At 28.9% G+C, this 72089-nt stretch overlaps 2 protein-coding genes across 2 annotated transcripts; both read left to right on the top strand.

Moving 5' to 3' along the window:
• The first annotated feature begins 20285 nt into the window (after positions 1 to 20285).
• On the top strand, positions 20286 to 65703 carry LOC119612259 (dystrophin-like). The gene is made up of 6 exons (XM_037968022.1): positions 20286 to 21856; positions 24679 to 24769; positions 25435 to 25555; positions 27124 to 27257; positions 27325 to 27499; positions 65684 to 65703. Exons 1-6 carry the CDS (start codon positions 20380 to 20382, stop codon positions 65684 to 65686), a joined length of 2001 nt encoding a protein of 666 aa, XP_037823950.1. The 5' UTR covers positions 20286 to 20379; the 3' UTR covers positions 65687 to 65703.
• On the top strand, positions 65704 to 69695 carry LOC119612258 (dystrophin-like; the record flags this gene model as incomplete). Its single annotated transcript, XM_037968021.1, has 1 exon — positions 65704 to 69695. A coding segment is annotated over exon 1 (3369 nt), but the record flags the coding sequence as incomplete, so codon positions are not given.
• Between the last annotated feature and the right edge of the window lie 2394 nt (positions 69696 to 72089).

Genomic DNA, 72089 nt, shown 5'->3' with positions numbered 1-72089 from the left:
AGGGCATCCCGCAATTCCCAAAAATAGGAATGAAAATCCCAAAAATGGGATTTTTTACTTTTTTGCCCATAGGGTCCACATTTCTTTCAGGGCTGGGAAAATACTTTTGGAGTAAATAGAAAACATATTGAGGTTTCCAAAACTGCTTTCAGTTTTCTGATCCCAGCTTTGGGATTTTAGAACATGTCGCCCAAAGTTGAAGTTTTGATAAAAAATAGGTCATATTCGGAAGGACGCAGTGGCAACATTTTCAAAAAATAGGACAAGTTTTTTACGCCAAAGCGTTCTGCGTAAAGATACCTTTTAGAAAACTATAAAATTGTTATATGTTCTTAATAAAAATTTTATTTTATTAATAAAAGAGTTAAGACACATTTTTGGCAAAAAAACGCCAAAAATCTAAAATTTTTTGAATTTTTAAATTAAAAAATATATATTTTTGGATCTGTAAACGATATTGATCTGAAATTTTTTGTATATTATTGGAAATTTTGTTGTCTAACTAACAAGAAAAAATTTAGTCCATTTGGTCCAAAATTACGCCCGGTATTCAAAAAAAGGCGGACCAAGGTATGGTAAATTTTGTATCACTAAATTTTTAAATGCCTATAACTCGGATATTATAAGAGATAAGTAGTATGTCCAAGCATGTTTTTTCAAGATCTCGTCGAGCGCTTTCACAAAATATAAAAATCTTTGTATTTGGGTGAAAAACAAAAAAATGGCACGAGTTTAAAAATTTTACATGTCGTAGGTACCCTACTTTGAGCCGCCACAGCGCCGTCCCTGGGGCATCTGCAGGGTTCATCTTCAAAACTTAAATTCGAATACCCCTTGGCTACGCTCACGCCAAGGATCAGCCGTTTAGAAATGCCAGATTTATTTCCAAAAAATTTCCATTCTGCCCCACTGTGCGCCGTCATTTATTTTCATTGTTCTTTTTTTTTTCCTCATTTTGATGGGAGGAAGAATTTTTTGACATTTTTATGGAATGTTTTGAAGTTTTTGAACTGTTAAGGAATTTTTATTGCATTTGTAACACTTTTTCTTTCCGCTGCTATTATGACATAATAACGTTCCGCTTGAGGGGGAAGAAAATCAATTTGTTGTAATAAATGATAAAGGAAATTTTCCATTAAAGTTTTTTATTAGAAAAACTTATCAATATCTGTATTTTGCAACATTTTTGTTATGTTTAGCTACACTTGCACTATGTTTAGCAACATTTTTATAATGTTTGTAAGCTATAAGTTTCAGCATCATTTTAAGCTTGTGTTAGCTAAACTCAAAAAATGTTAACCAACAATTTTTTCTAATTTTATCAACATAAAAAATCTAAACATTTTGTAGCCGGAATATCACCTTTAGTGTAGAGCTACATTTAAAGCCCCACATATTCAAAACAATACCTCAACCAAATGTTGCATCCAACTTATCACCACAACAATATTTAGCTTCATCATTGTAGCACTAGCAACATTATATCATAATCTCTAATCTAGCAACAAGTTTTTTTTTTCAATAAACTTTTATACAACGTAAATCATAGCATACCTTAGGGATTATTTTTTTACTACACTTTTTCGCTCTTGAAATCTAAAGCCGGTCTGTTCCCATTAACTTTTTTATGTTCTTGTCTCTATAGCAAACCAACACCACTTTTTGCCCATTTTTCCTTTCGAGTTTCATTTTTGGTTTTGTCTTACAACAATTTTTCTTACTTATTGAAATAGTTTTGTAAGTACATATTTATAAAATATTTAAGATCTTTTTTTCATTCACTCTCTCCTCTATTTGGTCGTTGTGGATTTGTTAATTTTTTGCGATTTAAGGGAAACTTGCCTGGCAACGTAGACATTTTAGTAATAACAAAGAATGTTGGAAGACAAGTTTGTTCCAGATTTGGTTTAGTTCTGTCAAACATTTGTTCAGTTTTGTTTTAGTTCTGTCAAACATTTGTTCTGTTCTACTTTAGTTCTAGGTCAGTTCTTATTCAGTTCAGTTCAGTTCTAGTTCAGTTCTAGTTCAGTTCTAGTTCAATTCTAGTTCAGTTCTAGTTCAGTTCTAGTTCAGTTCTAGTTTAGTTCTAGTTCAGTTCTAGTTCAGTTCTAGTTCAGTTCTAGTTCAGTTCTAGTTCAGTTCTAGTTCAGTTCTAGTTCAGTTCTAGTTCAGTTCTAGTTCAGTTCTAGTTCAGTTCTAGTTCAGTTCTAGTTCAGTTCTAGTTCAGTTCTAGTTCAGTTCTAGTTCAGTTCTAGTTCAGTTCTAGTTCAGTTCTAGTTCAGTTCTAGTTCAGTTCTAGTTCAGTTCTAGTTCAGTTAGTTCATTCTAGTTCAGTTCTAGTTCAGTTCTAGTTCAGTTCTAGTTCAGTTCTAGTTCAGTTCTAGTTCAGTTCTAGTTCAGTTCTAGTTCAGTTCTAGTTCAGTTCTAGTTCAGTTCTAGTTCAGTTCTAGTTCAGTTCTAGTTCAGTTCTAGTTCAGTTCTAGTTCAGTTCTAGTTCAGTTCTAGTTCAGTTCTAGTTCAGTTCTAGTTCAGTTCTAGTTCAGTTCTAGTTCAGTTCTAGTTCAGTTCTAGTTCAGTTCTAGTTCAGTTCTAGTTCAGTTCTAGTTCAGTTCTAGTTCAGTTCTAGTTCAGTTCTAGTTCAGTTCTAGTTCAGTTCTAGTTCAGTTCTAGTTCAGTTCTAGTTCAGTTCTAGTTCAGTTCTAGTTCAGTTCTAGTTCAGTTCTAGTTCTAGTCTTCTAGTTCTGTTCTAGTTCTGTTCTAGTTCTGTTCTAGTTCTGTTCTAGTTCTGTTCTAGTTCTGTTCTAGTTCTGTTCTAGTTCTGTTCTAAGTTCTGTTCTAGTTCTGTTCTAGTTCTGTTCTAGTTTTGTTCTAGTTTCTGTTCTAGTTCTGTTCTAGTTCTGTTCTTAGTTCTGTCTGTTCTGTTCTGTTCTGTTCTAGTTCAATTCTAGTTCAGTTCTAGTTCAGTTCTAGTTCAGTTCTAGTTCAGTTCTAGTTCAGTTCTAGTTCAGTTCTAGTTCAGTTCTAGTTCAGTTCTAGTTCAGTTCTAGTTCAGTTCTAGTCTGTTCAGTTCTTCTAGTTCTGTTCTAGTTCTGTTCTAGTTCTGTTCTAGTTCTGTTCTAGTTCTGTTCTAGTTCTGTTCTAGTTCTGTTCTAGTTCTGTTCTAGTTCTGTTCTAGTTCTGTTCTAGTTCTGTTCTAGTTCTGTTCTAGTTCTGTTCTAGTTCTGTTCTGTTCTAGTTCTGTTCTAGTTCTGTTCTAGTTCTGTTCTAGTTCTGTTCTAGTTCTGTTCTAGTTCTGTTCTAGTTCTGTTCTAGTTCTGTTCTAGTTCTGTTCTAGTTCTGTTCTAGTTCTGTTCTAGTTCTGTTCTAGTTCTGTTCTAGTTCTGTTCTAGTTCTGTTCTACTTCTGTTCTAGTTCTGTTCTAGTTCAGTTCTAGTTCTGTTCTACTTCTGTTCTAGTTCTGTTATAGTTCTGTTCTAGTTATACCCTTCACGTTCGTGAGAAGGGTATATATAAGTTTGTCATTCCGTTTGTAATTTCCAAACTATATTTTTCCGATCCCATAAAGTATATTTATTCTGAATCCTTAGATAGCGGAGTCGATTAAGCCATGTCCGTCTGTCTGTCCGTCTGTCTGTTGAAGTCAGTTTTCTGAAGACCCCAGATATCTTCAGGATCCAAATCTTCAATAATTCTATCAGCCATGCTTTCGAAAAGTTTTCCATTTAAAATCAGCAAGATATAAGCAAAAATACGAGACAACCTCTGAAAATTTCATAAAAAATAAACAACAACAGCACTCCTTATTCATTGCCTTTGTATTTTGTTTTTGTTTTTTGAGTATTTCGTTTCTAATCGTGTTCTAGAACCGAACTAGAACATAACTAGAACAAAACTAGAACAAAACTAGTCAGAACTAGAACATGACATTCAAGTCATGTTCTAGTTCTTTTCTAGTTTTTCTTGGTTTTACGATCTAATTTTTAAACTGTTACTCAAATTAGTAAAAATTACTTTTGAAATTGTTTTCCATTTATATTTATCCCCTTTTTAATTGAATTTGAAAAATACTTGTTTTCCTTTAATTTATTTAAATATTCTCTTTGTAATAAATTTCCTTTATTTCACATTTCCCCATTTCCTCCAAATAAAACTGACCTATCTCACAATTCGCGTTAACTTCTTAAATAAATGTCATTACAAATCAATTAAATTAATTACTTTTCCTCCGCTTAAATATTTGAGAACATTTGAAACCTTGACTTAATGATTTATTTACACAGTGTAATATTTTTGTATAAAATATCATTACTTTTATCGTACTTACAATTATCAAATTCTTCTCATATTTTCATAAAGAACAAAAAAACAAGAAGAAAAACACAAAACATGATGATGGACCGACCTTTATTATATTTATTCATTCATTTATTTATTCATTTTTACCCCCTTCACCGTTCTTACAGTTACACTAACATTTATTGTGGCTGCCTTGCATATGAAATTTCCATTTGCCTTTCAGAAAACAAAAAGGAAAAGGGAATAAATAAAACTATATTTTCTGTAGCAAGCAGTCAGGCTGTAGCAATTTTTATGGTTAAATTTCCACTACATTTGCTTATCAAACACATTCAACTTTAACCAACATAATGCATTTTAATTTATGAGAAAAAACAAAAGCAGCTGAACAAAAAACATTGTAGTATAAATGAATATAAAATAATGTTTTATAAAAACACAAAAAAAATTAAAGCCTATCAGTGAGGCGCATGAGCACCACTATTATGATGGAGAGAAAAGAGCATAAATAGATAAAGATTGGCCAAGCATAAAAGGGTGCATGGGGGTCAGAATCTTTATATTGTGGAAGCAGATCATTGGTTTTGGTACTTAATGAAAGAAAAGTACTTTCTAGGACGAATTTCATAATTTGTATCAAAACAATAAACTATATTAAAACAACAATCTTTACATTTTAGTGAATTGTAAAAATTTCCATATTCAGTTCTAGTACAGTTCTAGTTCAGTTCTAGTTCTGTTCTAGTTCAGTTCTAGTTCAGTTCTAGTTCAGTTCTAGTTCAGTTCTAGTTCAGTTCTAGTTCAGTTCTAGTTCAGTTCTAGTTCAGTTCTAGTTCAGTTCTAGTTCAGTTCTAGTTCAGTTCTAGTTCAGTTCTAGTCAGTTCTAGTTCAGTTCTAGTTCAGTTCTAGTTCAGTTCTAGTTCCGTTCTAGTTCAGTTCTAGTTCAGTTCTAGTTCAGTTCTAGTTCAGTTCTAGTTCATTCTAGTTCAGTTCTAGTTCAGTTCTAGTTCAGTTCTAGTTCAGTTCTAGTTCAGTTCTAGTTCAGTTCTAGTTCAGTTCTAGTTCAGTTCTAGTTTAGTTCTAGTTCAGTTCTAGTTCAGTTCTAGTTCAGTTCTAGTTCAGTTCTAGTTCAGTTCTAGTTCAGTTCTAGTTCAGTTCTAGTTCAGTTCTAGTTCAGTTCTAGTTCAGTTCTAGTTCAGTTCTAGTTCAGTTCTAGTTCAGTTCTAGTTCAGTTCTAGTTCAGTTCTAGTTCAATTCTAGTTCAGTTCTAGTTCAGTTCTAGTTCATTATACATTAATTGCATTTTAAGTACTTTATTATCAAAATGAAAAAGTACACAATTAAGTCAGACACACATTTTTCATCCCTTCCAATTTGGGTGGTTGGTTAAGGTGGGTGTGGATGTGCGAGATGTGCATATGGACTGATAAAAAGAACTGATAACAGAAAACGTACATTAATGTATGGTGGAATTTTATGGGTCCGTAGCACAAGTCTCTTAAAATTTAACCACCTTACGACAGTGATAGCTAGTTACTATTACCGTTATAGTCAGAGGTAGTTAACCCTCATAGAGCGCAAAGATAACTATAATTTCGTACGTTCTACACCAAGAGGTGTGTTTCAATAAGGGTGGTTTTCTTATTCGATTGTATGTGTGGTAAAAAGGTGACTTCCAGTCATCATCCAAAACTAGAGAAGGAAGAGCAAGATTTGAAGGAACCAAAAATAGTCGTAGTTTAATAAACGTTGCGTACATTTGTGGGGGATTTTTTCATAAGGAAAATTTCACCGCAGACTTGCAGACGTTTGCTTGAAAAAGGCATACACGAGAAATACATAAAAGAAATTTAATAAAAAGTTTATAACAAATACAGAAAACGGTTGTGATTTCTAAACAAAAATTATAGTTAAATACATATATTAATAAAAAAAATTATAAATAAATAAAAATAAATTCAATGGGTTTTGCCTTGAAAATATAAAAATAAAAGACCAGTGTCTCCAAGTGTTTCTTTTTTTGGGTTTTTCTGCTTTTAAATATTTGTGTGTGTATTTTTCTGCGTAAATCAATAAACCGGGAGGGTGGATTTTTAGTGTTTTTGTCGTTTTCGTGCTATAGCCGCCTATAAATATGCTTTAAAATAAATACTACTTAAGAAATAAAACAACAAATCAAAATAATAAAACATATTTATAAAATAATTTTAAAAGTGTGTGTTTGCTACAGAAAAGTGCTTAACAATAAATTCAATTGCTCAATAAATAAAATCAAACAAAAAAGAAATCTCGAATCTCATTAATTTAAATCTTTTATACAAAATCTTTATTTAACTAGCATACTTTTAGGCTTATTTGTTGTTCCGTTTTTTTTTTCGGCTCAAGGTTAAAGTTTCATTTGAGTTTGTGTTTTTTGTTTTACTTTTTTTTTTCATTTTATATATATTTTCCTGCCAGATTGAAAAGCTCTTTGCTAAAACACTATTTGCTTTCATCATAAAAATTTATAGTGCTCTAAGGACTAAAAGTGTCTGTGTGTTTTTCTTCTCTTTTTTTACTTTTCTGCCATTAAGGTGAATGCAAAAATAAAAATTTTGTACCTGAGCATTTAGGTTTTAATCATTTTTATGATTTTTTTCGTTTATTTTTGTGCACAATTTTATTTTGTTGATAAAAGTGCCCTGAGGCACTTATTTGCCTTGAGTTGAAAAGTTTTACGTTTCATTCATTTATAAAAAATAAAACTAAATACAAAAATAGTGTAAATAAAACTCTTATAACAAATAAAAATGCACATATAAAAGTAATAGTCTAACAATGCAAAACTTTTTCAATTGCATACTTTTGGATTAATACAAATATTTATTTTCAATGAATACTTTTAGGTGGAAAATCAATTTTATTTCGGTGGTGAAGGTTGTACAAATTCAATTATTTAAATGTGATTTAAATTGAAATGTTAAATTGTTTTAGGAATACAAAAAAAATTAAAAAAGTACATTTTAATAATGTTGATTCAGTTCTAGTTCAGATCTAGTTCAGTTCTAGTTCAGTTCTATGGTTAGTTCAAGTTCAGTTCTAGTTCAGTTCTAGGTCATTCTAGTTTAGTTTAGTTCTCGTTTAGTTCAGTTCAGTTCTCGTCAGTTCTAGTTCAGTTCTAGTTCAGTTCTAGTTCAGTTCGACGTTCAGTTCTAGTTCAGTTATAGTTCAGTTCTAGTTTCAGTTCATAGTCAGTTCTAGTTCAGTTCTAGTTCAGTTTCTAGTCAGTTCTAGTTCAGTTCTAGTTCAGTTCTGTTAAGTTCTAGTTCAGTTCTAGTTCAGTTCGAGTTCAGTTCTAGTTCAGTTCTAGTTCATTATAGTTCAGTTCTAGTTCAGTTAGTTCGTTTCCTAGTTCATTTCTTAGTTCTAGTTCAGTTCTAGTTCAGTTCTAGTTCAGTTCTAGTTCAGTTCTAGTTCAGTTCTAGTTCAGTTCTAGTTCAGTTCTAGTTCAGTTCTAGTTCAGTTCTAGTTCAGTTCTAGTTCAGTTCTAGTTCAGTTCTTTCAGTTCTAGTTCAGTTCTAGTTCAGTTCTAGTTCAGTTCTAGTTCAGTTCTAGTTCAGTTCTAGTTCAGTTCTAGTTCAGTTCTAGTTCAGTTCTAGTTCAGTTCTAGTTCAGTTCTAGTTCAGTTCTAGTTCAGTTCTAGGTTAGTTCAAGTTCAGTTCTAGGTTAGTTCAGTTCAGTTCTAGTTCAGTTCTAGTTCAGTTCTAGTTTAGTTCTAGTTTAGTTCTAGTTCTAGTTCAGTTCTAGTTCAGTTCTAGTTCAGTTCTAGTTCAGTTCTAGTTCAGTTCTAGTTCAGTTCTAGTTCAGTTCTAGTTCAGTTCTAGTTCAGTTCTAGTTCAGTTCTAGTTCAGTTCTAGTTCAGTTCTAGTTCAGTTCTAGTTCAGTTCTAGTTCAGTTCTAGTTCAGTTCTAGTTCAGTTCTAGTTCTAGTTCAGTTCTAGTTCAGTTCTAGTTCAGTTCTAGTTCAGTTCTAGTTCGGTTCTAGTTCAGTTCTAGTTCAGTTCTAGTTCAGTTCTAGTTCAGTTCTAGTTCAGTTCTAGTTCAGTTCTAGTTCGGTTCTAGTTCAGTTCTAGTTCAGTTTTAGTTCGGTTCTAGTTCAGTTCTAGTTCAGTTCTAGTTCAGTTTAGTTCAGTTCTAGTTCAGTTCTAGTTCAGTTCTAGTTCAGTTCTAGTTCAGTTCTAGTTCAGTTCTAGTTCAGTTCTAGTTCAGTTCTAGTTCAGTTCTAGTTCAGTTCTAGTTCAGTTTAGTTCAGTTCTAGTTCAGTTCTAGTTCAGTTCTAGTTCAGTTCTAGTTCAGTTCTAGTTCAGTTCTAGTTCAGTTTCTAGTTCAGTTCTAGTTCAGTTCTAGTTCAGTTCTAGTTCAGTTCTTCTAGTCAGTTCTAGTCAGTTCTAGTTCAGTTCTAGTTCAGTTCTAGTTCCAGTTCTAGTTCAGTTCTAGTTCAGTTCTAGTTCAGTTCTAGTTCAGTTCTAGTTCAGTTCTAGTTCAGTTCTAGTTCAGTTCTAGTTCAGTTCTAGTTCAGTTCTAGTTCTAGTTCAGTTCTAGTTCAGTTCTAGTTCAGTTTAGTTCAGTTCTAGTTCAGTTCTAGTTCAGTTCTAGTCAGTTCTAGTTCAGTTTGTAGTTCAGTTTCTAGTTCAGTTCTAGTTCAGTTCTAGTTCAGTTCTAGTTCAGTTCTAGTTCAGTTCTAGTTCAGTTCTAGTTCGTTCTAGTTCAGTTCTAGTTCCAGTTTCTAGTTCAGTTCTAGTTCAGTTCTAGTTCAGTTCTAGTTCAGTTCTAGTCAGTTCTTCTAGTTCAGTTCTAGTTCAGTTCTTTCATTTAGTTTCAGTTCTAGTTCAGTTCTAAGTTCAGTTCTAGTTCAGTTCTAGTTCAGTTCTAGTTCAGTTCTAGTTCAGTTCTAGTTCAGTTCTAGTTCAGTTCTAGTTCAGTTCTAGGTTCAGGTTCTAGTTCAGTTCTCGTTCAGTTCTAGTTCAGTATCAGTTCTAGTTCAGTTCTAGTTCAGTTCTAGTTCAGTTCTAGTTCAGTTCTAGTTCAGTTCTAGTTCAGTTCTAGTTCAGTTCTAGATTCAGTTCTAGTTCAGTCTAGTCAGTTCTAGTTCCAGTTCATTCTAGTTCAGTTCTAGTTCAGTTCTAGTTCAGTTCTAGTTTCAGTTTCTAGTTAAGTTCTAGTTCCGTTCTAGTTCAGTTTCTAGTTCAGTTCTAGTTCAGCTTCTAGTTCAGTTCTCAGTTCAGTTCTAGTTCAGTTCTAGTTCAGTATCTAGTTCAGTTCTAGTTCAGTCTAGTTCAGTTCTAGTTCAGTTCTAGTTCAGTTCTAGTTCAGTTCTAGTTTCCCAGTTCTAGTCAGTCTCTAGTTCAGTTCTAGGTTCTAGTTCAGTTCTAGTTCAGTCTAGTTCAGTTCTAGTTCAGTTCTAGTTCTAGTTCAGTTCTAGTTCTAGTTTCTTTAGTTCAGTTCTAGTTCAGTTCTAGTTCAGTTCTAGTTCAGTTCTAGTTCAGTTCTAGTTCAGTTCTAGTTCAGTTCTAGTTCAGTTCTAGTTCAGTTCTAGTTCAGTTTTAGTTCAGTTCTAGTTCAGTTCTAGTTCAGTTCTAGTTCAGTTCTAGTTCTGTTCTAGTTCAGTTCTAGTTCAGTTCTAGTTCTAGTTCAGTTCTAGTTCAGTTCTAGTTCACTTCTAGTTCAGTTCTAGTTGAGTTCTAGTTCAGTTCTAGCTCAGTTCTAGTTCAGTTCTAGTTGAGTTCTAGCTAGTAAGTTTTTCAACTTGAATACTCCAACAAAAATATGTCAATAAATACACATACCTTAGGCTTTAATATTTACATGAAACTCAATTTTAATTACTATATTATGTATATTTTACTTATTTGTTCATTAATAAATTACACTTTAAATCCTTTGCAAAATATTGTCCTCATCTACAATACATAAATTTAGCAATTTCTTGCTCTATTTGGCTGTGAGTAATTTTCTATTAACCCATATTGCTTCTCTAAAGTAATAAATATTCATTCAATTTTTTTTTTGGCTCAAACGATTCTGGAAAGAGTGTGGGTGTCAGAAAGAAAGGATGACAAAAACTATGCTTATGATTATAATTTGCATTGAGTTTTGTATAATAAATATAATCTACTTTAAGGCTGGCTCGACTACTACTACAGCATAACTGTGGCATACCTCTAGGCATGGCTAAAAACAATCACCCATAGAAACAGTAAAAATTGAGTAAGCCATGCAAAAATGTTGTTGTACATTTCTTTCAGTTTGCTGTTGGTGTTGTTGTTGCTATAATTTATCATACCCAGGGGCCTTTTGCCAATTTGTATAGTCATCATTTGTGTGATAGCATATTAATATGCTGATGACTATAACAATAAATATTGCATACACATTAGGGGCCAGACCAAATAAATTATTGTGCAAAAACGTATACAACACTAAATAAAAATCAATATTAAGAACTATCTCAGACATAACAAAGTCTATTTTAACTCTATACTCTCTGTATATTCTTAAAAAATGGTAGTCATGTAAACTGTTAGACAAATTCGTAATTTATTAAAAGGATTAAAACTATTTTCAATTTTCCAACAAACAAAATTTACTTTTTTTTGCCTTTTTCGGAACAATATTTTAATACCAACTATAAATAATGGTTTCTTAGGAAATATTCCTTTACTTACCTTCTTAACCCGACTGTCTATATTTATAGCCTATCTGAAAGGGGTTTAAGTATTCTTTGGTCTGTTCTCTAAAACCTATTTGCCTCTTTTGTTTAGGATACACATATATGTGTGTAGGTTTCAAAACTTCCCCAGAAAAACTTTTTCCTTTTCACCAATTTTCTTGTGTATTGTTTGGCAAAAATAAGTTGTTGGCAAAACTGTGTTCTTTGTCTACGTTAAGGTGTATTAAAAGCACACAACTATTTTAAATGATAAAGTTTCCGGCCTTCTTTATTTTCCTACTTTGTTGGTATGTTTTGGAAAAGTTTTATTTTCTACAGATTTATTTGCAAAATAAATGCACACAAAGAAAGCCATAATGTTCAGGTAAAAATATGGTGGAAAATTATAAAAAAATAAAGAGAATTATAAGATAATACCATTAATAATGTTAGTGAAAATAGTGAATTAAATTTTAGGCACAAGATAAGGAATTTCTTAGAAAAATTTGCTTTCTTAATTTTACTGAACTAAAATTGAACATGCTGTGAATTAGATCTGAATTAGATCTGAACTAGAACTAAACTAGAACTGAACTAGAACAGAACTAGAACTGAACTAGAACTGAACTAGAACTGAACTAGAACTGAACTAGAACTGAACTAGAACTGAACTAGAACTGAACTAGAACTGAACTAGAACTGAACTAGAACTGAACTAGAACTGAACTAGAACTGAACTAGAACTGAACTAGAACTGAACTAGAACTGAACTAGAACTGAACTAGAACTGAACTAGAACTGAACTAGAACTGAACTAGAACAGAACTAGAACAGAACTAGAACTGAACTAGAACTGAACTAGAACTGAACTAGAACTGAACTAGAACTGAACTAGAACTGAACTAGAACTGAACTGGAACTGAACTGGAACTGAACTGGAACTGAACTAGAACCAGAACTGAACTAGAACCAGAACTGAACTAGAACCAGAACTGAACTAGAACTGAACTAGAACCAGAACTGAACTAGAACTAGAACTGAACTAGAACTGAACTAGAACTGAACTAGAACTGAACTAGAACTGAACTAGAACTGAACTAGAACTGAACTAGAACTGAACTAGAACTGAACTAGAACTGAACTAGAACTGAACTAGAACTGAACTAGAACTGAACTAGAACTGAACTAGAACTGAACTAGAACTGAACTAGAACTGAACTAGAACTGAACTAGAACTGAACTAGAACTGAACTAGAACTGAACTAGAACTGAACTAGAACTGAACTAGAACTGAACTAGAACTGAACTAGAACTGAACTAGAACTGAACTAGAACTGAACTAGAACTGAACTAGAACTGAACTAGAACTGAACTAGAACTGAACTAGAACTGAACTAGAACTGAACTAGAACTGAACTAGAACTGAACTAGAACTGAACTAGAACTGAACTAGAACTGAACTAGAACTGAACTAGAACTGAACTAGAACTGAACTAGAACTAGAACTGAACTAGAACTGAACTAGAACTAGAACTGAACTAGAACTAGAACTGAACTAGAACTGAACTAAAACTGAACTAGAACTGAACTAGAACTGAACTAGAACTGAACTAGAACTGAACTAGAACTGAACTAGAACTGAACTAGAACTAGAACTGAACTAGAACTGAACTAGAACTGAACTAGAACTGAACTAGAACTGAACTGAACTAGAACTGAACTAGAACTGAACTAGAACTGAACTAGAACTGAACTAGAACTGAACTAGAACTGAACTTGAACTGAACTAGAACTGAACTAGAACTGAATTAGAACTGAACTAGAACTGAACTAGAACTGAACTAGAACTGAACTAGAACTGAACTAGAACTGAACTAGAACTGAACTAGAACTGAACTAGAACTGAACTAGAACTGAACTAGAACTGAACTAGAACTGAACTAGAACTGAACTAGAACTGAACTAGAACTGAACTAGAACTGAACTAGAACTGAACTAGAACTGAACTAGAACTGAACTAGAACTGAACTAGAACTGAACTAGAACTGAACTAGAACTGAACTAGAACTGAACTAGAACTGAACTAGAACTGAACTAGAACTGAACTAGAACTGAACTAGAACTGAACTAGAACTGAACTAGAACTGAACTAAACTGAACTAGAACTGAACTAGAACTGAACTAGAACTGAACTAGAACTGAACTAGAACTGAACTAGAACTGAACTAGAACTGAACTAGAACTGAACTAGAACTGAACTAGAACTGAACTAGAACTGAACTAGAACTGAACTAGAACTGAACTAGAACTGAACTAGAACTGAACTAGAACTTAACAAAAACTTAACTACAACTGAACTAGAACTAAACTAGAACTTAACTGAAACTGAACTAGAACTAAAGAGGCCTCAACTAGAAATGCTCTAAAACTGAACTAAACTAGAACTGAATAAAAAGAAATAGTAAATTAGATTTAATCTGGATTAAACAATGATTGATCAAGAAGTGAAAATATATTTTTAGTTTATGATCGAATTATGTAGAGTTAACCCTCGTATGTTTGTCTTTTTAATAAAACTCCATTTAATTACTTCTTGTTTTAAGAAACTTTTATTTTATTTTCTGAACAAGTGCTGTCTTCCATTTAGAGTAATGTCTCTTAAAAACGCCATACTTCAGTAAATTTTGGAATAATTTAAAAATACTGTTGCCTACTTTAGGGAATATTGCATACTTATGCAGTGAGTTAAATCGACAAATGTCTATGTGTGAATTCTGGATAAAAAACTAAATTAAAATCTTTTTAGATTATACTAAATATCTTTTATGTATGATGATATTTTAAGTTTTCTAAAGGCTTTGCAATTGCTTTAATGCAGTTCTTTATGAAATATTGCTATAGGGTTTTAACATTTCGTTGTGATCTCTTGTTTAGTTTCTCTCACATGTTTTGGCAGTTGTCTGGGTGTTTCTGTGCTTAACATTGTGATATACGAGTAAGACAAAATTGTTGCATACTTACCGGAACATTTCAGTTTTTTTCCACATAATTGAAATAAATTGTTGCATACTTTTAGTTGTTTAGTTTTTATATTTTTTATAGAGGGAAAGAGAATTTAATTTTAGTTGCTTTTACATGTGATATATAATGCTAACGTTTAGGCAGAGATTTAGAGTTATTTAAATAAAATCCAATTTAAATACTCCCAAATAGTTGGTTGGGGAATAGCTACTATTGAGGGAGGTTAGAGCTTTTTTTATTTGTTCAAATTGCTTTAAAAAAATGCTGCATGTAGGGGAAAATGTTAAATAAATATTATGCAGTAGTTAGGAAATTTCAAGTTAAAATATATTTGCCCTTTGTTTCGAAATATTTCCTAATATTTCAAAACAAAATATTTCCTTATAATATCTTTATATAGAAATATATTGTTGCATAGTTTTAGGCTACATTATTTTAATCAGAATTGTATATATAATTCAGGCGTTTAAAGTTTCATTTGAAAGCAATTTGTTTAATGTTTAATAATCTTTAGGATTATAAATGTGGCATTCAATTTTCATAAACATACATGTCCATAAAATAACTCATTTTGCTACAGTAAATCAATTTAAAATTTTCCTGAAATTGGGCCAGTATGTATGTGTTAATAAATGAATTGAGACTTACGGTAATTTATTCATAGACTATCCTTCTATATATGTATTTGTATTGAAATTTTAATAATAAAATATTTGCATATGTTCTGCAGGATCGATTGTTAAAACAAATGTTTAAAAAATGATAACTATTAACTATATACCACTGAATGAAGTAGAACTTATCTGGAACTAAGTCAGAAGCAACTAGAACTGAACTAGAACTGAACTAGGACTGAACTAGAACTGAACTGGAACTAAGTCAGAAGCAACTAGGACTGAACTGGAACTAAGTCAGAAGCAACTAGAACTGAACTAGGACTGAACTAGAACTGAACTGGAACTGAACTGGAACTGAACTGGAACTGAACTGGAACTGAACTGGAACTGAACTGGAACTGAACTGGAACTGAACTAGAACAGAACTAGAAATGAACTAGAAATGAACTAGAACTAAACGGGAACTGAACTAGAACTGAACTAGAACTGAACTAGAACTGAACTAGAACTGAACTAGAACTAAACTAGAACTGAACTAGAACTGAACTAAAACTGAACTAGAACTGAACTAGAACTGAACTAGAACTGAACTAGAACTGAACTAGAACTGAACTAGAACTGAACTAGAACTGAACTAGAACTGAACTAGAACTGAACTAGAACTGAACTAGAACTGAACTAGAACTGAACTAGAACTGAATAGAACTGAACTAGAACTGAACTAGAACTGAACTAGAACTGAACTAGAACTGAACTAGAACTGAACTAGAACTGAACTAGAACTGAACTAGAACTGAACTAGAACTGAACTAGAACTGAACTAGAACTGAACTAGAACTGAACTAGAACTGAACTAGAACTGAACTAGAACTGAACTAGAACTGAACTAGAACTGAACTAGAACTGAACTAGAACTGAACTAGAACTGAACTAGAACTGAACTAGAACTGAACTAGAACTGAACTAGAACTGAACTAGAACTGAACTAGAACTGAACTAGAACTGAACTAGAACTGAACTAGAACTGAACTAGAACTGAACTAGAACTGAACTAGAACTCAACTAGAACTCAACTAGAACTGAACTAGAACTGAACTAGAACTGAACTAGAACTGAACTAGAACTGTACTAGAATTGAACTAGAACTGAACTAGAACTGAACTAAAACTAATATATAAAACTTGTTTACTGTTTAAACTAATTTGTTGCATATCTTAAGGCTCACTAATTTATTATAATTTATCTTTTTATTATAACTTAAGACTTTTATAACAAATTTTTCCCATAATTCCTTATAAATAAAGCATAATAAATGCAAATTTCATTTTATTACAATTTAGACAAACACACACAAACGAAAACCTACTCACTCCCCCAAACAACAAATAATAGAAATGTACAAAAATATCAACAGTCTGTCCCTGCTTAACACAATTCATAAAGTAAAATAGAAAAAAAAATTTGTATGAAAAAACATGTTGTAACATGCATGTTGTGTGAGTGTTTTGACGACGATAACAAGAGGGTGCTTTCATAAAAAATATATATGCTACATAAGGGTTCATAAATATTATGTTTATAAAACACAGAAATAGTAAAATAAAATGTAATAAAAATAACAAAAAAATATACTCACATATAAAGCAAGAATTACAAGAATCTGTTGAACTCCCACCCAGTGTTGGCACAGCGGACAAAAGAAAAATTTAACAAAAAAGTAGAAACAAAAAAAGAATTAACACACATGCAGCAAAAGCAACGTCATATAAAAATAAATTTACTAGCTGTTTTTACAAATTGTATATATAAAACGCCTGAAAGTATGCAATAGGTAATAAACAAAACGAAAGATAATATGCAAAGCCGGCTTTTTTTTTGCAAAGAATTAAGAGAATAAGGAGATTACATTTGAGGTGAATTACAACAAGGTGAATTGGAAAGCTCTCTCTCTCTCGCTTTGGATTCTTTTTCCAATTTTGTTTAAACACGTTGTATTTTTGTTTACTTCCTTTATGTAAACTTCAATGAGGTGAATATGTTGTACTTGCCCTCCCGCTTTCTCTTTCTTACTCTTTCCCTTTGGATATTCTAGCTCTCTGTGTTTTGCTGTTTTTCTTTAAAGATAAGGGACTTTAGGGAAGTAGGAAATAGCTGCCCAAGCAAACAACACAAACCCCCTTTTTTGTATTTGTTTAACAACTATCTGTAAATGCCGGTTTAATTGTAAACGTTTTACTTAATATGTTTACAATTTGCCATGTGATTTTATGGCTGGTGCTAAAACTGCTGATTTGTTGTTTTTGTTGCTGTTGCTGTATGTTGGATAGTTTGTTTTATAGCCTTTTACAAGCGCCTAAAAACCCTCTATACTTTTCTGCATATGTTTTATTGCTATTTAAAGCTTTTTGTTTTAGACAAGAAATAAAAGCAAATAACAAATAAAACTGCTTTTTAAAAAGAAATAAAGGGAAAACTAAGAATGAAAACAAGTAAGAAATAAATAAAGAAAGAAAGTTAAACATAAAAGTGTCAAGTGTTGATTAAATTGTTGGCTTTTCTTCTTTTAAGTGGTGATTTATTTTAATTAATAGTTATATTCATTGGAATTTCTTTACTGTCATTATTTGCTTTTATTCATTCATATATGTTTAGTTTTTCTTTTATTTCTAAGGAGCAGCTTGTGTTTTTCTTTTGCTTTATATTTATTTAGCCTTAATGTAGGCAATACAAAGATTGTTTTTATAAAATAGGCTGTGGCATAAAAGCAAATAAATATTGTTAAATAGCTTTTAATGAGCCAGGTGTTTTGTGAAATTAAATGAAAAGGAGTTTGTTTAAGTAATCAATTGTGTTTTTCTTATTATGAAAAAGAAAATAAGGAAATTGTTGAAGATTTGAGAATAAAAGGTATCAAAATTATGATAACAGTTTTTTGATGTGCTTTCGAACTTAATTGCGAAAATTTAATTCTTATTCCAAAAATTTTATATTTGTTGTTAGAAAAATGTTTGTATTTGAAGAATAGTATTTGATTAAGACTCTCTGTCTCTGATATAAGTTCGATGTTGATAAACTTAATTTCACATTTAAAAATCTGTGCAAACTTTAAACATTTCCTTTAAATTTAATTTAATTTTTCTTAAGAAAAAATTAAACGAATATCATTTTTAAATTTTTTTCATTAATATTGAAAATTTAGCATTTTTAGCTTATTTTCAAAAATTCAAACTTAATTTCGAAAATTTAAATTTTAAGCGAAAATGCTACTTTTTAAGTTTTTTGTGAAAATTATGTAATTTTAATAGTAAGCGAACAGTTATCAAAATTTCAAACTATTTTCGAAAATTCGAACCTAACTTCGAAAATTGTGTTTTATAGCAAAACTGTTTATTATTACATTTTTTGTGAAAATCGAGTAATTTTAACAGTTTTCAGCATTTCGAACTATTTCCGAAAATTCGAACTTAATTGCGAAAATTAAGTTTTAAAGAACAAATGCCAATTGTCTAAATTCTTTTTTAAAAATCAACTAATTAACAATTTCTTTTTAATATTTTAATTTATTTACGAAAATTCGACCTTAATTTTGAAAATTAAATTAAATTCGAATTTATATTTACTCGGTTGTTGTTGTAACAGTTCGACTGTAGCCGAAGTTCTTTCCGGAGCGAAGATCCAATTTTAGTTAGTTAGTTAGTTAGTTATTTAGTTAGTTAGTTAGTTAGTTAGTTAGTTAGTTAGTTAGTTAGTTAGTTAGTTAGTTAGTTAGTTAGTTAGTTAGTTAGTTAGTTAGTTAGTTAGTTAGTTAGTTAGTTAGTTAGTTAGTTAGTTAGTTAGTTAGTTAGTTAGTTAGTAGTTAGTTAGTTAGTTAGTAGTTAGTTAGTTAGTTAGTTAGTTAGTTAGTTAGTTAGTTAGTTAGTTAGTTAGTTAGTTAGTTAGTTAGTTAGTTAGTTAGTTAGTAGTTAGTTAGTTAGTTAGTTAGTTAGTTAGTTAGTTAGTAGTTAGTTAGTTAGTTAGTTAGTTAGTTAGTTAGTTAGTTAGTTAGTTAGTTAGTTAGTTAGTAGTTAGTTAGTTAGTTAGTTAGTTAGTAGTTAGTTAGTTATTTTTTGAGGTTATTCCTGATTAAATATTAAAAACGTAAACTTTAGGCTGATTCCGAAAATTCGAAATTAATTTCGAAATTTTTTTATCAATTTTCTTAAGAAAAATTTCTTAAAATGTATATTTCAACATTATTTCGTTAAAAATTTAGAAATGATAAGTTGTAATCCTAATTTCGATTTTTCGAACTTAATTTCTACCTAAACAATTTTAATTCTTTTAAATATAAAAAAACTCAATACTTTTCGTACATTTTCTTAAAATTTCAACTTTTCGAATATAAATTAAAATTTTAATTTATTCCCTTTTAATTCCTTGGTTTAAAATTTGTTTATTTCTCTGCTCTTACAAACTTCTTGCTAACCTTATTTTTTCCATTTTCTTGAGTGTATTAAATTAATTCCCTTTCATTTCCCATTTGAAATTCCCTTTCATAACTTGAGCTGCAACTCTTTTGCTTTAAGTACCCGAGTACTTAAGCTACTTCTTTTTTAGTGCCAGAAAGAAGAAAATTTCCCCTTAAGTTATAAAATTATATTAACATTTTCTAAAACAAATTTTCTTTTGTTGGCGAATGCAACAACTGCTGCTTAAAATAAAAATAAATATTTATATGAGGTTAGAATGCAAAAAAAATTCCAAGAAAATGAGAAAATAAATAGAAAAGGCAACATAAGGTAAACACAATTTCTAGTATAGAATAAGACTAAGAAATGGGAATATTATATATGGAATAGTATAGCAGTAAAACACCTAAAAGTATGCTTTATAATTTTTAAACAGGAATAAAATTAAAATTAGCAAAAAAATGCTTAGAACAAATTAAACGAAAACTTTTATTTTAATAAAAATAGGAAAGAAAAAATAAGCCTTAAAGTATGCTTTGAGTAAACTTTAAATAACTCCTAAAAGTAGACTTTAAATTTAATGCAACTTAAATGTCAAACAAATCGATTATAGTTTCTCCAACATTAAACAAATTATTAATGATAATAAATAAACAACTAAAAAAATAATAAATTCATAATTTCGTTGTGCAAAAACAACAGCTAAAAGTATGCTGCAGAAAAAAACCTAAACCTAAAACAAAAGTGTATACCGCAATTAAAAATTACTAACAATAACAAAAACCACATATGAAGTTATACTCAAACATGTAAATTTTGTTGATAAATTGCCAAAAAGCAGGCAATACAAAATGTTCAACTTAAAACGCCACAAAATATAATGTGCGAATTACCCAAAAAAAAGAACGAAAAGATTAACAACTAGTGGTAACAATAACGCGAAATTTGTGTACACAAATAAAGTGATAATCGTTGTGAAAGGCACTCATAAAAATAAATTATATAATAAAATAATTAAACCCTAAATTAGGCAGCAATTATTAACAACATTTTCTTTTCAAACAGGCATTGAAAATTCCAATTTTTTACCATGAAAAAACACTTTTTTAGGTGTTTTACAAAATAAAATTCGTAAAAATATGCTTTAAAATTTGTTAAATAAAAAACAACTCCCTAAAATATGTTTTACAACAACACCAACAATCATATCAATAAATAACTGTGAATTTTCTACTAAATAATTAAAAAAAATTAATAGAAAATAAATTTCCAACGCACATCATCTAAACCCCAAAAGTATATTATACAAAATGACTGCCAAGCCCAGTGAAAGTGATATGCCTAAAATGGCACCTGAAATACCACGTTTAAATTCGGAATTAGCCGCACAAGCTGCTTTAAGAGCACAACAGTTGCTGCGCAAACAGGCCTCACAAGAGGAGCAGCAGCATCACACTGGCAATCATAGTAAACCGGTTATGCAGCTGCCTCCCAAGCCTCATGGTGCCCAGCCTCCTCCCTTGCCGCCTCAGCATAATAAACCAGTTCCTGCTATACCGGCCCGTTCGGCTGATAGGGCCCCACCACCAGAGATACCACCTAAACGTCATAGTTTAAAAAGTTTGCCAGATGGTTTTAATTTGCCTCCACCCGGCAGGCAGCCGCCGCCTTTGCCCAAAAAGCCCATGTCGGCTCAAAGTTCGGCCCAAAGTTCCACACAAAATAGCGCACAAAATTCTCCTCTAGCGGTGGCCAAATTTAAGGATAAGCCTCCAGTGCCGCCCGAGAAACCGGAGATCAAAAGATCCTCAAATCCCTTCGACATGCCTCTGGACAAAAATGTACCCTCTCCAGCCCCCACTAGGGCCAGTGATTTGAAGAAATCCTCTACTGCTTCCTCTTCTAATACATCTTCTTCTTCACGTCTTTCTCCCACTGATGATTTTGGTTCGGAAGATGCTTTGCGCGGCATAGAAAGTGGCATACGCAATATGGAAAGAGCCATGCAGGAGCAAATGAATCTACGCTCTTTCGAGGCTGCTCAAAGTAATTTTGATATGCAATTTAAGGCCGCCCTTAGTAGTGGACAACGTCATATTTCCGCCGTCAATATGAGGGCAGCTGCCTATGAGCGTAATCTGTCTTTGGATGAAAATGCTGTAGCAGCCCAAAGTGCTGCTGCCGCTGCCAGACAATCCATAGAAGAAATTAAACAATTAAGAGCTCAGGCGTTACAGAACTCCTCCACCAATAATCTAAGTCAATTGGAACAATCGCAACAGCAAGCCATGCGTTCTACCATAGAACATCATATGCGTTCTTTAGATCGTAACTTACCTCTTGAACTGCAATACAGTCGTCATCGTCAGCATATGCCATCGGCTGCCGCCGCCGCCGCCCCTTCCGCAGTAGCTGCTGCAGCACCACCACCACCTTCATCAGCCTCAGCTTCGGTTACAGCTCCCATTGTGGTACCGGCCTCCTCAGGACCTATGCCTCTTAGTTCAGAATTTAGAGAACATATTCGTCAACAATTGTTGGGCAACATTCCCGGCACTGTGGTACACAACACAGGCCAGAGTCCTGGTTCAGCTGCTGCTGCTGCCTTACTACAACATCAGGCTCAATCGAGAGCCGCCGCTGCTGCTGTAGCTGCCGCCCAGGCTGGTGGTGTGGTAGGTGGTGTACCGAATACTGTAACAGCTGCTTTAAGCCGCGAAGAAATGCGCATGCGTCGACGTTCCTCACACGATGAGACACAAATGTCTCAGGCTCCTGCTATACCGGGTAACAGAGTTTAAGTTCTTAAATTTATATTTTTTTTTTAAATAAAGTTTTTCTTTTATCAATTTAAATTGTTTTAATTTATTTATTTTTGATTTCATTTTCCTGTAAAAGCTTCAAACCTTTTTCAGTTGTTTCATACATCTTTATTTATTTGATTACTACAAAAAGTTGCTTCAAACATGAGTGTAATTTTAATGAAAAATGCTTCAAACTTGAATCAAACATTTGAAATTTGAATTTATTGTTATATATTTGATATCAAACATGAATTTAACTTAAGTCAGTTGCATCAAACTTGATTTTTTAAATAAAGTAGTTGCTTCGAAGTTGTATTAAACATTAAGTTTAAGTCTGTTGCATCAAACAGAAGTTTTAGATTGAATTAGTCGTTTCATACCTAAGTTCAACTTAAGTAAGTTGTATCAAACAGTAATCAGTTGTATCAAACAGTAATCAAACATTATTTTATCATATCTATATATGACGTCTTTGTCTGATCTGATCAGATAGAAAACCTGCTTTGAGGCACAGACAGCTTGAAAATATGTCACTAAAATGTTGTTATTTCATCGAAAACTTGATAATTCCCCGAAAAATCGATATTTCGCTAAAAATTTAATATTTGAGTGAAAAATCGATACTTGACTAAAAACTCGATAATTTGTCGAAAAATTAGTAATTTCCCAAATAAAAACATTATTCACCAAAAACTCACTGAAAGAACAATATTTCACTAAGTGAAAAATTTACCGAAACAATTCAAAATTCAACGAAATCTCTATAAATTCACCGAAAAATCAATATTTCACCGATAAATCGGTTTTCACAAAAAAAATCGATATTTCACTAAAAACTCGATAATTCACCGAAAAATTTAATTAAAAAAAATTTTCAATGAAATCGTAATTTTACCAAAATATCACCAAAAAATCTAATTTCACCGAAAAATCGTTAATGAAACGAAATATCTATATTTCACCAGAAAAACAGTATTTCACCAAACAATCTATATATTACAATAAAATCGATATTTCACCGAAAAATCCATATTTTACTAAGAAATCGATATTTCACTGGAAGCTCAATAATTCACAGAAAAGTGGGAATTTCACCAAAAAGTAAAAACATATATTTCAACCGGAAAATTGATATACGGAAAAAATTGGTATTTCACCGAAAAATCGCCGAAAATTCGACAAAAAATTATCAAAATAATCTTGATTAACTTTTACAGGAATTTTCTAAATGAATTTTCGTTTCGAATCTATTAAATGAAACTTCATTGGTGCCCAAATTCACCAAAAAATCGATATTTCACCGATAAATCGGTATTTCACCAAAAAAACAATATTTCACTAAAAGCTCGATAATTCACCGAAAAATTTAATAAAAAAAAAAATATTTAAATGAAATCGTAATTTTCACCAAAAAAATTTAATTTCACCGAAAAATCGATAATGAAACGAAATATCTATATCTCACCAAAAAACGGCATTTCACCAAACAATCTATATATTACAATAAAATCGATATTTCACCGAAAAAGAAATCGATATTTCACTGGAAGCTCAATAATTTACCGAAAAGTAAGATTTTCACCAAAAAGTAAAAACATATATTTCAACCGAAAAATTGATATACCGAAAAAATTGGTATTTCACCGAAAAATCGCCAAAAATCGAACTATAATTTGACTACAAACTTATAAATTAGACCCTAAACCATGCATGAAAAGAAAATTTAAAATTTCAGTTATTTGGAACAACACCCGAAGACCTCTGAATAAATCCCAAAGAAAAATCGTATAGAAATTTTCTGGAAAAAGTTATCAAAATGATCTTGATTAACTTTTACAGAAAATTTCTGAATGAATTTTCGTTTTGAATCTATTAAATGGGACATCATTGCCCTCATAACCCTTAAGACTATTTTTAAAACCATTCACAATTTTACTTCGTAACATCATAACACGAATTTGAAATATCCCTTTGCACCACCACCCCCCATTTTACATTCTCCAATTTTTCCAAAATTTTACTGTCTATATTTAAGCATGTATTCTATTGTCTCTAATTTTTTTAAGAAATATTTCTTTAAACAAAAAATTCTATAATAATCTCTTCCTTCTTTCTATATTAGAATTGAAACAATTTTCTTTAGCACCGCATTGTTCAGCCGATTTGGACTATATGCGTTGTTGTTTGAAAGGTAAAGACTTACAGCAAATAAGAAAACAAACTAAAGTCAATCACCATTTAACCCCATAAATAATTTTATAACCTTAAAATCTAAAAAAAATAAATCTAATATAAGTTCGGTGTTGCAAAATGAAAATAAAATTTAACCTTTTAAGCTCCGTCACCTAAAAAACCAAACAAACAACCCATAAACAAATCTTAAAACTAAGACAAAAAATGGGTCAAAGCCAACTCTAACCTCTAAATTAAAGAAAAAAATATCTATTTCAAATTAATTCACTCATTATTATACTAATTCAGCATGGGCCTTTTTACTCAACACGTTAATCCTTTGATTTCACCTCTCACGGAGTTTTATTATAAATGTGCGAAAATTAAATTTATAACCTTAAAAAAATAATTATTATTCTAAATATTTTTTTTCAACAGGGTGCTCCATTAATGTGTGTGTGTGTTTTATAAAGCAAATTAAACAAAAAAATAAATTCAAACCCTGTATTAAGCACTTTTATTAATGGTTATTTGTTTAAAATTAATCTATTGTCAAAATTATTGGTTCATTGTTTAAGTTTTTCTTAATTATTTTGTTATCATCTAATTTGTTTTTTTAAATAAAATTTACAGTTACTCGTTTAAGAGAGCACTGGGATGAGACCTCACAATGTGTTCTTCAAAGAGCGGCTCAGCTGAAAAATATGCTCAGTGATTCACAAAGGTAAGTGGAGAGTGATCTTTTTAAAAAAATAAAGTTGTAAAGAGAAAAGTTAAGTAATGGGAACTTTTTTAAAATTCCAACTAATTTTAAACCTTGAACTAGTTTTGGAACAGAACTAAACATAAAATGAACTGGAACTAAACTAGAACTGAAATGGAATTTAACCAGAATAGAACTAGAACCAAACCAGAACAACACTAGAACAGGACAAGAAAAGAACTAGAACAGAACTATAATAGAATTAGAATAGAACTAGAACATAACTAGAACAAAACTAGAACAGAACTAGAACAGAACTAGAACAGAGCTAGAACTGAACTAGAACTGAACTAGAACTGAACTAGAACTGAACTAGAACTGAACTAGAACTGAACTAGAACTGAACTAGAACAGAACTAGAACTGAACTAGAACTGAACTAGAACTGAACTAGAACTGAACTAGAACTGAACTAGAACTGAACTAGAACTGAACTAGAACTGAACTAGAACTGAACTAGAACTGAACTAGAACTGAACTAGAACTGAACTAGAACTAAACTAAAACTGAACTGATCTTTAAATTATTGTTACATTTTTTCGTCCGAAATTTAGTTTGGGTACTATCTTTACAGCTTTATTTGATTTCAAGAAAGAAACATTTTCATTTTTTCCTCTTTCCCTTCAGATATGAAGCTAAACGTTTGGAGCTTGAGAAATGGTTACAACGTATGGAAGCTAGAGCTGAACGTATGGGTACCGTTGCCACCACTGCTGATATTTTGGAGGCTCAGCAAAAGGAACAAAAGGTATGTGAACGAACAGAAAAGAAAAACATAATTTCCAAAGTTTTGATTTTCGATATTAAATCTTGTTAGAATACAGATTGTTATGACGATGGGATCAAAAATGTTTAACTTTTAGAAACTTTTGCTTTAAAAAACTTGACATTTTTATAGACATATTTTTGACACTAAATAATAGGTTTGCAAACAATTCCCTAAATTTTCCGATGTTATATTTTCTGAACATGAAATATGCGGTTAGCTAAGTCAACCACCCTAAAAATAATTTCCAATACTTTCTATCATCTCTAAACTCCTACTTAATGCAACTCTGACAATGTTGACTTTTAGCATATTCGTTCGAAATAGTTAAAATTGGGAAAAGTTTGCTGCAACGGTTGAAGAATTATCATTAGCTTAATTATATTAATAAAATTTACTTGAGTCTATTTACAAATTCGTTCATCAAAAGACTTTAATTAAGTATATACGAAATTAGCTGCTAGAAGAGATATTTTTTAAATTTACAATAAACCCTCTAAATTCATTAAAGATCCACTTTCTTAAATATTTGAATAAACAATATATCGTTACATTTTTGCACTTTACAATTTAATACCTTCACTAGTTCACACTTTAACTACCTTTTATATGCAACTCTGCATATTCGTTCTATTAAAAAATTGTTCATTAAGTATATACGAAATTAGCTGCTAAATGCGATATTTTTTAATTTTCAGTACATTATGTTAAATATTTGAATAACCAATAATTCGTTACATTTTTGCACTTTACAATTTACTAACTTCACTAGTTCACACTTTAACTACCTTTTATATGCAACTCTGTACTCTTTTGTTTGACACTTTCGTTTATTTTAGTTTTTCTTTCATTTAGTTCGTGCATAAAGTATACAGAGGTGTCACTTTTGACATTTAAAAAAGTCTAAAATCAGTTTTTGTTTGGTTAGAAGAGGTATATAAAATACAGCTAAAAAAAATTCATGAATTCGTTTTGTGCGAAAGAGAGGGAAATAGTTTTTTGCTCGTGACGCCTCTGTATACCCTGTGGTTCGTGTCTAGTCGGTTGCAATTGAAAGCTCCTGTTATATTGCGAATTAAAATATTAAATAGAGTTTAGTTTTGAGAAAAAACATTGTAATTAATTAAATAAATGTTTGTGGGTGCTGTGGGTTTTAAAAGTTTTCCATAAAGTTTAATAGTTTTGGCAAAAATTAAGTGTAAAGTTTTTGGTTTCTTTTATGATGGATTTTTTTGCTTTATTAAATGGCGGCAAGTTAGAGATGTGTTTCTCATGATTATTAAGTTAGGCTTGTTATCGTTGCTATTCTAATAAGAAATTGGAAAGTTAAAGATGGAAGAATTAAAGAGTGGTCTGTTTAGCTAGGGAAAGTTTAGTTTGTATTTAACTAATATTTAAAATGTGGTTTAGAAAATTGAAAATGTGGGAAACGATAAGGTGTGTGGATAAGATAAATAAGTTTTAAAGATATTTGCTTAAAAGCAAGATTGTTAATTGGAATTTTTCTTCTATTTTAATGACTTTCTAAAAAACTGTTTCTTTTCTTTCAGTCCTTCCATGCTGAACTCCATCAAAATAAACCGCAATTCGAAATCTTCAATCAGTTGACCCAGAAACTCATAGCCGTTTATCCGGCTGATGACACCACCCGTATAAAGAAAATGACCGAAGCCATAAATCAAAGGTAAGATTAATAATATATTAATAATAAAACAAATTTAAATTATACAAATTTTTCTTATTTTCTCCAGATATTCCAACTTAAATAATGGTGTCATTAATCGTGGCAAACAATTGCATGCCGCTGTTCATAGTTTACAATCGTTTGATCGTGCCATGGATCAATTTTTAGCTTTCCTCTCCGAATCGGAATCATTATGTGAAAGTGCTGAAGCTGAAATTGAACGTAATCCATTAATGTTTAAGGTAAGTGGAGATTAATTCTTTTTATAATTTAATTTTTATTAAAAAAGCTGACAATTTTCGTAAACATTTTCAATTATTTCTTATTAAGAAGATATTTTCTCTACGTTTTCTAGAAGAATTTCAAAAAATCTTTATATAAATTTTGTTAAAACAAGTTTCTTCTCAAACCCTTTAGCTTTTTTGTGTTTGCTTCCCCATTTTGTCTTCAATTTTATTTAAACTTTTGGCTGCAAAAGGAATTACAATTCGTATATTTGTTTGTCTCTATTATATTTACAATGTTTTCCATACATTAATGCATTGATTTCAAATTTATCAAACCAATTAAACTTTGTTTAAGAGTTCTAGATAAAAAGAACTTTTGAAATTTATGAAAACACTCAACGAAATTTGTTTAAGGGTTCAATCTGAAAAAATTTTATGGTTAAAATGTGGTTTTAGTAAAATTGTCAAGGAAATTTTTCAAAAATTTGTTTTTAGGAATTATTTCTGAAAATTTGCTTTCGTTAGGAAATATTTCGAAAATTTAAATAACTTTGCTGCCTCTAATCGTTTAGCCTCTAGTATTAATTTATGTATTGTGGGTGCTGTTGTACTATTTTCCCCCAATGATACGCATATTTTGCATGAAAATTATTAAAACTAAACAAACGACGCATCATAATGAAGAAGATGATGATGTTGCATGTGTAACCGATATGTAGCATATGCATAAAACAAAAACTCTTTGAAATAGATTTGCTATTGACTGCCTCGTACATATTCATAAACATTTGAGATATCAATGAAATTTCATATACAAGTTAGTCCACTTGTATACTTCTTGTATACATATATTTTAAAGCATTTACAACCACTTGAAAATATGGTAGAGGATAATAATGATGATAAAGTCGTCTTTATAAGCAGAGCTGTTGGTGGCTTCATCTACAAACAATTTTCCTATAGAAAAAGAATTTTGCATTTTTGTCTTGTCTATCAGAAACGATTACTTAAAGTAATCTTTGTTTTTAATTGCATTTTAACAGAAAAATAGGGAAAATAGAAAACAGCACAAAGATTTAAGTGTAATTTACAGTTTTGTTTTTTTTATATTGAACCAAATTATTTATAGATCAATAGATAATTTGTTAAGAACAATAAAATTAATCAATAACAGTCGCAACTCACCCGCATATGGTTTTCATTTTAAATTTTTATTAAAAGTATTACTTTAAATTTTTTAAAGAGTTCTTTTTTTAAGGAACAAACAAATAAATTTAAGTTCAATCAACTTTAAAATTTATTTATTTTTTTATTATTGGTAAAAATTTTGAAATTTAATTGATTTATTTAGTATAGATGACCCTTATTGTAAAATTATCTTTGTAAAATAGACAGTTAATTTTCTTTTAACATTTTTTAATGGTCTTCACACATGTCAAGGGTTAAATGCTACAAGAGAGTGAACTATTTTTAAAATAAATTTGTTTTTGTTGGTATTTTTTAATACAAATTCATTTCTAAATTTTGTTCCAAAAAATCCACCAGTAAATATGAAATTAAAAATCAAAAAGGTTCTTTTTTGTCAAAAGTACTAAACTTTACAATTATTATTAAATTTTGTTAGCTAATTAGTTAGTTAGCACTGAACTAGAGCTGAAGTAGAACTAAGCTAGAAGTGGACTAAAACTGAACTAGAACTGAACTAGAACTGATGTAGAACTGATCTAGAACTGAACTAGAACTGAACTAGAACTGAACTAGAACTGAACTAGAACTGAACTAGAACTGAACTAGAACTGAACTAGAACTGAACTAGAACTGAACTAGAACTGAACTAGAACTGAACTAGAACTGAACAAGAACTGAACTAGAACTGAACTAGAACTGAACTAGAACTGAACTAGAACTGAAATAGAACTGAACTAGAACTGAACTAGAACTGAACTAGAACTGAACTAGAACTGAACTAGAACTGAACTAGAACTGAACTAGAACTGAACTAGAACTGAACTAGAACTGAACTAGAACTGAACTAGAACTAAACTAGAACTGAACTAGAACTAGAACTGAACTATCACTGAACCAGAACTGAACTAGAACTGAACTAGAACTGAACTAGAACTGAACTAGAACTGAACTAGAACTGAACTAGAACTGAACTAGAACTGAACTAGAACTGAACTAGAACTGAACTAGAACTGAACTAGAACTGAACTAGAACTGAACTAGAACTGAACTAGAACTGAACTAGAACTGAACTAGAACTTAACTAGAACTGAACTAGAACTAAACTAGAATTCAACTAGAACTGAACTAGAACAGTTAGTTAGTTAGTTAGTTAGTTAGTTAGTTAGTTAGGTAGTTAGTTAGTTAGTTAGTTAGTTAGTTAGTTAGTTAGTAGTTAGTTAGTTAGTTAGTTAGTAGTTAGTTAGTTAGTTAGTTAGTTAGTTAGTTAGTTAGTTAGTTAGTTAGTTAGTTAGTTAGTTAGTTAGTTAGTTAGTTAGTTAGTTAGTTAGTTAGTTAGTTAGTTAGTTAGTTAGTTAGTTAGTTAGTTAGTTAGTTAGTTAGTTAGTTAGTTAGTTAGTTAGTTAGTTAGTTAGTTAGTTAGTTAGTTAGTTAGTTAGTTAGTTAGTTAGTTAGTTAGTTAGTTAGTTAGTTAGTTAGTTAGTTAGTTAGTTAGTTAGTTAGTTAGTTAGTTAGTTAGTTAGTTAGTAGTTAGTTAGTTAGTTAGTTAGTTAGTAGTTAGTTAGTTAGTTAGTTAGTTAGTTAGTTAGTTAGTTAGTTAGTTAGTTAGTTAGTTAGTTAGTTAGTTAGTTAGTTAGTTAGTTAGTTAGTTAGTTAGTTAGTTAGTTAGTTAGTTAGTTAGTTAGTTAGTTAGTTAGTTAGTAGTTAGTTAGTTAGTTAGTTAGTTAGTTAGTTAGTTAGTTAGTTAGTTAGTTAGTTAGTTAGTTAGTTAGTTAGTTAGTTAGTTAGTTAGTTAGTTAGTTAGTAGTTAGTTAGTTAGTTAGTTAGTTAGTTAGTTAGTTAGTTAGTTAGTTAGTTAGTTAGTTAGTTAGTTAGTTAGTTAGTTAGTAGTTAGTTAGTTAGTTAGTTAGTTAGTTAGTTAGTTAGTTAGTTAGTTAGTTAGTTAGTTAGTTAGTTAGTTAGTTAGTTAGTTAGTTAGTTAGTTAGTTAGTTAGTTAGTTAATCAGTTAAATAGTTTGTTATATATTAATTTAATTAAAATTAAAAATACCTACATTTACTTTGAAGGAACGTACCAACCAGTTTATTACTGTTATTTCTTTAAGAAGCTTTGAAAAGTTCCATCACATATTTCTTAAATTTTACAAGCTTAACTGACCCATAACAAAAAGTTAAGCTTTCACTATAATTTTTTTAAATGTCAAAGTTTATCTAAATATTACTTCATGTCATAATATAAGAAAAAGCTTAACAGTTATTACATTTTGTTCAAAGACCTTATAAGCTTAAAAAGCTCTATCAAAAGTTGTATTAAATTGCAAATTTACCGTAGCTATTTTTAGCACCATTTTTAATAGGACTTTTAAATTAAGTTCTTTAAAAACTTTCTACAAAATATTAATTTTCTACAAAATATTAGAATCTCTCTCCCTAACCATTTAAAAAGCTTAAAACTCTACATACTTTCATCCTAAACTTTTTCATATTAGTTTTCTCTTTATTGCAACTTTCTCTCTCTTTTAAGTTTATTTTATTTTACTCTTAAAAAACCATGACCCTTGTCATTTTTTTCGGTAGCTCCATGTTTATGTTTTGGTGGAAAGTGCACAAAAAATTGTGTTGTTTACATCTTGTATGTTTTTTTTATTTTGGCGGTTTTTTTGTTTACCCTTTTTTTGCTCTCTCGCTCTCTCTTTATATTTGTTGTTATCACTCCGCCCACTCCCACTTTTTATCCAAAATAACAGTTTTACTTGCCGGTTGTGTGTTTTTTTCCCAAAACAATATACCGGTGTGTTATAATTGTAACACCGTTATCTATTAGATTTTCTACTTGTTTTGATATCTTGTAAATTATTTAACTTTTGAGAATGTTCGTGAGTTTGTGTATTTAACGGGAGAGAGATTTTCAAGTTGTTTTTAAGACAATATTCTCCATACGCAGATGCTGTGTGTGCGTTTTGTGTTGTTCTTATTCTAGATGTTATTTTGAAATGTTAAATAGTGTTGTTTGTTTTTTGTTTTGTGTGGAAAAAAGGTACTTTTTTCAAGAGGTACCTTTTATAAAATAGGCTAAATAAAATCTTGTTTTTGAATTTAAGTTTAGAAATATTAAGTTTATTTATATAACTTTTCTTGCAAATTAACCATAGATTAGTCCATAGACCAGACCATTCGTCAGTCAATAGAATAGTCAATTGACTGTTTTAATATTAATAAAATTGAAGCATTTTGCTAAATAGGTTATATTCCTACTCTTGGTATTTTTATCCTAAAGCACTTTCTTTACATTTTAGTACTTTTTTAATACAAAATTATTAAGATTTACTCTATATTCTAAATGAATAGAAAATGTGTTAACTTTAAAGATACTATAAAGATACTATTTTTGGTACATTATCAAAAAGTACCTTTTTTGGAAAAGGCACCAAATATATACTATTGTTACATCTTTATCTGTAGTAATCATGAAGAATATATGGATATATTGAAAATACTATTATTAAAAACAAACTACAGAAAATTTACTTTAGTACTTTTTTCAGAAAAGTACTTTCGCAATCATTTAGTACTTTTTCGTGTTTTAATTGTAAATATTACGAAAATACTATTTTTATATGTAAAACACTAGATTATTAAAAACATGCCACAAGAAAGGCATTTTGGTACTTTTTGTAAAAAAGTACTTTCGTATTTTCTTAATCATTTGGTTTAACTGAATTAAATGTAAAAGTTCTAGTTTATTTAATACATACTTTCGCAGTTTCTTAGTTATTTGGTACTTGTTGCAAAAAAGTACTTTCATACATTCTTTATAATTTGGTACTTTTTTATGTTTTGATTAAATTAAGTATAAAGATACTAGATTATTCAAAACAGTCCACAAAAAAGGCATTTTGGTACTTTTTCAGGAAAGTAATTTCGTACTTTCTAAATCATATGGTACTTTTTTATGTTTTAATTAAATTGAGTATAAAAATAAGTTTTTAGATAGAAAATACTAGTTTTGGAAAACGATACTACAGAAAAATTCACTTTGCGCTTTCTCAATAATTTGGTACTTTTTCGTGTTTTAAGTAAGAAAATACAATTTTTATACCTAAAATACCAGTTTATTTACAAAAAAAATACGTTTTGGTACTTTTTGCAGAAAAGTACTTTAGTACTTTCTTCAACATTTAGTACTTTTTGTGTTTAAATTGAAACTACTTCGAAAATATAAATTTTATACCTAAAATACTAGTTTATTAATAACAGATTATAAAAAATAAAATTTTGGTACTTTTTGCAGAAAAGTACTTTTGTACTTTCTTTATAATTTGGTACTTTTTTAAATTTTAATTAAATCAGGTGTAAAAAATACTGTTTTTTAATTAAAAAATTTACTTTTATACTGTTTTTCAGAAAAGTACTTTCGTTCGTTTTTATTCATTTAGTCGTTTTTTGCGTTTTAATTGAAACCAGTACGAAAATAGTACTTTAAAAAAAATTTTACTGCACTTAATATACTTTAGTACTTTTTTTGTTCAAAATTCTTTGAAATTTAGTTTGAAAAAGATTTCTCTTAAAGCTTTAACAAAAAGTACTTGTTTTAGTACTATTACCATCTTCGCTTTGCAACCCAATTTACACTTTTGAACAAGTGTATAGTTTTATCCATATGATAAAATAGAAAAACATTAACAGTAAATGGGGGAGAGAAAGAGCGAGAGTAACAATGATGATGATGATTGTGATACTTTTTTGTTAAGAGTAAATGTGTGTATGTGTGAGTATTTGTGTTTTCTATAGCTTTAGCCGAGATGTTAATGCGTTATGGAATTTAGTTTGTATTTTGAATTTCTACGGGTTGCATGAAACGAATAAAAATACACGGGAAACGGTTTTGTTAACGGCGTGAAAACCAAAATTAAAAAAAAACAAACGGAGTTTTTTAAAACAAAAATTTAAATAAAAAATTACAAAAAAATAATAATAACAAATTTTTAAAAAAGTAATAAAAATTTTAAATTTCAAAAAATATATAAATATATTAGAATTTGTGTATAAAACAAGCATAGCTTAAGGATTTAAAAATTATGATATTTTTAAAGCCTGCTATTAGGCTGATAAAGTGAATTTCAAAATTTTTGGTAAAAATAATAAAAAGCCTAGACTTAAGGCTAAAAAAACAAATGATCTAGAAATAAGTGTTCTCAATTAAGTGCCACCAAATACATTATAAATTATTGAATTATATTGAAAATCTAAAGCCGACTTTAAGGCTTTCAAATAAATGATAATGAGTTATAACAAAAAAACACAATTTTAAAGAAATCGAAAGCCTACTTTAAGTTCGCTGTGTTGTGATCGCACAGTGTTGTGATCGCACAGTGTGACTGTGTATAGACTTTGTGGCTATATGTATGTCAGTCAGTCTGTTAGTTGTTCGGTATATTTGGTATGTGTGGATTTAATGTGTTAAAGTGTTGTTGTCGTCGTCGTCATCAACGTTGGCATCGTTATGTTATGCAGTTTTATAGTTAAATACAAATGCATAAGTATGTACAATAATTGTACAAAAAAAAAACCCACCTTTAGTTGCATACTTAATCAGAGTAAATATTCACTCCTGTATGTGTGTATACAGAAGATGCACAAATACACCGAGATATTTTCACAACCATAAACGTAAATTTTGAAGTTAAATGCTAAAATTCCCAGCAGTTCGGATAGGTTTTTACTTTTGAAATCTAATTTTGAAGAACATTACCTAAAAATGGCAAATTTTGAAGAACATTACCTAAAAATGGCAAATTTTGCAGAAAATTCACGCAAAATGTTAAATATTCAAAAATTTGTCTAAAATATCAAATTTTTAAACATTTTACTAAAAATAGCAAATTTTCAAAAAATTCACTAAAAATAGCAAATTTTGTAGAAAATTTACTAAAAATAGCAAACTTTGCAGAAAATTTTCTAAAAATAGCAAATTTTCAAAAAATTTACTAAAAATAGCAAAATTTCCAAAAATATACTAAAAATAGCAAATATTTAAAAAAATTCACTAAAAATAGCAAATCTTCAAAAAATTTACCAAAAATAGCAAATTTTCAAAAAATTTCTCAAAATAGCAAATTTTCTAAAAATTTACTCAAAATAGGAAATTAAAAAAAAAAAACTAAAAATACCATAAATTTATAAAAATAGCAAATTTTAAAAAAAATTACAATAAATAAATTTAAAAAAAACTTTTCTGCAAAATTTGCTGTCTTTTTTTAAATTTTCTACTTTCTTTAGTAATTTTCTTATAAAATTTGCTTCCTGTAGTAAATTTTCTACAAAATTCAGTTCTAGTTTAGTTCTAGTTTAGTTCTAGTTCAGTTCTAATTTAGTTCTAGTTCAGTTCTATTTCAAATGTAGTTCAGTTCTAGTTCAGTTCTGGTTCAGTTCTAGTTCAGTTCTAGTTCAGTTCTAGTTCAGTTCTAGTTCAGTTCTAGTTCAGTTCTAGTTCAGTTCTAGTTCAGTTCTAGTTCAGTTCTAGTTCAGTTCTAGTTCAGTTCTAGTTCAGTTCTAGTTCAGTTCTAGTTCAGTTCTAGTTCAGTTCTAGTTCAGTTCTAGTTCAGTTCTAGTTCAGTTCTAGTTCAGTTCTAGTTCAGTTCTAGTTCAGTTCTAGTTCAGTTCTAGTTCAGTTCTAGTTCAGTTCTAGTTTAGTTCTAGTTTAGTTCTAGTTTAGTTCTAGTTTAGTTCTAGTTTAGTTCAGTTCTAGTTTAGTTCTAGTTCAGTTCTATTTTAGTTCTAGTTCAGTTCTAGTTCAGTTCTAGTTCAGTTCTAGTTCAGTCAGTTCTACTTCAGTCAGTTCTAGTTCAGTTTTAGTTCAGTTCTAGTTCAGTTCTAGTTCAGTTCTAGTTCAGTTCTAGTTCAGTTCAGTTCTAGTTCAGTTCTAGTTCAGTTCTAGTTCAGTTCTAGTTCAGTTCTACTTCAGTTCTAGTTCAGTTCTAGTTCAGTTCTAGTTCAGTTCTAGTTCAGTTCTAGTTCAGTTCTAGTTCAGTCAGTTCTAGTTCAGTTTTAGTTCAGTTCTAGTTCAGTTCTAGTTCAGTTCTAGTTCAGATCTAGTTCAGTTCTAGTTCAGTTCTAGTTCAGTTCTAGTTCAGTTCTAGTTCAGTTCTAGTTCAGTTCTAGTTCAGTTTTAGTTCAGTTTTAGTTCAGTGCTAGTTCAATTCTAGTTTTGCAAAACTTGGTTTTTTTTAACTTAACCTAAAAGTTATTGACTCCTTTATAAAACTGCTGGGAAAATTTGAAGCTGCATGTTGCTGCTTGTGTTAATGCACACCCATATTCATAAGTGTGTATATGCAGCATATTTGCTTATGTTGTCGGTATGTCTACAAATATATACAAATGCAAATACACATATTTACACATTTGTGAAAGTAGTTGTGTGAATACATATGTGTATGAATGTCATTGTGTATGCAATTTTGTGAAAATTCATTTAAAATGCATTTTGTGCAACAATTAAACACAAATCAGTGGTTTTAAAATTCACTTTGAAAATTTTATGTGAAAATATAAAAAAACAACAACAACATTATCAACACAACCTGCCACATATGCAAATACCTATACATATGTTTATCCACTGCAAGCTTATGCGTGTGTGTGTTTGTGTGCGTAAAGAAATGAAAGCGGAAGGAAGTGTAAAACATCAACATCAACCCCGACAACGACGACTACAACGACCACAATTAACATGCAACAGCAAGCAGACATAATTTGAAAAATGTTTTAAAAAGAAATTAAAGTGCATTTTATATATATTTAGTTTTTTTTTTCTTCCATTTTCAAGCATTTAAATAGAAAAATTATATATTAAACATTAAAAACTTGATAAGAAATATTTAAAGAGTTTTTCTTAAGTGTTTGTTAATAAAATAAATAAAAAAAATAATATTGCAATATAACAAATTGAAAATAATTATTAAAAAAATAATTTATAATAAATTATAAGTTCTTCAGTGTTTATTTAAGGAGTTTGTAAGATCAATAGTGGATTTTTCTTTAAATATAAAACAAATTTGTTTTGGTTTTTAATATATTGCGAGAAATTTTGTCCTTAATGCAAAATGAAAATTTAAAAAAATTACTAAAAATTACTCTACAAAACATTTTTAAATTCCCTATTATTACTTTTCATAATTTTCTCTTAATCTCTTTAAATTATCTCTAAGTAGTTCTACTTAGCAACTGTTAACATAAAATTTCTTCTTCTAAAACACCTTTCAGAAAAAAAACTAAACATTAATAAAATTATGTATAAAAAACATAAAAACCCACAACCCACTCATCATAAAACATAATTTCTTCTTCAATCTTAAACCAGAGTTATTATAACAAGAATTTTTAATTTCTCTAAAGAAAACCTAAAATTTTAAACAAACTTTTCTTTAAGACAAATAAAAAACCCCACAAAAATTAACTTCTGTTATTAAAATTATCAACCTACGCAAAAATGTCAAAAAGTAGACATTTTTTGTATAGAAAAAAAGGTGTATAATTAAATTACAACAACATTTTATAGAAATTTTTATTAACGTTAAATACTTTAAATTTTATTTAAACATGACTGACGATGATGGTGATGATAAGTTGTGTGTGTTTGCTTTTTGGTTGTTGAAAATATTTCTTTTATGTTTGTTCATCATCATCATCATCTAGTTTTAACCTGTAAATTTTTATTTAAATTGTTTGACAAAACAGCAGGTTGTTATTGTTGTAAAATGATGCAAGCTGTTTAATGCAACAGAAACTGTGGAATATTTAAAGTTTATAATAGAATTTTTTCTTTTACTTAATTACAAGCGAGAGAGGGTCATTTTAAGTTTTATGGTTTAGTTTTAGCATTATCATCTTATTCTTATTAATATTGTTGAAAATTTTTAAAATCATTTTTCATTTTCTCGCATTCTTCTCCTCAATTTATGTTGACAACGTTTTCATATGAATATAGTTTTACTGTTTTTATTATGTTTTTTTTCATAGTTTATTTGCTTTTTAAGATTTATTAGTTGGTTTTTGTTAATATATTTTATTACTATATTTTTTTTTCGAAAGATTACAAGAGCATTTATGTTGTTTTTCAATTTGGCTTTGTCATGTGTTTAGTAAAGCAGCTTAAAATGAAATATTAGTAATAGCTTTAGAAAAAAATAAATATGAATATGAATAGAGAAATATATACTTTTTAAAATGATTGAATGACAAAAACATTACTATTAAAATGAGGGGAATTTTTCGATGTTTTAGGGAAAATTTTCAATTATTTTTTCCATCTCTAAAGAGAGAACTTTTCTAATGAGAAGTGTCTATTTAAAGAGAGATATTTTCTAAAGAAAATTAACTCTTTAAAGAGAGAACTTTTCTGAAGGAAATTATCTCTTTAAATAGAGAACTTTTCTAAAGGAAATTGTCTCTTTAAAGAGAGAACTTTTCTAAAGAAAATTGTCTCTTCAAAGAGCGAACTTTTCTAAAGAAAATTGTCTCTTTAAAGAGAGAACTTTTCTAAAAGAAATTGTCTCTTTAAAGAGAGAATTTTTCTAAAGAAAATAGTCTCTTTAAAGAGAGAACTTTTCTAAAGGAAATAGTCACTTTAAAGAGAGAACTTTTCTAAAGAAAATTTTCTCTTTAAAGAGAGAACTTTTCTAAAGAAAACTGTCTCTTTAAAGAGAGAACTTTTCTAAAGAAAATAGTCTCATTAAAGAGAGAACTTTTCTAAAGAAAATTGTCTCTTTAAAGAGATAACTTTTCTAAAGAAAATTGTCTCTTTAAAGAGATAACTTTTCTAAAGAAAATTGTCTCTTTAAAGAGATAACTTTTCTAAAGAAAATTGTCTCTTTAAAGAGAGAACTTTTCTACAGAAAATTGTCTCTTTAAAGAGAGAACTTTTCCAAAGAAAATTGTCTCTTTAATGAAAAAGCTTTTCTAAAGAAAATTGTGTCTTTAAAAAGAAAATTTTTCTAAAGAAAATCGTCTCTTTATAGAGAGAACTTTTCTAAAGAAAATTGCCTCTTTAAAAGACATCTTTTCTAAAGAAAATTGTCTCTTTAAAAAGAGAAATTTTCTAAAGAAAATTGCCTGTTTGAAGAGAAAACTTTTCTATAGAAATTATAACTTTTCTAAAGAAACTTGCCTCTATAAAGAGAGAACTTTTCTAAAGAAAATTGTCTCTTTAAAGAGAGAACTTTTCTAAAGAAAATTATCTCTTTGAAAAGAGAACTTTTCTAAAGGAATTTGTCTCTTTAAAGAGAGAACTTTTCTAAAGAAATTTGTCTCTTTAAAGAGAGAACTTTTCTAAAGGAATTTGTCTCTTTAAAGAGGGAACTTTTTTAAAGAAAATTGTCTCTTTGAAGAGAAAACTTTTCTATATAAAATTATCTCTTTACAGAAAGACCTTTCCTAAAGTAAATTGTCTCTTTAAAGAGAGAACTTTTCTAAGGAAAATTGTCTCTTTAAAGAGAAATTTATTAAAAGTTTTAAGGTCATTGTTAAGAAAATGTCTGTGAACAAAATATATTTCTAACAAGAAATCAATTTCTTCTGTTACAAACAAACATGGAAAACTTTTTAAACATTTTTTTTAAAACAATTTTTGACCTTTAAAAACAGCTTTGTACAATTTCTCTCGTTGAAAAATCTTACTTTAACCTTTTGTTTTTCATCTTTTTTTCCTAAACTTTCAACATATGGCTAAAGGCAAAAAAGGCCCTAGAAAAAGGTCAATAAATATTTTATAAAAAATATTAACAAAAGTTGAAAAATTTTGCCAATATTTTTCTTTTGCCATTTTGACAAATATGTCTGAATAATAAGGATTCATTTATAAAACCATGAGTTATAAATATTTATTTCTAACTATTAAAGGTCAGCATTGTGTGTGTAAATATTGATTTATTACAACCAAAAAACGAAAACATACATATTTATTTTATTAATGTATGAGCAATCAATTTTAATAAAACTTGAGACGAATGTTGAGAAAAACTAAGAATTTTTTTCCGTCTGATAAATTAAAGTAATTAGGATAAAACTATAGAGAAAACCTTTAAGCTATTTGTTAAAAAATATACAAAATTCTTAAACACTTTTACTAAGAAGTCTATATTAATAATTTTATTCAAATCTGGTTTAGAGTATAATGCCCAAAGTCTCTTTCTTTCCTTGGCCCGTTTATACAAATTTTGCCTCTTTTTTTAGTCGTTAATTTGATTTGTTTGTTATCAAATTTGTGTATTGAAGTTAAATAAGTATGTAATATTTTATCTACCACATTTATTTTATCATTTGTCGTTTATTTTCTAAAGATAAACGATCATTTTATTTATTTTATTTGTTTTTTTTTTTATTTATTTTGGAGAGTTTAATGGTTGGTGTGGGTGCTGGGGCAATATTTATCGTGAATACGCAACTCAGTTCTAAAAAATCCCAAGATAAAAATTTACATACGCATTTGATTTACTGATAAGATTGTCTAAATAAATATACGTAACCTTAGCTAGTGAAAACGATGTAAATGGGAATTAGATTTGTAGTTTGTTGCAGTAGAGAAAATTACGCAACAAATTGCGAAAATATTATTAATAATATTATTTATTAAAAAATGCCTCTCTTTGAAGAGAGAACAATTTTAAGGAAAGCTGTCTTTAAAAAGATATTTCCTATAAACATTTTCCTCCTTAAAGAGAAATTTTGCTTCAGAAAAGTTCTCTCTTTAAAGAGATAATTTCCTTTAGAAAAATTCTCTCTTTAAAGCCACAAAAGTTCTCATCTTAAAGAGACAATTTTCTTTAGAAATGTTCTCTCTTTAAAGAGACTATTTTCATTAGAAAAGTTCTCTCTTTAAAGAGACACTTTTCTTTAGAAAATTTCTCTCTTTATAGAGACAATTTTCTTTAGAAAAGTTCTCTCTTTAAGGATACAATTTTCTTTAGAAAAGTTCTCTCTTTATAGAGAGAAATTTCTTTAGAAAAGTTCTCTCTTTATAGAGAGAAATTTCTTTAGAAAAGTTCTCTCTTTATAGAGAGAAATTTCTTTAGAAAAGTTCTCTCTTTATAGAGAGAAATTTCTTTAGAAAAGTTCTCTCTTTAACGAGACAATTTTCTTTAGAAAAGTCTCTCTTTAAAGAGACAATTTTCATTAGAAAAGTCTCTCTATAAAAAGACAATTTTCTTTAGAAAACTCTCTCTTTAAAAAGACAATTTGCTTTAGAAAAGTTCTCTCCATAAAGCCACAATTTTTTTTAGAAAGGTTCTGCCTTCCAAGAGACAATTTTCTTTGGAAAAGTTCTCTCATTAAAAATAGAACTTTCTTGATAAAAGTCCTCTCTTAAAAGAGACAATTTTCTTTAGAAAAGATCTCTCTTTAAAGAGACAATTTTCTTTTGAAAAGTTCTCTCTTTAAAGAGACAATTTTCTTTAGTAAAGATCTCTCTTTAAGCAGACAGTTTTCTGTAGAAAAGTTCTCCCTTTAATAAGACAATTTTCCTTAGAAAAGTTCTCTCTTTAGAGAAACAATATTCTGTAGAAATGTTCTCTCTTTAAAGAGACAATTTTCTTTAGAAAATTTCTCTCTTTAAGGGGACAATTTTCTTTAGAAAAGTTATCTCTTTATAGCGACAATTTTCTTTGGAAAAGTTTACTCTTTAACCACTATTTTCTTTAGAAATGTTCTGTCTTTCAAGAGACTATTTTGTTTAGAAAATTTCTCTCTTTAAGAATACAATTTTCTTTAGAAAATTTCTCTCTTAAAAAAAAAACAATTTTCTTTAGAAAAGTTCTCTCTTTAAAGATACAAATTTCTTTAGAAAGGTTCTCTCTTTAAAGAGACAATTTAGTTTTGTAAATTTCTCTCTTTAATATTTAAACAAAATCTCTGCTAATTTAAGTTTAATTTAAATTTCACACAACAGCCTGAGTATAAATTTATAAATGTGTGTTTTTTTGGTTAACTGCCCTCTGTTCCTATAAATTTAACCTTTCTCTATATGTTTTATTAACCCCCACACAAAAATATGCGTTAACTATGCTTTTGGGTATAAAAATGATGTATTTAAAAAACTAGTTTCATATTATTTTCAGTTTTTTTCATCTTATTGCTAAAGGATCATGTTGCTAAATAATATAACAACTACTTACTAACACTATAACTGCTGCAGCTGCCACTGCCTCAAACTAATAGCAGCCAGCCAGACACTCTGGCTACTGTTGCTGCCATTGTAAGTTTGTGTGTTGAAAAAAACACTTATGGGAATTTCATTTCATTGCTGCTGAATGAGAGTATCAAAATCCATTTTGTTCCTTGTATATACAAGAATGTGAATATTATGAAAAGTGATTTCTTTCTTTATATCTTTTTACACCATTTTTTATTATTGTTGGGTGTTCATATTTGTTGGATTTATCCTTTAGTTTAGGATTTATATTTTGTTTATGATCTCTTTTTCTTGGTTAATTTTTTTAATGTACCAGTAGAGCAGTCCAAGTACAGATGAATTGTAGTTGTTCAAGACTCTTTTCCCCTTTTGCTTCCACGTCTAGTGTCAGGACATTTTTTCTTTACACAATATATTTTTCTGGCTATAGACTTTAGCTATAGTTTTGTAGTTAGCTCCAAGATAAATATTTTACGCAGAAAAAATTATTACTTTAACAAGAGAGTTGTCTCTTTAAAGAGACTATTTTCTTTAGAAAAGTTGTATTTTTAAAGAGACTATTTTCTTTAGAAAAGTTGTCTCTTTAAAGAGACTTTTTTCTTTAGAAAAGTTGTCTCTTTAAAGAGACTTTTTTCTTTAGAAAAGTTGTCTCTTTAAAGAGACTTTTTTCTTTAGAAAAGTTGTCTCTTTAAAGAGACTTTTTTCTTTAGAAAAGTTGTCTCTTTTAAGAGACTATTTTCTTTAGAAAAGTTTACTCTTTAAAGAGACTATTTTCTTTAGAAAAGTTGTCTTTTTAAAGAGACTATTTTCTTTAGAAAAGTTTACTCTTTTAAGAGACTATTTTCTTTAGAAAAGTTTACTCTTTAAAGAGACTATTTTCTTTAGAAAAGTTGTCTTTTTAAAGAGACTATTTTCTTTAGAAAAGTTTACTCTTTTAAGAGACTATTTTCTTTAGAAAAGTTTACTCTTTAAAGAGACTATTTTCTTTAGAAAAGTTGTCTCTTTAAAGAAATTTTTTCTTTAGAAAAGTTGTCTCTTTAAAGAGACTTTTTTCTTTAGAAAAGTTGTTTCTTTAAAGAGACTTTTTTCTTTAGAAAAGTTTACTCTTTAAAGAGACTATTTTCTTTAGAAAAGTTGTCTCTTTAAAGAGACTAATTTCTTTAGAAAAGTTGTCTCTTTAAAGAGACTAATTTCTTTAGAAAAGTTGTCTCTTTAAAGAGACTAATTTCTTTAGAAAAGTTGTTTCTTACATGAGACTAATTTCTTTAGAAAAGTTGTCTCTTTAAAGAGACTAATTTCTTTAGAAAAGTTGCCTCTTTAAAGAGACTATTTTCTTTAGAAAAGTTGTCTCTTTAAAGAGACTATTTTCTTTAGAAATGTTCTCTCTCTTAAAATTTACTATTTTCTTTAGTAAAGTTCTCTCTTTAAAGAGACTATTTTCTTTAGAAATGTTCTCTCTCTTAAAATTTACTAGTTTCTTTAGTAAAGTTCTCTCTTTAAATAGACTATATTCTTTAATAAAGTTCTCTCTTTAAAGAGATAACTTTCTTTAGAAAAGTTCTCCTTTTAAAGAGACTATTTTCTTTCGAAAAGTTCTCTCTTTATAGAGATTATTTTCTTAACAAAACTTGTCTCTTTAAGGAATCTACTTTTTTTAGAAAAGTTCTCTCTTTAGAAAAGTTGTCTCTTCAAAGAGACAATTTTCTTTTCAAAAGTTCTCTCTTTAAAGAGTATGTTTTCTTTAGAAAAGTTCTCACTTAAAGATACTATTTTCTTTAGAAAAGTTCTGTCTTAAAGATATTATTTTATCACTTTAACGAGCAAACATTTTGCTTAAGGATCCTATTTCTGGTACAAGTTCTTATTCCATTATTAATTTCCATTCTTATAACCAGGTCTTAATTAAGTTCAAATATTTTCTTTTTCTTAAATTAACTTCATTTTTTTAATGAATTATATATTTCTTTTGCAAAGTGTAGATGTGTGTTGTGTTAATGTAAGAAAGGATTCAACTATACATACAAACATTCACAGTCCTACATAAAATCAGTCATTCATCTTCTTTCTTTTGGCAAGGATTTAATGTTTACTTGACTCAAACAACAATGATATGTGTATGAGTGAGAAAGTATGCATGTGTGTAAATATGCACCATAAGGGTTATGGATGATATTGTGTTAAAGTTTACTTACACATATTCATACATACTATGTAAGCATGTGTGTTTGTATACATATTTATTTGTTTGTTTAAGTTAAGTGGTAGTATGTGTCCTGTTTTTTTTGCCTTGTAGTTATTACTCTGCCTTCACACCACTTATACAAGAAACTACTACAACTACTATTACTACAACCATTACACTACCTTTATTTGTTTCTTAACAAATCTAAATCTTCTCGGTTTCCTTTTTAATCAAATTCCCACCCATTACTCACCCACATTCTTTTAACTTCACAAATCGTATTTCTTTCAACTTGTACATGTCTATGAATGAGACTGATTGTATTTGTAACATGGGTAGTTTCAGTATTGTTGTTGTTGTTGCCACATAAAATTGCCACTTATAGTTTTGTATTGTACAATACCAGTAGTTGCAGCAGAAGTAGTAGTTTTATTCGTCCTCCCCCTTCAAAACCTGCTGTGGGGACTATCATTTATTGTATTTTCTAGGGGACTGTGGGATTTTCTTACGTAAATGGAAAAAATATTACCAAAAGATGAAATAACAATCAATAAAAATCTTTACTCGACAAACGGACAGCAGTCGATATAGCATGTCAGGCAAAAATTGTTATTTTGAACAAAATCCAATTCGTAGAAATGTGATTAATGATGCAATAATTGTTAGAAAAACCGTAGCATAAAAATATCTTAAAAAAATACTATAAAGAAAGAAAACATTTCTAAGCCAAAAAAAAGAACATATTTTCGACCTGTTATCCTTATATTTCCCTTTTTATCCTTGTCCCACTTTTTTTTTTTTTTTGGAAATTAAATGTTTTCATTAAATTTTTAAAATACTTTGACCTTTGCTTGTTAAAGAAAAGCAAAAAGGATTATGTAGTTGAAAGTTTTAAAAATACATTTTTATGCAAATCATTTTAATCAATAGAAATAAAAAAGAAACCTTAATCAAAGGGTTTTGTTGAACCAAAATTTTGCTAAGAAATCATATTTAAGTGCATTTTTTAAAATTCTTTCTTAAATAAATTTTCGTTTAAAAAGTAGAAATGTTCTTTCACAGAGGGACATTTTCTAGAAAAGTTATCAAAGAAAAGACAATTTTATTTAGAAAAGTTCCTTCTTTAAAGAGACAATTTTCTTTATAAAAGTTTTCCCTTTAAAGAGGCAATTTGCATTACAAAAGTTCTCTCTTTAAAGAGACTGTTTTCTTTTGAAAAGTTCTCTCTTTAAAGAGACTGTTTTCTTTAGAAAAGTTCTGTCTTTAAAGAGACTGTTTTCTTTAGAAAAGTTCTCTCTTTAAAGAGACTGTTTCCTTTAGAAAATATCTCTCTTTAAAGAGACTGTTTTCTCTTTAAGATATTGTTTTCTTTTGAAAAGTTCTCTCTTTAAAGAGATAATTTTCTTTAGAAAAGATCTCTCTTTAAGAGACAATTTTCTTTAGAAAAGTTCTCTCTTTAAAGAGATAATTTCCTTTAGAAAATTTTCTTTAGAAAAGTTCTCTCTTTAAAGAGATAATTTCCTTTAGAAAAGTTCTTTAGAAAAGTTCTCTCTTTAAAGAGACAATTTCCTTTAGAAAAGTTCTCTCTTTAAAGAGATAATTTCCTTTAGAAAAGTTCTCTCTTTAAAGAGACAATTTTCTTTATAAAAGTTATCTCTTTAAAGAGACAATTTTCTTTAGAAAAGTTCCCTCTTTAAAGAGACAATTTTCTTTAGAAAAGTTCTCTCTTTAAAGAGACAATTTTCTTTAGAAAAGTTCTCTCTTTAAAGAGACAATTTTCTTTAGAAAAGTTCTCTCTTTAAAGAGACAATTTTCTTTAGAAAAGTTCTCTCTTTAAAGAGACAATTTTCTTTAGAAAAGTTCTCTCTTTAAAGAGACAATTTTCTTTAGAAAAGTTCTCTCTTTAAATAGACAATTTTCTTTAGAAAAGTTCTCTCTTTAAAGAGACAATTTTCTTTAGAAAAGTTCTCTCTTTAAAGAGACAATTTTCTTTAGAAAAGTTCTCTTTAAAGAGACAATTTTCTTTAGAAAACTTCTCTCTTTAAAGAGACAATTTTCTTTAGAAAACTTCTCTCTTTAAAGAGACAATTTTCTTTAGAAAAGTTCTCTCCTTAAAGAGACAGGTTTCTTTAAAGAGAATATTTTCTCTTTAAAGAGACAGTTTTCTTTAAAAACGTTCTCTCTTTAAAGAGACAGTTTTCTTTAAAAACGTTCTCTCTTTAAAGAGACAATTTTCTTAAGAAATGTTCTCTTTAAAGAGGCAATTTTCTTTACAAAATTTGTCTCTTTAAAGATAAAATTAATAGAATAATTTCTCCTTTAGCTCTTTGCATAGATTTTCCAAAATTGATTATTTCTTATTTTTTAAGATTTCACCACAAACATGAGTTCGTCTTCTCGTAATCTAATAATCTATTGTTTATTTATATTTCCATCTTTGTTGTATACATCTATAAAGTCTGTTATGCAAAGAAAAAAAATCCAATAAACCATTTTGCAAAATTTCCAATTTTCATTATTATTAGCAAAAAAAAAATCGAAAAACTCACAAACACAAAAATTTATACTAGAAAACACACAATTCGGTTGTGGTTTTTATTGTGTTGATTTAAACACAAAAACCAAACAAAGAAAATATTGACATTTAATGGAAAAAACCTACATTCGATCAACAGAGAAAAAAACGATGACTGATGATTGACATTTGATTTGTCAAAGCATCAATGTAATAGAAAAGAAATTTTTCAATAAAAGAACAAACTGAAAAATTTTTATGAATATTTTTGCATACAAAATTTATACGATTATAAAGAAATTGTATTACTTATTTTAAAAAAGATTTTCTACAGAAAAATAAAGAGAAAATTTAAATAACATAAAGAAATAAATTTCGGCCTGGATTTAAAGATATGTATTTGTAAATATGTATATTTTTATAATTTTTTTATTTACCATTTTATATAATTTATAGGGTTATTTTCTTTATTATTTTTCATTTTGTTTGCGTTTTTAATTCATAAAGAACAACTATTTTATTATATAAAATCATCAACCATTTTTGTACAAGTTTATTTATTTAACCAATTAAAATTCAGTGATATAAAGTATATAATGTCGGAGCTTGGCATTTAAAATAAAAAAATAATATAAAACTTTTCCACTTATGTTGTGTTTTCTCTGTTACTGTGTTTTCTTCTTTTTTGCAGTTTTTATTTTTAATGATAAAAACATCGACATAGAGTTTTTTGTTTTTAAACGTATTTCGAGGACCACAGAGGGATTTAAAGGAATTGAACCTTCCACGTTAAAAAAAAATATATTTAGAAAATGTTCTCTATAAAAAAAATTTGTCTCCTTAAAAACAGAACTTTTCTAAAGAAAATTGTCTCTTTAAAGAGAGAACTTTTCTAAAGAAAATTGTCTCTTTAAAGAGGGAACTTTTCTAAAGAAAATTGTCTCTTAAAAGAGGGAACTTTTCTAACGAAAAATTACTCTTTAAAGAAGGAACTTTTTAAAGAAAACTGTTTCTTTAAAAAGAGAACTTTTCTATAGAAAATTGTCTCTTTAAAGGGAGAAAATTTTTTAAATAAAATAGTTTCTTTAAAAAGAGAACTTTTCTAAATTGTCTCTTTAAAGAGAGAACTTTTCTAAAGAAAATTGCATCTTTAAAGATGAAACTTTTCTAAAGCAAATTGTCTCTTTAATGAGAGAACTTTTCTAAAGAAAATTGTCTCTTTAAAGAGAGAACTTTTCTAAAGAAAATTGTCTCTTTAAAGAGAGAACTTTTCTAAAGAAAATTGTCTCTTTAAAGAGAGAACTTTTCTAAAGAAAATTGTCTCTTTAAAGAGAGAACTTTTCTAAAGAAAATTGTCTCTTTAAAGAGAGAACTTTTCTAAAGAAAATTGTCTCTTTAATGAAAAAGCTTTTCTAAAGAAAATTGTCTCTTTAAAGAAAGAAATTTTCTAAAGGAAATTGTCTCTTTAAAGAAAAAACTTGTCTAAAGAAAATTGTGTCTTTAATGAGAGATCTTTTCGAAAGAAAATAGTCTCTTTAATGAAAAAGCTTTCATAAAAAAATAGTTTTTTTAAAGAGAGAACTTTTTTAAAGAAAATTGTCTCTTTATAGAGAGGCATTTTGTAAAGAAATTTGTCTCCTTAAAGAGAGAATATTTTTAAAAAAGCATTTCTTATACAAAATTTTCTCTTTAAAAAATTTTTTTATAAAAAATAGTTCTCTTTAAAAGAAAGAAATTTTCTATATAAAATTGTTCTCTTTAAAAATAAGATTATTTTCTACAATAATTCTTTTTGAAAAAATAGAAAGAAATTTTCTATAGAGGGAAAAGAAACAAACTAGAGAAAATTTCAATATAAATTCTAGGAAAAAGAGAAAATTTTCTCTTAGAATATGTAAAGATTTCATTCTCTTCCATCTTATGGGCAAAGATGAGTTATATTAAAAAACTCCATGATATTATTGCCAGTTTTTATCCCCAGTTCCGTAACTATCATTTAAAAAGACAACAAAAGTAAAAATAAAAAAAAAATCGAGTATAACAAGTTTTGTAGTACTTGGTTGGTTGGTTGACTGGGTTGGCTGCATGGGTTTTGGTTCTGCCTTTCTAGCCAACATGGTCTGTTGACTTTTATGATGATAATGATGATGATGACGACGACGAGAACGACGATGATACACACGATGTTGAGAGGGCTAGCAAACAAACTAACAAATAAACAAACATGCACAATCTGCAACATAAGTGCTTCCGAGTTGTTTTTTTGTTGGTGTGCAATTTTTTAGTTGCATCAATGTGAGTCTATGTATGTATGTGTGTGTGTTTTTTTCTGTTTGGTAAAGCCTGTGTTAAAAATGTGTCTGACCACCATCAGTCTTATATAGTTAGTTGTTTTCTCCCTTGTGTTGATAGTAATTGTCATTTTGTTTGTTACTTTGTTGTAGTTGTTTTTTGTTGCAGCAGTTAGTCGTCGTTTGGGGTGTCAAGGGTGTTTGTGTTGGGGAAAAAAAACTGAAATAAAATAAAATCAAAAGGATATTTGCTTGTTTTCAAAAAACAACAGACCTTTAACCAGACCACTCTTCTGTAGTTTTTTTTCTCTTTGTTTTTTTGTATTATTCCTTTAACAGTCTGGTTGCACTAATGGTTGTTTTATGGTTTGAAAAAAAACTGCATTTTTTTTTTGTTTTTCTGTGACAACTTCTACAAAATAATAAAGGAATTCGTCAGATTTTATTTGAAAAAGAAAAAATGTTTTGATATCAAAGTTTTGAAATTCATGCAAGTTGTTCAACATGTTGATGATTGTTGATTTTTATTGCGGGTATTTTGACAATGTCCAAGCAGACCATGATTTGTATTGTTGTTGTTTTGGCAGCAACATATTTTTGAGATGTTTCATTAAAATTTTTTGTATTTGTTTAGTTTTTTTTACATGATTCTTTATTACATTGTTGTTAGAAGATTAGAAGAAAAATTTGTTTAGCAGCAAATTGTTTGTTATAGAGATTGTGTAGGGAAATGAATTAAAAGAAAATATTTATAAGATTTTTTTGATGTTTTAAACAAATTTAAAAAGAAATAATTGTTGTACTCAAATTTTTGCACAAAACTGTTATACATACATTTTTTGTCTGAAAAACACTGTTATACAAACTTTTTTCCTTAGAAAAGCACTATTATACAGAACTTTATCCCTTAAAACTGATTCAGATTTTTTTTCATTAGAAAACTCTCCTAAAAAATCTGTTATACACAAGTTGTTCTATAGGAAAACAGTTATACAAAAATTTCTCTTTAGAAAAACTGTTATACGAAAATTTGTGCTTAAAAGCATGTTTTTCTTTAGAAAAACGGTTGCACACAAGCTTTTCCATTTTTTTTCGTTAGAATAAACTGTTATACACATATTTTCATTAGAATAAACTGTTATATAAGAAGCTTTAAGTAACTGTTATACTATTTTTTTCTTTGAAGAAAGTTGTTCTTTAGAAAAAAACTGATATTATAAAGTTTTAACTTAGAAATTTGTTCCTTTCTGCGCACTTTTTTCTTTAGAAGATATTTTTATACAGAAATTTGTCTTTAGATAAAAGTCTTATACCCAAATATTTATATAGAAAAAAACTGTTATACACATATTTTTCAACAGAAAAATCTGTCATACACCTATTTTATTATAAAAAACTGTTACACAACATTTATATTAAAAACTGTTATACACAAATTCAAAAATTCTATACGAAAAAACTGTTATACACACTATTCCCTGTTTCTGTATAGCAAAAATTTTCTATAAAAAACAGTTATACATAAATTTTTCGACAGAACAAACGTTTATAACAGTTTTTTCCATAAAAAATTGTTATACAAATATTTTTCTATAGAAAAGAAAACTGTTATACAGAAATTTTTCATTACAAAGATTTCTTAAGAAAAACTGTTATACTCCTGTTTTTCTATTAAAAAATAATTGTTTCAGGAAAATGTTCCTTAAAAAACTGTTATACATAGGTGTTTCTATAGTATAAACTTTTATACGCATATTTTTCATTAGGAAAAACTATTATACAAACTAATTTCTTTATTTTTTTATGAAAAACTGTTATATACACATTTTTCTATTGAAAAACTGTTATACAAACATTTTTCTTAAACAAACTTTTTCACACATTTTTTCATTAAAAAAAACTGTTATACAAAAAAACTTTCCATAGAAAAAACTGTTATATACAAATTTTCTTTAGAAAAAAACTGTTATACAACGTTTTTACAAATACAATTGAACCATAAAAACTGTTATATACACATTTTTCCTATAGAGGGAACTGTTATACTACATTTTCACGATAAATGTCGTAACTATTCACTATAGATGTTGGGTAACTTAAATGTCATTCCATCGAGAGATGCGTTGTGCGTGCGTATCAGGACATCCCATAAAAGTATCGAAGACCAAGAATTGACGGCATTACTCCAAGAAGATTGTTGTCAAATTAAACAAGAGCTACTCAAGAGAGCAATTTCAGAACTCTCGACCACTTCTTATTTCTATCCATACAATTCGCTCTCTCTCTCTCTTTCTCTCTCTGGGATTCATTTTACTTCTTAAGGTTAACATCCCCTTAATATCCCTCCAGAATTTACAAAATAACAAAAACCCTCCTCATAATACCTCCTAAAATCTCTCATAATTATACAAATGAACCCTGAACCCTAAAAAAATCCGCTTAAACCTACAACAAGAAGCAATAATCTTTACAAGGATAATAAAAATTATTATAAATAAACCATTAAACAGGCATGAAAATCTCTAGTTAAGTTTCTAACTTGAAAAGTAAATAGAAAAAAAATAAACAAAATCCTTACAAACACCTACTAAACTCACACTTTACACAAATAAAATTTTACTTTTAATGTTCTTTTCTTGTTCATTTTGACCAAAAATAGAATAAAACCTTTTCCAGTTTATTAACTTTTTATTGAGGAAAATACAAAAAGGAAAAGAAAAACGTAAAATTCTAACAGAAAGTAGAAAATCTTTTAACAAAATAATAAAAACTCGAAGAAAACACAAAAAAAACTTGCACAAAACTTTGACTTTTAGCAAATAATTCTTAACAAAAACTTGTTACTACATGTCACTACTCCTTTTCTAACGAAAATTCGGAAACAAATTTCTATTTAATTGAAACACAATAGATTTGAAAATCTTCCAAAAAAAAAAACTGCAACACCGGAAAAAAGAAAGAACAAGTTAAAACGATTAATAACACCTTTTCTCCTTTCCTCAGCAAAAACTTAAACCCCCAAAAAAGGTAAAAATAATACAAATAAAAACGGAAAGAAAGTAGAAAAGAAAACGCCAGCAATCATCAATTGAAATGCAACAACTTGCGTTAAGAAAATGTACAAGAAAAAAAACAATTTCCCCAAAAAAAGGAAAAACTTCAAAAATAGTAAAGTACAGGAAAACAAAGAATAACTTTTCGAAAATTTTCTTTATTTTCTAACAACAATCTTTGGAATTTCGACTTTTAAAAACAAAGTAAGAAACTGAGTTAAAAGGCAAAAATCAATTTTATAAACAAAAAATTCTTTAACAGTTGAGAAAACTCCAACTAAAACAGTTTAACAAGAAACAAAGTGAAATAAACAGGATGTAAAACGCAATGAAAATTCTTCTTCAATAAACAAGTAGAAGAAAATTGATGAAATTTCAATGTAAAGTTGTTACAGAAAACAAAAATCAAATCGCTTTTTGTTAATTTATTTGAGAGCATTAAATAATGTTTAATGTTTTAATTCTTAAACTTAAAATAAAAAGAAGAAACTGTTATACAGCAGAAGAATAGCAAAACAAATACAACAACTTTTTGTTGAGAGAAAATTTATTAAAAAGAGCAAATTTTGGGAAAATTTACTAAAAATAGTAAATTTTTGGAAAATTTATTAAAAATAGGAAATTTTGGAAAATTTACTAAAGATAGGAAATTTTGGAAAATTTAGTAAAAATTCCGAAATTTACTAAAAATAGCAAATTTTTGGAAAATTTACTAAAAATAGCAAATTTTTCGAAAATTACTATAAATAGCAAATTTTTCGAAAATTTACTAAAAATAGCAAATTTACTTTAAATAGCAAATTTTTGAAAATTTACTTTAAATAGCAAATTTTTCGAAAATTTACTTAAAATAGCAAATTTTTCGATAATTTAATAAAAATAGCAAATTTTTTGAAAATTTACTAAAAATGGAAAATTTTTCGAAAATTTATTAAAAAATGGAAAATTTTTCGAAAATTTATTAAAAATGGAAATTTTTTCGAAAATTTACTAAAATAGCAAATTTTTGAAAAATCTCAAATTTTTGGAAAATTTGTAGTTAGTATTAGTTAGTAGTAGTAGTTAGCTAGTTAGTTAGTAGTTAGTTAGTTAGCTAGTTAGGTAGTTAGTTAGTTAGTTAGTTAGTTAGTTATTAGTTAGTTAGTTAGTTAGCTAGTTAGTTAGTAGTTAGTTAGTTAGTTAGTTAGTTAGTTAGTTAGTTAGTTAGTTAGTTAGTTAGTTAGTTAGTTAGTTAGTTAGTTAGTAGTTAGTTAGTTAGTTAGTTAGTTAGTTAGTTAGTTAGTTAGTTAGTTAGTTAGTTAGTTAGTTAGTTAGTTAGTTAGTTAGTTAGTTAGTTAGTTAGTTAGTTAGTTAGTTAGTTAGTTAGTTAGTTAGTTAGTTAGTTAGTTAGTTAGTTAGTAGTTAGTTAGTTAGTTAGTTAGTTAGTTAGTTAGTTAGTTAGTTAGTTAGTTAGTTAGTTAGTTAGTTAGTTAGTTAGTTAGTTAGTTAGTTAGTTAGTAGTTAGTTAGTTAGTTAGTTAGTTAGTTAGTTAGTTAGTTAGTTAGTTAGTTAGTTAGTTAGTTAGTTAGTTAGTTAGTTAGTTAGTTAGTTAGTTAGTTAGTTAGTTAGTTAGTTAGTTAGTTAGTTAGTTAGTTAGTTAGTTAGTTAGTAGTTAGTTAGTTAGTTAGTTAGTTAGTTAGTTAGTTAGTTAGTTAGTTAGTTAGTTAGTTAGTTAGTAGTTAGTTGTAGTTAGTTAGTTAGTTAGTTAGTAGTTAGTTAGTTAGTTAGTTAGTTAAGTTAGTTAGTTAGTTAGTTAGTAGTTAGTTAGTTAGTTAGTTAGTAGTTAGTTAGTTAGTTAGTTAGTTAGTTAGTTAGTTAGTAGTTAGTTAGTAGTAGTTAGTTAGTTAGTTAGTTAGTTAGTTAGTTAGTTAGTTAGTTAGTTAGTAGTTAGTTAGTAGTTAGTTAGTTAGTTAGTTAGTTAGTTAGTTAGTTAGTTAGTTAGTTAGTTAGTTAGTTAGTTAGTTAGTTAGTTAGTTAGTTAGTTAGTTAGTTGTTAGTTAGTTAGTTAGTTAGTTAGTTAGTAGTTAGTTAGTTAGTTAGTTAGTTAGTTAGTTAGTTAGTTAGTTAGTTAGTTAGTTAGTTAGTTAGTTATAGTTAGTAGTTAGTTAGTGTAGTTAGTTTTTTTTTTTAGTTAGTTGTTAGTTTAGTTAGTTGTTAGTTTTTTAGTTAGTTAGTTAGTTAGTAGTTAGTAGTAGTTTAGTTTGGTTAGTAGTTCGTTTTGTTAGTTTAGTGGTTGTTTTTTAGTTAGTGTTTTTAGTTTAGTTAGTAGTAGTTAGTAGGTGTTGTAGTTTTAGTTAGTTAGTTGTTAGTTAGTTAGTTAGTTAGTTAGTTAGTTGTTAGTAGTTGTTATTAGTTTAGTTAGTTAGTAGTTAGTTAGTTAGTTAGTTAGTTTGTTTAGTTGTTAGTTAGTTAGTTAGTTGTTAGTTAGTTAGTTAGTTAGTTGTTAGTTAAGTTTAGTTAGTTAGTTAGTGTTGTTTGTTCCTTCTTTAGTCAGTGTTCGCTACTCTTCCCTTCCAACTAATTTCCTTTTGGGTCCATTCAGTTTTCTTTTCCATTATAACTTCGTATCCCCCTTAGCAGGTGCTTTTCTTTGTTTAACCAATGGCTTTAGTGGTTTCTGGTGCTACGATTTTTAGGTCCTTTAATTGATGTATTTCTTTACATTCATCACAAAGAAGTAAGAAAAGGAAAACCCACAAAAGTAAACCTAGAAAATGGGAGCAAAAAAAAAAAAAAAACAACTAAAAAGTCTCTATTAAATGTAACAACAATTTTTAGTTTAACCAATTAGTAATAAACCCAAAAGGATACTAAGCTCTACTCATACTGCGTTCACATTTACTACTATTACAACTAAATATACTTGTGTATTAGTTATGTGGTTGACACTACTACCATTTCATACTACACTTAAACACACTATGGAACCTTTTTTTGCTGGGACTTATGGGTGTTGCTCTTCCTTGTTGCTGTTTAAACATGGCCAAAAGATAAGTTGAGGAAAGTCATGATGATGATGTTGATGATGACGGAAATTTGTGGTTTCCTTAACATACAACTACACCGACAAAAAGACAACATACAACGATTGTACAGGTATTTTGTTCATGTACTTCTTTAACTACAACAGTTAACAGGTTCTCTTTAGTAGTGTTTTTTCTTCGTTTCTTTAGGTTACTTAGGGACTCGTACACCTTTCTATAATAGAAAATTTCATAGAGATTTTTTATAATATTTGGTCCTTTTTGGGGTTTCTTTTTTTTGGGAAATAACAAATTTTTAACAACAGCTTCCTTTCCTTTGCTGTTTTTATAAGGATTCTTTTAAAGTTGTATGTTTGTAGGATCCATTCACTAAAATGTCGAATATTTCTTAATATTTTTGTAGTTTTTTTTGGCATTTTCCTCTTTTTCTGCTTGGCTGTTTATTTTTTTGAAATGTTAATGTTTAATAGTTTCTCAGGGGTTTCGCTTTATTATTTTGTTCATTTTAGTATTATTACCTTTTTGCTGCAAAACTTTTATTTGTATTTTATTTTTGTTGTTATTTAATTAATGTTTTGTTGTTGGTTTTTTGTTTTTGTTTATTAATTGAATTAATTAACAAGTTGTTGGTTTAGGGGGGAAAGTGTATAAAAAGAATTTCTGGTAATTGAAAAGTTAAACAATCAATCGTGTTTGAAAGGTCTTAATTATAGTAATTGTAAACCTGTATAAGAACCGGGGAAAATGATACAATAAATAATATTCCTTTTGAAATATGGAAAAATATACTAATTTTCATTAAAAAATTATGAATTTTTCTTTTATTAAGAAATGAAAACTTAAAAATACATTTTTTAAATAAAAAGGTAAATTGAAAAGATGTTTTCACTGTTCAATAAATTAACATAATTTTCAGCAAATTCTATTAATTTCAATTAAGGATATTTTCTTTGATAGAATATATAAATATAAAAATAGATTTATTAGGGTTTGTAAACCTCCCACCTTTATAATAATCAAGCAAAAATTTCCACACATTCAAACATGAATAGTTCTAACTACATCCTTTATATAACTTCCTTCCGTTCTGCCATTAGTTTTCTTGGTAACACTGTATTTCTTCCCCTTCTGCATAAAGTTAAGAAACTACAAATCATTTCATTAGCTAATACTGACCCTAGAGTAATTTTAGTGGCAAACAAACACACACTCTCATACACTTGCAAACACACATACATATGTACCTGTACAAGAAAATCCTTAAATATACCATAAATAAAATAAAATCCTGTGAGTGTATGAGAAGAAAAAGAGAATATTTACACTTTTAACTAACTCACCTTTAAGTTAGAACTTTGCTTGTGTGTGTCTTTCTCACCTGTTAAGTTTACTTAAAGGATTTCCAGGAAAACGACCAGCAAAACAACATTAAGTAAAAATTATTCACTAAACCATCAGTTTGTTCTTAGTTACGTATGAACGTGTGTATTAATCTGCTGGAACATGTTACGAAGAAAAAGTGAAAATAATTCTGTATAAAATCTCTCATTTGTAAACTGATTATAATGTTCACTCACCCCTGCCATTCTTTAGATTCTAACCACTGATCTGTAACTACAACTCCTTGTCAGAAATGTCTTTGAAATAATAAGACACATTTCATTTCAACTTGTCTTTCGCTCCTTTTTTACAGGTTATATTGGAATCCTTTTATTTATTTGTTTTGTTTGTGGCAGTAAACTCCTTCAACTGCCAGTACATGGTTTTCTTTCTTAGGATTCAGTTTATTTGCTTTACCAATAAAAACTTTGTTTAATTTTTAATTTTTTTTTGGGAATTTTTTGGGTTTTGCTTTAGAAATATTTAAATGTTTTGGGGGTTTACGGTTTCTATTTATGTGTACAGGTTTATGTTTTTTAAAGTATATTCTTTTATTTCAAAAATATTAAGGCTAAACACGTATGTTTGTGTTTCCTTTTTTGTCCTAAATGTCCTTTAAATGAGTTTTATAATTTGGCCTTGAAATTTCTCCTAATATCTCTCTATATTGAAAATTTCTCATAAAATGAGACACATTTTCTATAGAAAATTTCTCATAAGATGAGACACATTTTCTATAGAAAATTTCTCATTAAATGAGACACATTTTCTATAGAAAATTTCTCATTAAATGAGACACATTTTCTATAGAAAATTTCTCATTAAATGAGACACATTTTCTATAGAAAATTTCTCATTAAATGAGACACATTTTCTATAGAAAATTTCTCATTAAATGAGACACATTTTCTATAGAAAATTTCTCATTAAATGAGACACATTTTCTATAGAAAATTTCTCATTAAATAAGACACATTTTCTATAGAAAATTTTTCATTAAATAAGACACATTTTCTATAGAAAATTTTTCATTAAATGAGACACATTTTCTATAGAAAATTTCTCATAAAATGAGAAACATTTTCTATAGAAAATTTCTCATAAAATGAGAAACATTTTCTATAGAAAATTTCTCATAAAATGAGAAACATTTTCTATAGAAAATTTCTCATAAAATGAGAAACATTTTCTATAGAAAATTTCTCATAAAATGAGTAACATTTTCTATAGAAAATTTCTCATAAAATGAGTAACATTTTCTATAGAAAATTTCTCATAAAATGAGTAACATTTTCTATAGAAAATTTCTCATAAAATGAGTAACATTTTCTATAGAAAATCTCTCATAAAATGAGAAACATTTTCTATAGAAAATTTCTCATAAAATGAGAAACATTTTCTATAGAAAATTTCTCATAAAATGAGAAACATTTTCTTTAGAAAATTTCTCATATAATGAGAAATAATAATTTCAAAATTTTTAAGCTTTTCTTTATATACCAAAAGCTTTGGGATTTCACTAGCAATTTAATCTAGCATTTAATTTTCCTTAAAGTCCTTAGACATTGCCTTCCTTCCTGTTTTCCGGTAAAACAAAAGGTAGATTTATAATTCATCTTTTGGCCAACTACAGACAGAACAGGATAGACGGACAATAGAACAATAGAGTTGCTGGCTGTTGGCTGCTGTTGGTGCCATCGTCATACTTCATATTGTCAACCCATTTTTGTCTGGCATTTTGATATGAACCATATTCTTCTTTTCTTTTATATAATTTTTTTTCTTGCTCTCTTTTCATTTCTGTCTGAACTGAAAGCCTGACAAAGTGTTGAACATTTTGTATTAGTGTTATAAAAGTTTATGGAAGATTTTTCATATTTCTGTCTTAAAACTAAAGGAAACAAAAAAGTGTATTTTTTCAAAAATATGAATTTTTATTTAATTTTCTATTTTAATAAAGATTTTATTTGTATGACGTTTTCTTTAGAGGTAAATAAATACATACATATGTATATGAAATATTAATAAAGATTTTCTTTTTGTTTTCTTGTTTTTCCTATTAAAAGTGTGCTTAATTTTCTTCTTTCCTGTGGTTGTTTTTTTCTTCCTGATTCTTTCTGTATATGTATCCCAAGCAAACAATAGAAAACTAAGAAAACCCCAACTAAACCCAAGTGATAGGGATTGTTAAGAAGAATGAAAGAAAAGATTTAAGTAGAATTTATATTGTCGTTGTTGTTGTAGTTGTCAAGTGTAAATTTGTGCTAAATTTTTTCCTTTATATGCCCCTAAAATCATGCCATAAATTATTTTTTTCTTTTTTATTCTTCTGCTCCTATTTGCTTAAGCCATAATAGTAGATGTATGATTTTCTGTTTTTTTAATTCACATGTTGTTGTTTTTATTATTACTATGATGAGTTTTTTTTTAAATCCAGGTTTTCTTTACATCTCTCTAGTGGCAACAATACCATGTTTGTTTGTCATCATCTATATTTATCATCAGTTTGTGTTTATTTCTCTATTTAGGCCCTTTGGTTTCCGGCAAATCATTTTCCATTTTAATTTTTTTCATTCTATTGTTGGTTATCGTTTTAGTTTTGTCTTCATTTGTTTTTGAATTGTAAATGTATGTTAAACTAAAAAAAGAAGAAAATAAAACTTTTTAAAAAATGTTTACCATTTGTAAAGTAATATTGACAGAAGTATTACAAAGGTATTAGAAGAGTCTACATGTAAATGTAATAGTTTTTATTTGGAGTATTTCTATGTGGAATAGAAAAAATTAAAATAATTTTTAAATGAAATATTATTTTAGCTAAATTTTAGCATTTTTTTCTATATATAGAAAAATGTATAATATAATATGTATTTTCTATAGTAAGTTTGTCATAAAATAAGCAATATTTTCTATAGAAAATTTGCACAAAATAAGCAACATTTTCTATAGAAACAATGTCATAAAATGGGCAATAATTTCTATAAAAAATTTCTCATAAAATGAGCAACATTTTCTTTAGAGAATTTGTCATCAAATGAGCAACATTTTCTATAGAAAATTTCTCATATAGTGAGCAACATTTTCTATAGAAAATTTCTCATAAAGTGAGCAACATTTTCTGTAGAAAATTTCTCATAAAGTGAGCAACATTTTCTATAGAAAATTTCTTATAAAGTGAGCAACATTGTCTATAGAAAATTTCTCATAAAGTGAGACACATTTTCTATAGAAAATTTCTCATAAAATGAGACAAATTTTCTATAGAAAATATGTCATAAAATAAGCAACATTTTCTATAGAAAATTTGTCATAAAATGAGCAACATTTTCTGTAGAGAATTTCTCATAAAGATTTTCATAAAATGAGCAACATATTCTATAAAAATTTGTCATAAAATGAGCAACATCTTCTATAAAGAATTTCTCATAACCTGAGCAGCATTTTCTATAGAGAATTTTTCATTAAATGAACAAAATTTTCTATAGAGAATTTTTCATAAAATGAACAAAATTTTCTATAGAAAATTTGTCATAAAATGAACAAAATTTTCTATAGAAAATTTGTCATAGAATGAACAAAATTTTCTATAGAAAATTTGTCATAAAATGAACAAAATTTTCTATAGAAAATTTGTCATAATATGAACAAAATTTTCTATAGAAAATTTGTCATAATATGAAAAAAAATTTTCTATAAAAAATTTGTCATAAAATGAGCAACATTTTCTGTAGAGAATTTCTCATAAAGATTTTCATAAAATGAGAAACATATTCTATAAAAATTTGTCATAAAATGAGCAACATCTTCTATAGAGAATTTCTCATAACCTGAGCAGCATTTTCTATAGAGAATTTTTCATAAAATGAACAAAATTTTCTATAGAGAATTTTTCATAAAATGAACAAAATTTTCTATAGAAAATTTGTCATAAAATGAACAAAATTTTCTATAGAAAATTTGTCATAAAATGAACAAAATTTTCTATAGAAAATTTGTCATAAAATGAACAAAATTTTCTATAGAAAATTTGTCATAAAATGAACAAAATTTTCTATAGAAAATTTGTCATAAAATGAACAAAATTTTCTATAGAAAATTTGTCATAAAATGAACAAAATTTTCTATAGAAAATTTGTCATAAAATGAACAAAATTTTCTATAGAAAATTTGTCATAAAATGAACAAAATTTTCTATAGAAAATTTGTCATAAAATGAACAAAATTTTCTATAGAAAATTTGTCATAAAATGAAAAAAATTTTCTATAGAAAATTTGTCATAATATGAACAAAATTTTCTATAGAAAATTTGTCACAACATTTTCTATAGAAAATTTGTCATAAAATGAACAACATTTTCTATAGAAAATTTGTCATAAAATGAACAACATTTTCTATAGAAAATTTGTCATAAAATGAACAACATTTTCTATAGAAAATTTGTCATAAAATGAACAACATTTTCTATAGAAAATTTGTCATAAAATGAACAACATTTTCTATAGAAAATTTGTCATAAAATGAACAACATTTTCTATAGAAAATTTGTCATAAAATGAACAACATTTTCTATAGAAAATTTGTCATAAAATGAACAACATTTTCTATGGAAAATTTGTCATAAAATGAACAACATTTTCTGTAGAAAATTTGTCATAAAATGAACAACATTTTCTATAAAAAATTTTTCATAAAAAAAAGCTACTTTTTCTATACAGAATTTGTCATAAAATGAGCAAAATTTTCTATAGAAACTTTATCATAAAATGATTAACATTGTCTTTAAAAAATTTCTTATAAAATGAGGCACATTTTCTATACAAAATTTGTCATGAAATGAGCAACATTTTCCATAGAAAATTTGTCATAAAATGAGCAACATTTTCTATGGAAAATTTTTAATAAAATGAGCAATTTTTTGCTATGAAAATGTTTTTATAATATTAAAAACTTACTAAAATTTAGTCTACCTTTCATACCCTAGATGTTTGTTGGAAAGAATTTAAAATTTTCTCTTAATAAACAGTTGTTTAGATTTAAAGTTTTTTTTGTTTTTGTTAATTTCAAAAGTTTTTGGTATGTGATTTGAAAAATTCTTGGAGCATAAATGACTTGACTTTGAGCAATGTGTATTTTGTAAGGTATTAGTTTCTACTTCTAATACAGGTATTGTTATGTTAGTCATTATTGCTGTTGTTGTTGCTGTTTTAAAACTGACAGCCAGAAATGTCTGACAACGACAACAACAGCAGCTACAAACCATAAGTATAATTTAAACAAAACATTAAGAATATTTTTTATACCGATGAGGAATTTCAAGAAGTTTTAGGAGTAAAAAAAATGAATATGCTACTACAACTTGTATGCTATAGAGAATAGCATACCTGTTTATTGTCTAAACAACAAAAATCATAGCATAGCTTTAGGAGTTGCAAACAAATACCTAGAAAAAATCATTGCATATCAGTAAGTAGAGTTGTTGTAGTTTGTGCATAAAACCAGGATGTGAAGAAATGAAGCCGGAAAAAACAAAAAATTTTCTAACCTAAATCTGCCAGTCAGTCAGCCAGCCAGCAGTCAAGTAACTCAGGTTTTTCTGAGCTGTAAAATGTTTTGCATACTTTTGTTAAAGTGTAGTGTAATTTGGTAAGAGTGTATAAATGAAAAAATATTCCTGTATAGGTTTCGTTTTTCAATTTTTTTCCACTTTGCATGTACTTGTTCAAGTTGTATGTAGTAATAAATGCAGCCTGTATTCACTTAATTTGCCTTAAGAATGATGATTGTTTTTGTGATGGAGTTGTTGATATTTTAACAACATCCTTATGACAGGCACGTGTGAATAATAGTTCAACAACTAGAATAGAAAATCGCATAGAAAAAACAATGTTTTCGCAAAAAAAAAAACGTTTTTAAGACAGAAACTGAAGTGTTAAGGAGAAGTTATAAATAAAGTTGTTTTAGGAAGTTGGTACTTATTTAGTAGGGAAAGTTACAAATTTAATTTAGAATAAAAAGGAACATTTTCTTAAAAAAATATTAAAAATGAGCAAATTTTAGAACAGAAAAATTGACGTATCCTATGGAAAAGTTGTCATTAAATGAGCAACGTTTTCTATATAAAATTTGTCATAAAATAAGCAATATTTTCTATAGAAAATTTGTCATAAAATGAGCAACATTTTCTATAGAAAATTTGTCATAAAATGAGCAACATTTTCTATAGAAAATTTGTCATAAAATGAGCAATATTTTCTATAGAAAATTTGTCATAAAATGAGCAACATTTTCTATAGAAAACTTGTCATAAAATGAGCAACATTTCCTATAGAAAACTTGTCATAAAATGAGCAACATTTTCTATAGATTATTTGTCATAAATTGAGCAACATTTTCTATAGAAAATTTGTCATAAAATAAGCAACATTTTCTATAGAAAATTTGCCATAAAATGAGCAACATTTTCTATAAAAAATTTGTCATAAAATGCGAAACATTTTCCATAGAAAATTTGTCATCAAATGCGAAACATGTTCTATAAAAAATTTGTCTTTAAATGTGAAACATTTTCTATAGAAAATTTGTCATAAAATGAGCAACATTTTCTATTGAAAATTTGTCATAAAATAAGCAGCATTTTCTATAGAAAATTTATCATAAAATGAGCAGCAATTTCTATAGAAAATTTGTCATAAAATGAGCAACATTTTCTATAGAAAATTTGTCATAAAATGAGCAACATTTTCTATAGAAAATTTGTCATAAAATGAGCAACATTTTCTATAGAAAATTTGTCATAAAATGATCAACATTTTCTATAAAAAATTTGTCTTTAAATGTGAAACATTTTCTATAGAAAAATTGTCATAAAATGAGCAACATTTTCTATTGAAAATTTGTCATAAAATAAGCAGCATTTTCTATAGAAAATTTGTCATAAAATGAGCAGCATTTTCTATAGAAAATTTGTCATAAAATGAGCACTTTCACTTTTTTGCTATAGAAGATTTATCTCATTCTTGCTATAACTAAGAAAATTTTGTTTTATTGATGGTCCTTAGAACTCATATTCTTGTTTTACCATCTTTTGAATTTTAATTAAATTTATAACAAATCTCTTAAATTTTATATTAACTTTAAACTAGATAATATTATACATTCATACTTTCAACTTTTATTTGATTTTTTCACTTGTCAACAACAAATTCTTTCATCCCAACTTAGGTCATGTGGAAATTTCTAGGGAAATCATCATCTCCATGATGTTGATCACAATCTAACACTTTTTTTCATATTATTTTATTTGGTCAAGGATATAAAATAGTTTTTTACTTCAAACAAATTGTATATGTAGTTTTATTTTAATGTTGTCGAAATCATATCTCCAAAGACTTTTGCTTTTAGAGACTTGTCAAAGAGTTTTTTCTCATAAAATTTAAAACATGAGTTATTTTCTCACTCCCCTAAAAGATTTCTTAAATAAAATAAACTAAAATCTTAACAAATTTTTATCTAGTTTAATTTTTATATAAATTCAATAGCAGTACATACACACATATTTGTTTAAAACCATTTTGTTGAATTATTTATTGTTTTAAATAATTGAATTTTTATTTATTCTGAAAATATTGATGTCAGTAAAGAAAAATCTTTGTAAATGAAAATAATAAAAAGTTGCATGTGATGTAATGAGTTCAATTGTTTAGTTTAGTAAAATTTTCCAAAAATAATTGACAATTTGAAATGTTAAAAGACAAAAATTTGGCAACCAAGGACATTTGCATTAGAAATTACTTTGATTTGAAAAATCAAGCAAATATTTAAAAATCTTGAAAGTTTCTCTAGTAATATTATCCATTATAACTAGATTTCACTGTTTTATTTACTTTATCCATTACTGTGTCTATTATTAGTTTAGTTTTTTGGATTTTTTTAATTATTTATAAATGTGTCTGCATAACTAATTTGTTATTTGAATGTTTTTAGGCTGTTTTTGGTAAGAATTGTATTGCCTAGTTTTAGGATGAGTGAACAAATTTTACATTTAAAGAGATTTTGATAATGTTTAAATGTTATTCGATTCGATTTATTTTAGTAAATAATTGATTTGTGGTATAAACGGTTATATTGTTATTATTCATGGAAATATGGGAATATTGTCCTTCGAACCACTGAACTGCACTAGAACTGAACTAGAACTAGAACTGAACTAGAACTGAACTAAAACTGAACTAGAACTGAACTAGAACTAGAACTGAACTAGAACTAGAACTGAACTAGAACTAGAACTAGAACTGAACTAGAACTGAACTAGAACTGAACTAGAACTGAACTAGAACTGAACTAGAACTGAACTAGAACTGAACTAGAACTGAACTAGAACTGAACTAGAACTGAACTAGAACTGAACTAGAACTAGAACTGAACTAGAACTAGAACTGAACTAGAACTAGAACTGAACTAGAACTGAACTAGAACTGAACTAGAACTGAACTAGAACTGAACTAGAACTGAAATAGAACTGAACTAGAACTGAACTAGAACTGAACTAGAACTGAACTAGAACTGAACTAGAACTGAACTAGAACTGAACTAGAACTGAACTAGAACTGAACTAGAACTGAACTAGAACTGAACTAGAACTGAACTAGAACTGAACTAGAACTGAACTAGAACTGAACTAGAACTGAACTAGAACTGAACTAGAACTGAACTAGAACTGAACTAGAACTGAACTAGAACTGAACTAGAACTGAACTAGAACTGAACTAGAACTGAACTAGAACTGAACTAGAACTGAACTAGAACTGAACTAGAACTGAACTAGAACTGAACTAGAACTGAACTAGAACTGAACTAGAACTGAACTAGAACTGAACTAGAACTGAACTAGAACTGAACTAGAACTTAACTAGAACTGAACTAGAACTGAACTAGAACTGAACTAGAACTGAACTAGAACTGAACAAGAACTGAACTAGAACTGAACTAGAACTGAACTAGAACTGGGTTCTAGTCTTATGTGTTCAATTTGAAACAGTTTATCTTACTTAAAATATTTTCGATTTATTATGCTCCCTCGAGCCTTAACTCATATTATTGTTACTTAAATTTAATATGGTCCTTAGAACCGTGGAGTAAAATATCACTAAATTACAAATTATTCTATTTGTTGCTGAAATTTTTGTTGTTTAAAGAATATAATTAATTAGTTTTTTAGTCCTTTTTATAAGTAGATACTTATGGTCCTACGAACCTCAAAATAAATTCTCGCTTACAAACTCCAGACTAAACACTGAAGAACTTTAAAAAAATATTTTTCTATAAAAGATAAATCCATAAATTTTCTTTAGTTCAAAACAAAATCTACAAATTTGCATTTATAGTGAATAAATAACAGTTTTAAAAATATCAACTTTAAAAAACATCGACTACTATGTGAATATATATTAAATACATAAGAGTATTTAAATGTATATGAATCTGTATATATAAAAGTGTTGTATATGTGTGTGAAAAGTGCCAATCAAGATCTACCAGTGAAATTACGATTTCGAAAAAAAAACCAGACATAGTCAACGAAAACTTTGCTAGTATGAGGAGAAAAAATACTCGTAATACACTTTAAAGCAATAATTGGACTTATGCAACAATAATTTAAAAAATATATATGTATGCATGTATGTATATGGGAAAAAGTGCATGTTGCAACACCATTACTACTACTACAAGTACTGCTGTAGCAACAACAACGACGACAAGTGTGATAGTGTTAATCAAGCAATTGATGGAAAAATTGTTCAACTGCGTGGTAACACGATTTAAATGTGTGGTGGCACAGAGTGAATGAGTGTTTATTTCTTCTACTAAAGGCTGATATATGTATTTTTTTAAATCAGTTCAGATTATGTGTAAAAAAAAAGGATTTTTTCCCCATATAAATGTTAATACTTAATACTATATAGTTGGCGTATGTGTATGCTGTACATATTTGTATAACGCTCTCGTTTTTATGTTTATCATGTGACAATGACAACAAAAAGTTGTTTAACAAATAGCAAAACGTATAGTAAAAATAAAAGAAATTCGCAGCAATACCAAGAACATAAAACGGTCTCGGAATCGACAACGGCGACAACGACAATACATGCTAACGGTAATAACAAAATGAATGGATTTCGCATCAGTGGTTTTCCATCTGCTACACTTAATGGTGGCCTTGCCACAGCTGCTCAACAGCAACAACAACGAGAAAACTCTATGTCTACAACTCAACATCAGCAACAACATAAACCCGCCAATAACACAGCTTTAGGAAATGCAAATAAATTAAGCTCAATTGTAACGGGAAACATGAGTAACAGCAACAATATTGAAGTAACATATGCCAAACCCTACCAACTAATGTCCACCAATTCCAATACTACTTACTCACAAGTTGGTTCAAAGGAATCATCATTGGCAACAACACCCAATGGTGGCTGTTCTTTAAACTACATGCTGGATGATGAACTAGACTTACATATCAAAGAATCAGCGGTAACCATCACTGGCAATTCGGCCTTAAGTATGTTGCAACCGTCACCCCCACCCCTAACCACGGCTGTGACAACGAGTGCCACAACTGCAGCACCCATAGCCTTAAAGGGTAACAATCCATTTTTGAATAGTCCTTCGCCTACGGACAACATAAAAACAACAACAGCCTTTAGTTTCCAACAGCAGCCACAGCATGAAATACCCGAATATGCTGAACCACAACGTTATCGTCAGAATAAACAAACACCACAGCAGCATCCACAGTCTTCAATTGGAAATTCTGGTGGTTATGCCAGTACTGTTTTGGGCTCTGGTGCCATTGTTTCTATACAAGGAAGTGTTAATGTGTCTACAAAGGAAACAATCATACAACAGCTTACATCTCCCTCATCATCGACTTCCTCTTCATGTTCATCTGGATTTGTGGATTATTCTTCTAGCCAGCAACAGCAGTTGCATTTGCAACAACAACAGCTGCGTCAACAACAATTGACACTGCAGCAGCAACAGAGATTATTGCAATTAACCCGCCAACAGCAGCAGTTAAGACAGGCTGTTTCAATGGTAAATTCTTCGGGCTCCTCAACTGCATCGGCTACAACGAAATTTAGCGATACAACGACCTCAAACAATCATGTTAATATGGATAAAGAGGCCATTTATGCTGCTCTTTTACAGCAATATAGACAAAGTCCTACGCAAGCAACGGCTCCTTCAAACGTTCCCCATAAAGCTTTGAAAACTCCAAATAATAATAGCTCAAACTCTTCCTACTGTCCACCTGTGCCTTTGCATAGGAATATAAATACCACTGCTTCCACAAATCCTGTAAATGGACCTATCGTACCGCGACGCTCTCACAGTACTCCCAGGCCCTTAAGCTCCAATCTCAGTCATGCCTCTAACCCGCCACTAGGCCCAAACGCACCCAATACTACCACTAATGGCCAAAGACCCAGAAGTCTTGAACGTTTTAATAACTTGCCGGCAAATAACAAACCCAATACCCCGGTTTCTCCTTACCAACCACCACCTATACCCATAAGAAGATTTGCTCCGGGTACCCAACCCAAGCGCAATGTGGGCAGTCCCCAACCTTCAGAGGCGGCCAAATTTCAAGGCAAGAAAAGCACTAGTATAGACAACATAAGGCAACATGCGGTAAATACCTCAGACGTACCCCCTAATCAAGGAACCATGAGACACTCGGTAACCTTTCATGGCAGACCTGTAGAAACCAATAACCTAGAAAATGGTTTTAGTGTAGAAGACCTTAAATCCAATTGTAATCAAAATAACACCAACAACTGGTCAAAAACTGAAAGACCCATGTCTTATGCTTTTGGTGGTGCGGGGCCAGATCAAGCCTATTTGGAAAATCAATTAAGAGCCTATTCGGAACAATTAAGAACTATAACAGAAAGTGTGCGCAAGTATTCGGAACAAGCCAAGCTGTTATCCGAACTTAAGCGCCAACAGCACTTGGCTAAACAGCAACAAATGGGCAGTACAGCCAGTGTCAATAATTCACAAACTAATTTGGAACAAACGCACAATAATCAACCCATACCTATGTCCAAGTCCACGGGAAATTTTTCCTCTAGCATGATTTCCCAAGAAATAGTCAGTAAGTCCCTAGCTTCGCTCAACAATCAAACGGCGGAAACACAATCGCCTTCTACACAACTCAAAATGTTTCTAGACAATATAAGAAGCTCCATGAGATCGGAGTATCAACAAAATATACCCGAAGAAGTATTAAAACCCATTAAGGAACCCAAAACAACACAAGCAAACCAAAAAGTGATCAACACTAATACCATAAAAAGAAATTCTTTAGTAGATACAGTGGAAAAGAAAAGCTCTTCACCTCTCAAGCAAGTACCACAAAAACCAGCAGCTGCCATCACACAGCAACCTCTTAAGGAACCAGAATCTTTACCTACACCCTCGGACCAATTAAGACTATTTTTGGATGCCATACGCTCTAATAAAATACCCGAAAATGATGAAAAACCTAAAATAGTGAACTCGCAAACTTTAGACTCTTTCATAACCAAACCTTTACAAATGCCCGATGTAACATCGGGTACACCCGGTAACAATGGACCACCTTCTAGAAGAAGACCAAAATCAACAATTTCTACTACCAGTAATGCGGCACCACCAAGCCAGATTGCGGCGCCAACAGCTCAAGGTTCCACAAAATTGGAACATTCTCTTACCACCTCGGAAAGTTTCCATCAAATTTCAGACAATCTACGTTTAATGAGTGAAGATCTAAAGGCCTTAAGTCCCAGTAAAGTGGTGGTCAACTCACACAGTTCGGGCAGCCTTAAAACTCTGGCCGCCCCTTCGGAATTGCGTGTTCATAACTCCACTTCTCCCTTAGCCACTTCACCCACTATAAGACAAAATTTTCCAACTTCCAACAGCAACAGTTCGATTTGTAGCCTCGCCAATTCGACCAATAATACCTCTAATACTTCGACACCCTCCACAGCTCCCCTAATGACAGATTTCAATGAAATCTTGGATAGTTTTCAACAAATGGCTGATAAATATAAATCAAAAGGTTCCTATGATTACTTGCGTAAATGTTCGGAAGCATTACGTCAACATTCCCAACAATTAAAACTAATGCAACAACAGCAACAGCTGGCCGGCAACAGTAACAATGGTTTCCATAACAGCAACAACGGCTTTAATGAGGATAGTAATTCGTGTACGACAACTCCGGGCAGCATTCGAGAGGCTGTACAAAATTTACTTATGCAACCACGTAATGGTTTTCAAATACTTGACGATAGAATGCGTCTATTTATCGACATCATTGATAGTCAGGATAAATTGAGTCAGGTAAGTTTTTCTTGTTTCTATCATCATCATCAGCATCATCTGTATTCTATTGTTTTGTTAACTTGTTTTTCATCTCATTGTTGTTGTTACTCAATTGTTATTGAGTTATGTAAATAGATTTTCGTCGATAATAGTTTGTAGTGCTTGCGATAACAGCCAAAGGAGAAGAAGGAGGTGTACTTGCTGTACTTACGATTTGTTCATTCAACATTGTCAAGTATTGTTGCTGTAATTAATGATAATGTTGATTACAAATTAAGATTATTATTGTTGTTTGATTGTATACATAAGTAAAGTAATGAACAGTTTGAGGAAGGTATGAATCTTGGTTAAACAAATAGTATGGAATGAATATTTAATTGTAAAAGCTTTATAGTTTGAGGAAACTAAAATGAGATTTTTGAAGTTTATTTTTAGCAATTTGTGGGAGACCTGTAGAATTTTCATGTCAGAATTCCAAAAAGGATAAATATATTTTAGGATCCTTTATTATCTTTTATTATTACTGAAAACTAATATAGATACATACATATTCAGCTATTTGCTTTAGAATCTGCTTTTCACAACCTTTCCAGTTCAGTTCATGTACAGTTCGAGTCCAGTTGCAGTTCAGTTCTATTTCAGTTCTAGTTCAGTTCTAGTTCAGTTCTAGTTCAGTTCTAGTTCAGTTCTAGTTCAGTTTTAGTTCAGTTCTAATTCAGTTCTAGTTCAGTTCTAGTTCAGTTCTAATTCAGTTCTAGTTCAGTTCTAGTTCAGTTCTAGTTCAGTTCTAGTTCAGTTCTAGTTCAGTTCTAGTTCAGTTCTAGTTCAGTTCTAGTTCAGTTCTAGTTCAGTTCTAGTTCAGTTCTAGTTCAGTTCTAGTTCAGTTCTAGTTCAGTTCTAGTTCAGTTCTAGTTCAGTTCTAGTTCAGTTCTAGTTCAGTTCTAGTTCAGTTCTAGTTCAGTTCTAGTTCAGTTCTAGTTCAGTTCTAGTTCAGTTCTAGTTCAGTTCTAGTTCAGTTCTAGTTCAGTTCTAGTTCAGTTCTAGTTCAGTTCTAGTTCAGTTCTAGTTCAGTTCTAGTTCAGTTCTAGTTCAGTTCTAGTTCAGTTCTAGTTCAGTTCTAGTTCAGTTCTAGTTCAGTTCTAGTTCAGTTCTAGTTCAGTTCTAGTTCAGTTCTAGTTCAGTTCTAGTTCAGTTCTAGTTCAGTTTAGTTCAGTTCTATTCAGTTCTAGTTCAGTTCTAGTTCAGTTCTAGTTCAGTTCTAGTTCAGTTCTAATTCAGTTCTAGTTCAGTTCTAGTTCAGTTCTAGTTCAGTTCTAATTCAGTTCTAGTTCAGTTCTAGTTCAGTTCTAGTTCAGTTCTAGTTCAGTTCTAGTTCAGTTCTAGTTCAGTTCTAGTTCAATTCTAGTTCAGTTCTAGTTCAGTTCTAGTTCAGTTCTAGTTCAGTTCTAGTTCAGTTCTAGTTCAGTTCTAGTTCAGTTCTAGTTCAGTTCTAGTTCAGTTCTAGTTCAGTTCTAGTTCAGTTCTAGTTCAGTTCTAGTTCAGTTCTAGTTCATTTCTAGTTCAGTTCTAGTTCAGTTCTAGTTCAGTTCTAGTTCAGTTCTAGTTCAGTTCTAGTTCAGTTCTAGTTCAGTTCTAGTTCAGTTCTAGTTCAGTTCTAGTTCAGTTCTAGTTCAGTTCTAGTTCAGTTCTAGTTCAGTTCTAGTTCAGTTCTAGTTCAGTTCTAGTTCAGTTCTAGTTCAGTTCTAGTTCAGTTCTAGTTCAGTTCTAGTTCAGTTCTAGTTATGTTCGTATTTGCTTCATGACTAAATAATTCTACACAGTGTTTTCATTTACATATTAATTGTATCTTTACGAGTTTTGCACTAATCCCGCATAAAAAATTCATAAAGATTTGAATAAATTTTAAAAGTAAAATAAGAAAACCCAACAAATCTTGTAGCTTTGCATATGAATGTTTAATCACTTTTACACTTTTTATTGAAGTGTTGACACTCTTAAACCGAAAATTACTTCCAAGCGGTGAATGTTAACTGTCAAACAAACACTCACCCACTTCCATCCTTTAACAGGTTTTCAAAATAAATTTAACTTTCTGCTGCTGTTCCTGCTGAAGCTTAGTAGGTGTTGGGAAAAATGTTTGTTAAATTTATTCAAGTGTATTTAATTTACTTAACTTAACTACCTGTAGATAAATTTACATTTTCAAGTGATTTGTATTTGATTTTCCCCCTTTTGTTTGGGGAAGGTAAATAAACAGGAGTCTTAAAACAAATTTTCTTAATGGGGGATTTAGTTTTAAATTTTTTGGCAGCATAAGTGGTAATAAAATAAATTGAAAAATTTGTAGTTCTGACTAAAGTCTATAATTAAACAAAATCATTTTTGTAGGGGGGATGAAAGTTTCAACATAAC

The sequence above is a fragment of the Lucilia sericata genome, unplaced genomic scaffold, assembly GCF_015586225.1.
Source record: "Lucilia sericata isolate MDLA Ls3-8-SP2 unplaced genomic scaffold, ASM1558622v1 Contig001640F_arrow, whole genome shotgun sequence".
NCBI lineage: Eukaryota > Metazoa > Arthropoda > Insecta > Diptera > Calliphoridae > Lucilia > Lucilia sericata.
This window is presented reverse-complemented; position numbering and strand designations above follow the sequence as displayed.

Bases quoted from the DNA above. Each gene is read 5' to 3' on its own strand.
- LOC119612259 (XM_037968022.1), top strand. From the start codon at position 20,380: ATGACTGCCAAGCCCAGTGAAAGTGATATGCCTAAAATGGCACCTGAA. The intron at 24,770-25,434 runs GTAAGTGGAGAG...CTTTCCCTTCAG, and splicing joins ATGCTCAGTGATTCACAAAG to ATATGAAGCTAAACGTTTGG. The intron at 27,258-27,324 runs GTAAGATTAATA...TATTTTCTCCAG, and splicing joins ACCGAAGCCATAAATCAAAG to ATATTCCAACTTAAATAATG.